At 40.8% G+C, this 62,438-nt stretch overlaps 2 protein-coding genes across 3 annotated transcripts; one reads left to right on the top strand and one right to left on the bottom strand.

Annotated features, from left to right (window-relative positions):
* Positions 1-681: 681 nt before the first annotated feature.
* On the bottom strand, positions 682-16,832 carry ccdc107 (coiled-coil domain containing 107). Of its 2 annotated transcripts, none has more exons than XM_040047038.1 (6): positions 16,496-16,832; positions 6,222-6,418; positions 6,075-6,144; positions 5,903-5,993; positions 5,522-5,631; positions 682-2,636 (listed from the first exon to the last, which is right to left on the bottom strand). In XM_040047038.1, the coding sequence occupies exons 1-6, from the start codon at positions 16,635-16,637 to the stop codon at positions 2,299-2,301; spliced, it is 948 nt and encodes a 315-aa protein (XP_039902972.1). In that variant the 5' UTR covers positions 16,638-16,832; the 3' UTR covers positions 682-2,298. The 2 variants fall into 2 exon arrangements, with proteins under 2 accessions (XP_039902972.1, XP_039902971.1); XM_040047037.1 differs by having other exon boundaries at positions 6,222-6,421.
* Positions 16,833-21,442: 4,610 nt separating this feature from the next.
* LOC120743416 (cytidine monophosphate-N-acetylneuraminic acid hydroxylase-like) lies at positions 21,443-45,752 on the top strand. Its single transcript, XM_040047036.1, has 15 exons — positions 21,443-23,177; positions 29,395-29,605; positions 29,684-29,775; positions 38,219-38,328; positions 38,562-38,752; positions 39,466-39,546; positions 39,636-39,702; positions 39,839-39,920; positions 39,999-40,136; positions 40,333-40,468; positions 41,196-41,339; positions 41,838-42,012; positions 44,281-44,397; positions 44,571-44,686; positions 45,208-45,752. The coding sequence occupies exons 1-15, from the start codon at positions 23,009-23,011 to the stop codon at positions 45,344-45,346; spliced, it is 1,968 nt and encodes a 655-aa protein (XP_039902970.1). The 5' UTR covers positions 21,443-23,008; the 3' UTR covers positions 45,347-45,752.
* The last annotated feature ends 16,686 nt before the right edge of the window (positions 45,753-62,438 follow it).

Here is a 62,438-nt window from a genome sequence, read left to right on the forward strand (position 1 = left end):
CTGGTGCCAGGCGTCTAGCAGATCTATCTAAACAAAAGGCTCTTATACTTAAAGAGATATACGTGTGTTTGCTATACCATATATCAACAAGAGAAGGTATGACCTCTCCCATGCTCCCAGAGTACTCTCTAATGCACACAAAGTTTGCAGACTATCAAGGATCAAACCTCTACCAATCTACAACTAATTATAAAACTCTAAGCATATATAAGTAGATATTTCTAAGCATAAATGACAATCAACAATACAAAACCTAACAGTTTCCGTTACAGATCGGGTAGCGACAGTGACAGACTGCATTTGGAGTACACTTCGGATTGGGACAGCCGTCGTCGCGTCGCTGTGACGTAATAGGTCTTTCAATGCGTACTCCGAAGCGTGCGGTCGCTGGATTGGGACACAGCCTCTGTCTCTAGCCTTGCTGTTCTCATATTGTTCCCTGCCACTGAGAGTACACCTTGGATGGTCCTGTAGAGAACAGCTGGTTTATTCTCCTGCCTTCTATCTCTCTGGTGTATCTCTTCAAGCAGCTGGCCAAGGCTGTGAGTCTTGACAGTTTTATATGTGTGTGTCGCACCATTGATGAAAACTTCTTTATAAGTGACATGAAGGCGAAAACATCGAATGATCCAGCATCATTTCATATTCACTGAAACTCCGAAAACAAGCAGAACCAAAGAATGACATTGAATTATTTTTATTTCATTCTAAGCCGAGCCAAGTTTAACGACTCAGCAGACACACAAAACACACAACCTTCATTACACAAATGTTAATATGCATAATAGGAACATAACAATATGAAACATGTAAGTAGGTTAAGGCAGACATTAGTGCTTTCCAAAACGTGTTGATGAGTAGTTGGTGTCAGAACTGTGACGTCTTGTTTTTTTATTTCTTCACATATAAGGCAAAGTCGTGCTTTGGTCTGACAACAGACAGTAAAGACCATCGCTCAGGGCAGCCTCTATTATTTTAAAGTCATTCGATTCATTTTACTACATCGGCATTAGTCCCACATGGAGCAAATTTAGATGCAAACCACACACACATGCTTAATATAACCATAGCTTCATTTGTGGAAGTACTACTTGCCATTAGTTCATATCAGCAAAAAGACAGAAGAGAAGCTGCCTTCAAACTACTGAGAACCCAAAAGCAGTCTGAGGTACACAGGAGCCTCGTCACAGTAAGCTCTGACTGTTAAAATGTCATCAGATAAATATTTAAATAAATAACAGCAAGAAGTGGTAAAGTGATGACTCGTGCTGACAGAAATGAAACATAAGGTCAAACGTTTCTATCATACCAGGTGAGGGTCATTGTGGCGTGCATTCACCGCGTACACACAAGGAAGTCACACATGCAATGTTTTCATGTATAAACAACTTTCCACACGTTGGACATATTTTTAGTTCCAAAAGGATCCAGCAGCAGCACTTGGTCATTTCCATTAGCACAGAGGGGATTTAGATCAACATTTTCTTTATGGGGAAGAAATCCTGAAACTATCAGACTCCGCACGAGCGCAGCTGAACCCAGCTGTCAAATCACAACTAGGCCGAAAGCAATCTGAGGGTGGCAGCACAGCCCTGCACTAGAGTCCGGTCGTCCTGCTTCATGGTGAGAACAACAGGCTCACAAGCAGACATGGTGCTTTGTCTCTGCAGGCTGAGCAAACAGCCGGCACAAGCTGCCCCACTGGTAGGTAAACACAACGTGTTTGCATTTAAATATTCAAGTAAGAGCAAAATTAAAATGAATGTCAGGAATAGATCCGATCAGTGTATAAAAAGCTTAAACAAACTGTTGTCTCTAATTTCCGCTACAGCACAAAGAAGAGAAGCCAAATGTGCGGTGGCTGAGTCTGTACAGGCGACAGGACGCAGACAAAGTTAGACTGCGTAGCATCACTGACAGACTCTGTTATGATGCAACAGGATGAATTTAAAAAAAAACATTTTAGGAACATGGAAACTCCTTAATGGGAATCTTTGAGCCTCGTTGAACCTTTTACCTTGTGTAACTGCAAACTGGCATCATTGCCTTTATAGGCCGAACTGACTACAAGCTGAATCTTGAGTGTCTTTGTTGCTAAGATTCTTTAAATTCATGGTGGAGCTGAGGAGAAAACAAGATCAGACCAAAGTGCCATCTCCATCTTCGGGAACATGTTACCAGGCTTTCTTTTCCTAAAGACTCTATCATACGTCCTTGATGAATATGCAGACAGGCTTTTGGGAAACATCTGAAGCATTTTTAAAGAATAAATATTTGTAATAATGTCACAGTTCAGGTTCATTCAGGCCTGTTGCGTCGCCTGAGGCCGGACACGAGCTGCTCCGCCCCAATCTCCTCCGTCTCACGTGAGGCTTCTAAAGAGGGTAGGAGCTCCGAGTGTTCCCACCCTCCTTCCTCCTCTTCTTCCTCTCTGTCACATTCTTCCACTGTTTCGTCTCCATCATATTCCTCTGGTCTCACTTCCTTCGTCTCTTCACCTTCTGCTTCATGCTTAATGTCTGAATGCTCTTCAGAAACTCTTGCAGTAGGCTCTGCTTTCTCGCTGGACGGCTGCTTGTCTGAAGTATCACTTGCCCCAAGGGACTCAATCAGGTCGTCCAGATTACGCTCGCCACCTGGAACAAAGAAGCTGATTAAAGAACAACATTTCTTCTTGTGCACGTACCGGAGAGCCAGCAATAAGCTTTATGAGTCAGGACTACACATGACATTGTATGTTCCACTCAAAGATATTTTTGTGACCAGTTCAACACCTCGAATTACTCAAGTTTGCCAAACATTTACAGCAAAGTTGTAGCAAATTTACTGAACAGTATTTCTTATTTTGCACCTAATGTGTGTGATAGGAGGAGCGCCACAGCTAGAGTTTCAAATCTCTGCCCTCTTTACTCCGCGTGCTTAGAGCCACATGTTTTCATTACTAACATTATTGAAACACAGCAGAACTGAAGTGAACTTGATGACAGGAGGACCAAAATCTGCAGATATCTTGTTTTTACAGCGAGCGGTGGATTTCAGTGTTACATCTCTCTGTGCCTTTTCTCAGCAGTGTGCACTCAGAGCAACTTCCTGTGAAAGGTGGTGTCAGTCAAAATGCAGCTATAGCAGGGCTGTATTAGTGCGTTCGATTGTGTGGCTGCTGGTTAAATTCATATGCACAACATTCCCAAACCAAGCTGTCCTCTTTGCATTTGACAAGACAAAGACAAACAATTTTATAAGCCAGAAGTGAATCGAGTGCTGTCACTCAGTTTCACTCTTTAATTTGTAGTAATAATAATGTTACAGCGTCGCGGCACAGAATTCAGTTTCAGGCTAAGAAAGAAAAGGAGACGAGATCAGATTCCTTAAAGAGTATCTGCTGTGATGGCGTTTTGTTGCTCCGACAGTCTATAAATGTCCATGCTGCGATGATGCGGGGAATGACAGGTTAGTGCGGCTGCTCCTCTCCGTCAGCTCTGACGCCAACACTGAGCGTAGTATTTCTGCTTCGACACATCACACGTGTCAGCTGATTATCTGCAGAAATGGTTTTTAATAACGAATCCTGTGGTGAGCCGAGTCTCTACCAAAGCTCAGCCAAAGGTTTTTAGTTGCTTTGTTTTAAAACAACTAAAAACATCTTTTTAAAATTGCATTTCGTTAACTTTTGTCTGTTTTTGTTTTATACTGTGTCATCTCTGTCTGAAGCGCTTTGTGATCTTTTATCTATGAAGGTGCTATATGAATAACATTAATGACTTTTATTCAGCCTCCTTTCATGTATCTACACTTGTGTAAACACACTGATTTCAGAGTAAAGGTGCATTTTTACTCTACTCGCTCCCTCATTTGCTCCCCAGGTTGCTCGTGGCAGATTGCTGTTCATTAACGAAATAAACGAGTTACATTTGTTTGTTTCTAAATGTGTGAATGAGAGACTGGCCCCACTCTGTAGCTGAGACACGCCTGCCTCTGGCACAGCATAACTATTCATCGCTGTTGAAAGATGATCGCAGACTGACTCCATTTTATGTGTCTCGATGTACCAAAGTGGGTTTGAAGATCACATAAACTCCGTTTTTATTTTGTGGAAGTAGAAGCAATGGACAGGATCCAGAGGAACAAATGACAATTAAAAAGGGAGAGTACGCTCCACCAACACGTGAGACTGTGGAGCCTTCAACTGGAAACTGCTTGGCTGAAATTGGACACCCAGCTGCCATCCAGAGATGATGCATGTAAAGCGTGAGGTTTGTGGTCAAACAGCAGAGTGCACACTATAAGGGCTTACAACGAGATCTCCAGGATGTGGCTAAAAATGGTGCAAGAAAAGGCACACAGGCCAAACTGAATCAGACGTGCTTTTTGATTCTCACGGGTGGAGTGGTGGAATATTTGGATCACACCTTCAGTTTTAGGAAGAGAAACCTGAGGAGAGAGCGACACCAACCAACCCTGCAGCCCACTCTGCTCTGCTGTCAGGTGTGACTGTGGTTGTCAGCTTCAACCACCTGATTTTAAAACACAGCCCACAGTCTTCACGCCACATGCAGGATGGATATCGAACAGTGCTGAATGCTGAGTTACTGCAAACCCAACGCTGACCATAAATGCAAAACAGAGAGAAACGAGTCGGCATCACGGTCCTGACCTGCCTCGCTTCAGCCACACACGCCTCTCCTTTAAAGGAGACCTAGAGTTAGACACTGTACACTACACTGGTACAGTGTACTGTACCAGTGTAGTGTACAGTGTAGTGTACACTACACTGTACACTACACTGTACACTGATACACTACGGTGCACTGCATCAAGATTTCCTCTCATGGACTGATCTGTGCAGGCGCTGATGTAGAAACATTTCTTTAAGCAATCAGTGATGTATTCAGACTTTTGCACCTGAATTTATTGAGTTTGTGAACAAACTTAGAAGTGCCTCTCACCATGCGTACGAACAAATGTCACCATCACTACGATTAGTACTACTGTTGTATTATTATTACTGTAACATCAGCTTTGAGTCATCCTGTATTTCAGCCACAGCCTCTCTTTTAAAAGATGTCCTCGCTGCAGCGTGGACCCTTTTACAAAGCCTGTCTGTGTCACTTTCCCCACTCACTCTTTCTCCTCTGGTGGGTCAGCTCTGCTTATACAGAGACATGTGGGCGTGTCACGTGCAGACAATATGCAGATTCCACAGGCCGGTCGAATTCACTAACATGACACGACAGCAAGAACAAAACAGGCTTTGTTAATGAGGACCATTGTTCTCAACTATCAAACATATCACGCTCCTTCAAACATCGACGATGTGCAGTAACAGTGTAAATCAAACACTGAGAGCGTTCTCCTCATTCGTCAGTAAGAACAATAGAAACTGGGATGTGTTTCTATTTTGCACACAATCTGCAAACAGCAACCACACAGTCTAGAGTCAGGTCTGCAACACCTGACAAATTCACTCTGATCACCACAAAGTGACTGAATTATGCTGCACGGTTAAAAACAAACAACCCACTGGTGGCACGGAGGGGTGGACAGTCCATTCCTCTCTTCTTCATCAGGTACCGAATGGTCTGCAGCTGAGACATGATCTCATTCTTCTGTTCCTGGGCCACCGACTTCACGCTGGAGGAACAAAAGAGAAGAGACGATTCTCACAGGGTCTGTGTTTGTCATAACGGCCGTTTTATTACATGAAACTAAAGTCAGGTGATCAGCGTTTGTGGAAATGCCTTTCAGACATAGAAACTCCTAAACAGCACCGCACAGTGTCTGATGCATGTGTGAAAAGGACAAATCAGCACTCGACACACAGGTGATCAGCTCCACGCCATCCTGTAGACGGGTGAGCTGTGTGGGGAACACCTGGAGAAACCTGACTGGGAAGGTCACTCACCAGTTGGTCAGCGGGTCCAGCTGGGTGAGGATGGAATTGAGCATCCTCTCTGTCTGTGCAAGCCTTTGTTCCAGCTCGTTCAACTGGTTCTCTGCATGAAAGCAAACACACACGATGGGGAAACCACAACTGAAACCAAATAAAACGTGCAAACACAAATCCTGACACACACCTGCCTCCATGGATTTTTTGGCCCCTTTTGCAAACTTGTCCTTTTGGGCCTTGTCGTCTGTAGACCTGATCTGGAACAAAAACAAACATGACGGCTCAAACTGTAGATGCTATCCGAGACCTGAGGTGCTGCAGTGTACGTAGTTACCTTCAAAAACTTGTATGCTGCAAACACTCCCACTCCAATGGCGTAGAGCGGCATCAGCGTGAACACGTAGCCCTTATTGCTGCTCGATTTGTATTTGTCACTCTTCAGCTCTTGCTCCACCCGTTTCTTCATCTGCTGCAAGTTCTCCGGGGACTGGCCGGCGCCGTTCATATTGATGGGCTGACCTCGCGCTGGGCCTGCTGACACAACATTGTGACGGACGTCAGAAACACGCTAAGAAACCGCATTCATGGCACATGAGCACCGTTCCAAATCGTTTGTCTTAAAGCAGATAGTGAGGTGAGGGTCAGGGGTGTTACCAACAAGCTACGGTAGGGGTTTAAGTCACATGTTTACGTAGTGCTGTATGACAGTAGGAGTTTTTATAGTGCAATCATCTGCTGTTAAAGGCCGTTCATGCACCACCCTGCTTTTACAGCCTTTCATAGTTTACTTAGTGATAGTTCATCTCTAAACAGCTACTTTCAGGCTGTTTCCTGACAGGTGACGATGACAGACAAATGTCAGCATCACATTTTATGGACTGGATTGGAACAGGCACCCATGATCACCATAACAAGTGTGATTACTGTGTGAAGGAGTCCAATGAGACTCTGTGTGTGTGTGTGTGTAAGATTCAAGCTTCAATAATCATATTTGCTAAAGACCTCCTGCAAACAGAAAAGGTCTCCGAGTCATGATGTCATCACCAGCTGACCCGTCACACGTCGTGCAGCATCCTCACACTCTGCTCTGCTTCCACAGGTCCTTTCTTGGCACCCTCTCATATGTTTTTTCTACACAGTACACAACAAGTGCACAAACATACACATAAGGAACACGTGTAGACGATCAGTGTCAAACACTGTGTGCGGCAGTACTCTGCAACTAGACACCGGTGCTGGGAATCTTGACGCTCCATTTGGCCACAGATTTGAACTGACCTCAGTCCTAATGCCACTTAATGGGGGCAACACATATAATCATCATCATCATCATCATCATAGTTTAAGCCACATCTAATGTGCTGCTACATCACCACATCCGTCACCTCTTCCTCTAGCACGTGGAAGGTTTTTCAGAGCAGGCTCCTCCGTTTGCACAAAGCTGTATGAAACCCGGGAGGACGTCATTTCACACGGGAAGCTTTGCCCTGCAGGGCCTTTCAAAGGTTTACTGCTGTTTTTGACAGTTTCTGGGAGGCTGAGAACTTACACTGCACTGTTGGAAACAGTTTTGATGCTGTTTTGTTGCAAATTGTGCACAATAATGTTTATTTTCATTTTTCCTGCAGTTTATCAAAATGAGTGCATCTCAAAAATGAAACTATGAAGATGCTCAGAATAAATTTTCTATGCTTTGAAACTATTTTATGCAGCTTGTTTTGTATTTACAGATCTGGGGGATCAAACTCTGAAATTTCTCTAACTAGAAATATGTGTAAACAAACAAAAACTATTTTTGGAGTTTATTGTTTTTGCAATTTCCTGTGGACTAATTACACATCATTACAATTTGGGATATACTGCTTGTATTGATGTATAGCAACTTGAAAAGTCCAAAATGGCACTACAGCATGTAAAAATGTAAAAATGCAAAGCTCTGGCGGACTTGGTTCTATGCAGGGGCGGAGCGTGGGGGTGGCTTACTGGGCTTAAGCCCGGGTTGTTTTGTCAGAAGCCCGGGGTCTTTTGGAGTGTAATTTTTTCATAGTTAGATGTCTGGCTGACAACTGTATAAAACAAAAAGTACACACAATATTCGAAGCACATAGTGCACACTGTGGGAATTTACGACTGTGCGTGAATCCCCCCTGATATTGGTATGATCCGAGCTCAGGCACTAAGCGACTGAGCGAGGGGGCGGGGCAGCTGCTGCCCTGTGAGTGCACTGTTGGAGAAACGGAGCCAGCCATACTAAGGAGAGCTTAAGTTCGACCAGGTACCAAAGCAAATCATTCGTACCGTACAAATAATGTAAATATGACGGTGCATCACGAAAGATTGATATCAAACTGATCACTTGACCAATATTACGTTACTTGCTCTTCAAGTGAATCAACAAATGGCGAAATGAAAAGCGAACAAATGCTATTTTTTTTTTTTTTTTTTAGAGAGTCTTAGCTTACGTGTGTTTATTTCATATTTTCAGTTCTTACCCTCCCCGACTAAATCGGTTTCAGTTATGTACTGAAATATAAGAATGGACATTAGAGGCTTCTTTCAAAGAAAAAACTCAGGTAAATGTTATTTTATATATTATGCTTTGTATATTGTTCAGTATATTTCTATGCAAAACAAGAGGGATTTCAGTACACAGCAGGATATTCACATTTGTAACCAGATATTTACATACACTTTAGGGATAAAACATAAAACATTTTTACTGTACAACATCAATTTAGAGTAAACTTTTGTTTTAGATAAATAATTCAAAATATATTTTCAATTATTTAAGTGCCAGAATAAAGAGAGACAGAGCTGTCTATTTTTTATCACTTTCATCAAATTTAGGAGCACATGTACACTAAGTTTTTTAATTAATAAGAAAACTCCAGACGATTCCATCCTGAGCTGAAGAAGCTTCTGATAGGTTAGTAGAGTCCATGTGAGTAAATTGGTGGCACATCTTTTGATGCATATAAGGCAAAACACAGAGCCTGTTTCTGTGACATGGGAAAATCAAGAGATGTCAACCAAAACACCAGGAAAAGAATTGTGGAGCTCCATAAGTGTGGCTCAATTTTGAATACAATTTGGTGCCATTTGAAATTAAGAAATACAGATAGTTTCTCTCTTTACTCTTAAAGTTAACAAATATGTTTTTTATATTTATCAATCTAAAAAAATAAACATTTAGTCTGATTTGATGTTACAATTAAAAAAGTGTTTGTGTTTTGATCTGAAGAGTACATAAATATCTGGTTTCAACTGTATATTTGATGATTGTCAGCACAAAGAGGGAGAGAGAGGAACAGAGAGGGAGATGGAGAATGAGGACAGAACAGAGATGGAACAAGAGCAGGTGAGACACACATGTTAGTCAAATGGTCGTTTACCAAAAGTATCACCGTATCATAGGTACTCATGTATCTCGTACCTAGTGTTTCTTTTTAGGTTTGCTATTTTTCAAATTCTATATTTATTAAGTTATGCAGGCTTGTTTGCACAACAAGGCTAAACAATTATATAAACTTTTCTCAATCTAAATAGTGGACTTTGGTAGAATTAAAAAAATAAGTGTAGTGCAGGTCTATGATGATTTTTAGTGCTACTATCATCTAGTTCTGATTCTGGTTCTGTCTTGGTTACTGTTGTAGTCCTGTTTTAATTCTGGATCAGTTCTGGGTCTGGTTGAATTGGGGTTTAGTCCACGTGTCTTGATACAGGCCCGACTTTGTTCTGCCTTGCTGCTTAATTAAAAAACTAGTTTAAGGTGTCCTGCACATGTGATATATATTTTTCCCTATATGAAGTCATTCTTTTTTGAACAAAACTCAAAACAGAGCCAATTAATCTTTCAGTCATTTCTAACCCCCCCCCCAAAAAAAAAAAAAAAAAAAAAATCCCACATGCATACTACCCTTTAGGGCTAAGCCCCGGGTGTTTCAAATGTCTGGCTCCGCCTCTGGTTCTATGGTGGGCTTTAGAATAGAATAGAATAGAATAATCCTTTAATTGTCCCACAAGGGGAAATTTGGATGTAACAGCAGCAATAAAGACACAAATACAAACAAACAGTACACAGGACACAGAACAGAAACATACACAATTTTTACATATTTACATCAAGGACAATGGTTACTATAAACAGAGTACTGTACAGTTATTAATTTAAATAAAATTAACTACAGATAAGAGGTAGGGCTGCCACAAACGATTATTTTGATAGTCGACTAGTCACCGATTAATTTTGCGATTAGTCGACTAATCAGATCATCATCCATTGAACATAAAAGTACAGCTTATTGCACCAGCAGCATCTGCTCTTATATAACTATCATTAGCTTACAGCTTTAAGTGTTTAAGGTCTGTGCTAATTAAAAATAAAGACAAGATGATAGTTTATTAAATTTTAATGAAATTTGCAGATTGTTTCGGTGAGTTTAATAAACTCCTTGCTATCTAAAATATAACAGGACACCGGAGTAAATTCTGAGCATCTCACACTTCTGATGATCAGCTGTCTGCTTGAAGTTTATTCAGCTGTGTATAAACTATAACTTTAATCTCACCCAAACTGATTTACTCAGGAACAAATAAAATACTAAAAAAAAGCCAAACAACAACATTTTTAAGTTATCTAAGTGACTCATATATCATGTTTAACCTGAGTAGCGAAAGACGGCGGTGGGTTTGAAAACGATTTGCCGGGAGTCCGGTGTTCTCACGGCTCTAGTGAGCCTAGCCCCCGGCTAGCTATCGAGCTAGTGGGTAACAGATGTCTCCGAAAACGTCAGAGCGCTTTTGAAAATATGCGGTGTCTTGATAAACTGAGCAGATATTTGAGGTTTACACAGCTACATTCTCGCCTGAAAATATGTTAAACGTTTATTTTATGACCCAGAAAGAATAATAAGAGTAATGTTAAAACTAACTAGCTGCCGCCATTGTTGGAAACTGAGCTGGGCTGCGCTATGAATTCTGGGACACAGCTTCTTCTTCGGGGTTTAACGGCAGCTGGCATCCTTGTACATGCAGTGCTGCCATCTTCTGTTTCAGTCCGTTATTACACTCTTAAATCCTACTACTTATTCCTGCGTCTTTTGTGATCTTACAAAGCTTCAAACGACGCGTCGACTATTAAATCAGTCGTCGACGATTCTGATAGTCGACGTAATCGTGACTAGTCGACTAATCGTGGCAGCTCTAATAAGAGGCAAACCAGGTTATAGTGCGAATCGGTTGATAAAATAAAATAGTGCAGTTACAGATGTAAACATCTATGATTGTTGGGAGCAGTTCTGATTGTACAGTCTGACAGCTGCAGGGAGGAAGGACCTGCAGAAACGCTCCTTCATGCATCGAGGATGCATCAGTCTGTCACTCTCTCTGCAGCAACATCTACATGCATGGGGTGGGAGACTCTGTCCATCAGAGATGTTATTTTGGCCAGAGTCCTTCTGTCTCCACCACCTGCACTGGGTCCAGGGTGCATCCCAGAACAGAGCTGGCCTTCCTGATGAGTTTATCCAGCCTCTTCCTCTCAGCTGCCGATAAACCGCTGCTCCAACATACAACACTAAAAAAATGACAGATGCCACCACAGAGTGGTGCGATTGTGGCTCAAGAGTTGGGAGTTCGCCTTGTAATCGGAAGGTTGCCGGTTCGAGCCCCGGCTTGGACAGTCTCGGTCGTTGTGTCCTTGGGCAAGACACTTCACCCGTTGCCTACTGGTGGTGGTCAGAGGGCCCGGTGGCGCCAGTGTCCGGCAGCCTCGCCTCTGTCAGTGCGCCCCAGGGTGGCTGTGGCTACAATGTAGCTTGCTATCGCCAGTGTGTGAATGTGTGTGTGAATGGGTGGATGACTGGATATGTAAAGCGCTTTGGGGTCCTTAGGGACTAGTAAAGTGCTATATAAATACAGGCCATTTACAGAGTCATAGAAGGTCTTTAAAAGCGCTCCCTGGACTCCAAATGACCTCAGCCGCCTCAGCAGGTAGAGTCTGCTCTGACCCTTCCTGTAAAGAGCATCAGTGTTGTGGCTCCAGTCTAGTTTATTATTCAGGTGAACACCCAGGTACCTATAAGAGTCCACTATCTCAATGTCCACTCCCTGGATGTTCACCGGGGTCAGTGTGGTGGGTCTGCGTCTCCGGAAGTCCACCACCAGCTCCTTGGTTTTCCCGGCGTTGATCAGCAGGTGGTTCTGCTGACACCAGTCCACAAAGTCCAGAGTCCACTGTCCGTACTCCGAGTCGTCCTCACCTGTGATGAGGCGACTATGGCAGAGTCGTCAGAGAACTTCTGTAGGTGGCAGCGTGGGGAGTTGATGGAGAAGTCTGCAGTGCAGAGGGTGAAGAGGAACGGTGCCAGCACAGTGTGGGGCCCCCGTACTGCAGATCAGCCTGTCAGAGACACAGCCCTGTGACCTCACATACTGTGGACGTTCTGTGAGGTAGTCCAGTATCCACTGGGACATGTGGTGGTCCACAAGGGTTAAAGGGTTAACCAATGAACCCTACGACACCACACACACCCAGTCCACACAGACAGCCTGATGGTGGAGTTGATCTCAGGACCATCATGCTGTGAGGCAACAGTGCTAACCACCACAGACAGATGAAGGCTGGGGTTTTGAGCACAGTGGAGAAGCAGGCAGGTTTGTGGCTGTGCAGAGCAGCCACAAACCTGCCTGCTGATCCTGAGCACAGGAGTGTGGAGAACTCATCATCCAGGCAAATAAAGAGTGGGCAGAGCAGCCAAAGGTTTGAGGGCTGTGAGCAGGTGAAGCTGCAGACTGAGGCGGAGCGCTGGATGAGAGACTGCAGGTTCTGGTCAGACGTGGCTGAGATGATGAACTCTACTTTTACAATCATTATTTCAAACGTGTTTCTTACATTTTTGTAGCTAGCTGTGAGGTCAGTATTAAAATGTAGGCAGTGCTCTGGTTTTTATCTTTAATCCCACACACTAGAGCTGCTCGATATAACGATATATATCGATGATGATATAAAAACCTCTATCGTTTGTTTCGTGGTGTCACAAAATAAACTGCAATATTTGTTCATGGTTCTGATGGTCACTGTAGTGGCTATATTAATTTCTTAAAGTTCTCTCTTTCTCTTATATTTAATATAACCACACTATGGACGGACAAGCGCCTGTTTTTATGTGTTGTCGTTAGCAACAACGAGGGTAAAACCATCGCGTGTCCGCTTGTTTATGTTCCACATAAACCTTTCACAATAAAGCTCAAGATCCTGTTGAGACTTTTCAAAATAAACTGAATCACGTGAAAGAGCAGATTATTTACGGATGAAAAGTAAAAAAGAGCCGCCAGGTGCTAAAAAATAAACCTTAGACTCAAACGTTAGAACAGGCTTCTCCCCGCAGCACGCCGTGTAATAAATACTCACAAAGAAAACAACGGCCGTTACAACTTAGGTCTAAAAATGTATCGTTTCATGCATCGGTTAAAGCAGCGGTCCCCAACCTTTTTTACGCCACGGACCAGTTTATGCCCGACAATATTTTCATGGACCGGCCTTTAAGGTGTCGCGGATAAATACAACAAAATAAAACTAGTACCGGTACTGAAAAAAAGAAAATTTATTCATAACACACAAAAGACCCAGGAAAACTGAGTAAACGATAAAAACGATAACAAAATAACGCTGAAAACCTATAAAAACCCTGAAAACCATACATTTCACACCTGAGCCTCAACTCTCGCGGCCCGGTACCAAACGACTCACGGACCAGTACCAGTCCGAGGCCCGGGGGTTGGGGACCGCTGGGTTAAAACACTCAACTCCAGCTACACGACGCCCAGCTTGAAACACTTCACGCAAGTCGCGCTGCCCGAGATTCACAGAATTTACAGAAAATGTTACATTTTTGTGATTTATATCGTTATCAGGACGATAGACGTCTTATATCGGGATATGAGATTTTGGTCATATCGTACAGCCCTACCACACACTATCCAAAATTCTCTTTTAACTAGAGCTGGGCGATAGAACGATAACGATATGTATTGCGAAATAACTTTTTCTCGATAGAAAAGTTAAACTATTGCGATAGGCCTCACCGCTCTTGTCCTCTTAAAAAAAACAAAAAAAAACAGCCAATCCAAATTAAGTAGCGCAGAGCCGAACCAATCACAGCCGCAGCGTCACGTGACTTGTTACGTACAGCACAAGTGCCAAGCCACACATGTGTATTTGTTTGGGAAGCAGCCAGCCGCCGTACCGCTGGGTAATGGAGGAAATGAGTGCGCCGACTAGAGAAACATCAACCGAGAGCGTGACCGAAGGTTACCGAAGAGAAAACAGATGATGGTTCCAATGCCGGAGAGATTGTCGAACGGAAGAGCCATAGAAGTTCCGTAGTGTGGAGGTATTTCGGCTATTTCAAGTCTGACAAAAACAGAGCAGCGCGCACTGTAAATGTGCCAAAAGCAAGTCTGGAAATACAATAAACTGGTGCATGCTCAATCTCTGACTGGAAGCGCTGATTCGTCATTCGGCTTTTGTCAGACTAACGTAACTGTTACAACTGTTTGAAAAGCTCAGCTACACAACAAGGAGAGATCGAGAATTTCCTTTTAGTTCTCAGTTTATTTGATATTGACAAAAGTTAGTCAGTTTTGTCTGTTCTTCTGTAAAACAAACTAAGATTTTTTTTTAGAATTAATATTTTGTTTCTAAGTGGAATTGACAATTTAGTCTGTTGCGTTTGTTCTATTTTGAAACTTAAACACTTTAGCGAATAGCGCTTTAGCAAATATTGCAAACTTTTGTGTAGTTTGCAATATTTGCCTTTATTTATCTGAAAAAGTCTCATGTTCCTTAAGCACATCTACCCTGTTAAACTTATTATGGGAAATAAATATTTAAATCAAAACAAGCTGCTGATTATTTCACATTTTACTTGTGAGCAACGGCACATTTAAATCTTACAAATATAGTTATTTGGCTGATATCGTGATATATATCGTTATCGCCTGAAATGAAAAAAACATATCGTGATATGAAAAAATCTTATATTGCCCAGCTCTACTTTTAACTCTTCATCGTGGTCGTCTTCTTTAACAATGATATGTTTTGCATCTGTTAGCTGTTGTGTTACTTGTTATACCCTTTGTTTATTAGGCTTCTGTCATATTTTAACTTTAAAATCTGTAATGACAAGGATTCAATGAAAATGAACAACTGAGCTTCATCAAGAAGACGATGTATGTGCCATTACTGCTGTTGTGGTAGTTCTAGTGTGTAAAGGAGCTGCCTTTTTGGAGGCTTTGACCTGCCAGGGTGTGTCTTGTTGTTCGGGCTTTATTACCCTTAGTGGGTGAACTGGTAATTCTAAATGAATGTGAGTGGGAATGGTTGTATGTGCCTGTGTGTTAGCCCTGCGACGGACTGGCGACCCGTCCAGGCCGTACCCTGCCTCTCTCCGTGTGGTAGCTGGGAGTTGACACTTTATGTTACACGCTATCACTTGTATGTAAGCAAATGTTATCAGTTACGAAGACAGCCCTGCATCAAAGACCTTGCTTTAGTAGCTAGGAGACTGTTGCAGTTGCCCACAGTTTACATGGAAGATGCCAACTTGTCTGCAAACTCTTGCTAACGACCAACGAGCAGATGTAAAATTAGAAAAAGAGCGGCACAAACCAGAAATGGGGAATCTTGGATTTCAAAGTAAAAGCTGAGGCCAACACATTTTAAACGGTGTAACTTTTACTCTGAAGGTAAATGGTCTCACCGCTGCTAGCCAACTTTGCAGTCGCCATGTTCCCCCTTCACCAACCTGCCAGCGATCAAAGCAATCCTAACTGGGTTTCTGAGACCGCTCCACATGCTTCTTTGCAACCAATGTCACTTTCTCACTGCCACCAAACATTCACCAGCTGGTGGAGGAATGCACATTTTTACCCACTGACTGGTGGGCTCTGGGTCTAGGTGACAGGCCTTCTTCACCTGACCCTCCAGCATGACACGTCCACACAATGCACTGACATCATTAGCAGTTACAGGACTGCAAACCCTGTAACTCTTTTGTCCTCCTCCTACAAATGAGGGCTTCAGCCATTCTTCAGCTGGATTTCTCAGGACACACTTTTTGCCCCATTCTGATGTTTCAAGTGAACGTTAACTAAAGTTCTGCAGTCCTGTAGAAACACATCAATGATGATGAATAACTGCATGAATACGCAGGTGTGCGGCTAATAAAGGCACGTGTATTTTGGGATGGAAGGACATAATTCATTAATGGCCTCCACGGCGTCACGGATGAAGGATGTCACAGACATAAATACACAAACTCACATGTGTGTACAGATCTCCACCAATCTGTCATTTCATTAGGAATAATGTGTGTAAGCTGAACCGACCGAGGGTGGATCTGATCACACTTAAACATAAATAAGGTAGAAACACACAGAATCTGTAATAACCAAGTTTCTCTGGAAAATTTAATATACTCGCTTTCCCCCCTCACGATAACTAGTACAACGTGAACCTCAAAGCAAATGTGGAAATCAAGCCAAATCTCGCGATAACTAGAGCAAAGTGAACCTCAGAGTGCCCAAGAACCAGTTGTATATTCCTACCTTTTCTGCTGTGACGAGCGTCCAGTTTGGCGTCCTTCGCCGCGGTCCCGCTGCCAAAGCCGTACAACCGCGGCAGCACGACAAACATGAAGAGCACGCCCGTGAAAGCCAGAGCGACTTGTTGTGATGTTGACAAAACCATCTTTCCGTAAAGCCGCGGAAGGAAGGAGCAGCGTAGCAAGCAACTAACGCTGCTAAGTGCTAAGAGAGACGCGAAACAGTAACCTCACACAGTCAGGCCAACGAGAAAACTCTCGGTAACTTGCATGAGTCCAAAACTCAGCCCGCTGCTCTGCAAAACAAGCCTCCCGGAAGCGGACGTTTTCTTCTTCTTTTTCCTGGTTTGGGTGGAGGCTGAAGAATGCACCGTAGTGCATTACTGCCCCCTACAGGAAGACAGATGAGCAGCAAACGTGAACAATGGCTCTTGTCTTAATTCAGACATGAAATGAAGCGATATTAAGAGCCATGATAGTCACAGAGTAATACTTGGGCGAGGTGTTGTATTTTATTTTTGTAGTAGACTTGTTTTTATCCTGATGTTTCTGTCATTCGCTACATCGATCACTACGGCCGTCTTCTTCTGTTTGTCTACCACCACTATGTCCGGTTGGTTAGCCACCAACATTTTGTCCGTCTGTATCTGGAAGTCCCACAGGATCTTAGCTCGGTCATTCTCCACCACCCTTGGGGACATCTCCCATTTAGACCTCGGGACTTCCCGGTCATATTCAGCACAGATGTTTCTGTATGCTATGCAGGCTTATATACAGTTTATGTTATGGTTATGGCTTCCTTCTGCTTAGCGTACAGGTGCTGGAATTGGGGTGAAACCCTTCATGTATGGTCAGGAGCTTCCTTGTCTTGATGTCAGTGGCTTCTATCTCCTCCTTTGGCCAGCTTATTATCCCAGCAGGCTACCTGATCACGGGTAGGGCGTAGCCTAGATCTTGTTCTCAACGTTCACCTGACTTCTCAGGACTTGCCTGACCCTCTGCAGGTACTTGTAACTGTCCTCTATGTCTGCAATGTTGCCTTCTGGTAGCTCGATCCCCTCAGTTCTGACTACCTTCCCTCTCTTTGTTATTATCCGACTGCACTTCTCCAGTCTGAATGACATTCCAATGACGAAAAAGAATCAGCTTACAAGGAAACATATCTGGGAAATCATTTTGTTTTGTCGAACATAATAAGAACATGCTGACCTTCTGCTGAGTTTTCTTTTTACGGCTCGTTCCACCAAAGGGTTGGAAAAAAGCAGTTTGAAAGAAGTTTCTGTTGCTATTGGTCAGTTTTTCCTGGGTCCCATCACTGCTGCAAAATTCTTTACAATAGTGACAAAAGAGACGGTACATTTTCCCTCAACCTTTTACTTTGTACAGTAAAATACTGTAAAAACATTTGACAGCATCTTATGATACAAATCCTCATAAAGTACTCTTAAACTTACTGAAACTCTTTACACTGAAGCCTCTTCAGTGAGTTTTTAGGACATCCTGATAATAATGAATCACAGTCGTCCAGCCTGGAAGTAATAAATGCATGAACTAGTTTTTCAGCGTCACTCTGAGATTTCTAACTTTAGAGATGTTGCACAAATCACAACTAAGCTGTTACATCACTGAAAGTAGCCTCTGATAAAGCGCACGTCTCACATTCTTGTGGTTTCTGAGCTGTAACAACAAAGGATCAGTCGTCTCTACCTTACATTTTTATGTTGTTTTCAACCAGTGAAACACATTTCAGCTATACTCGTGTCTTTGAACACACTCGACTTAAAAACCAGTGTAAGGGCAGATAAACACATCATGATATAATGCATGTTTCTTGTCATGAAGTGTGAGGCAAGTTTATGTTTATGCATAAGATTATTTAAGGCCACTCATTTGTTTGTTTGTTTGGCATGTCAGAATCAGAAAGACTTTATTTATCCTCGAGGGGCAATTAAGATACAACAGAGCAGCATGACGTTGAAGATAAGGACAGGGCATAACAGGCAGTAAGAGTGAGATAATAAATACACAGAATATACAGTATATACACAGTTTTAACATTAAAGTGACCGAATAGGTGAATAAATAACTGTAAGTAACTAAAAGTGAATAAAGTGTCGGCAGTATGAAAGAGTAGCTGACGGGCAGTGACCCGGAACCGGATCTCAGCAGCACTTTGTCTTGTAACTTGCTAATAAAGATTGAAACAAGAAGGTAATAATATGAAAATAACCAAGTAATAACCTGCAAACACAATATAAGCTCTGTAATATTACACTGAAATGTATGCAACTGCTAACAATATGATAAGCTGCTAATGTTAAAGTAGTAACATGTGTACATTAGAATTTTAATGTATAGATTTCAAAGTGGTAATAACCTCATAATAATACTGTTTGATACTATAACAATAATAGGCTAGTATTATTGTAACAGAATGCACAGATGGACTCTGGGTTGGGACACAACATCATTTGTGCTGTGATAATCAAACTTGTGCATTATTATGGAAATCTGAAGCAGATCGATGACACAAACAGGTACCTGTCATGGTCCTGAGTCTGCCGACTCAGTGTTTTGTGTTTCTTCATGCTTTTGTTTATCCTGAGTATGTATTCTGTTATGATTTGCCATTTGTTAGGTTTCTGTTCTGTGCCTGTCCTGGTCCCACTTCTGTCTATGGTGTCACACTGTGTGTGAATCTGTCTGTTTAATTCAGCGTCTTGTCTGGTTCTCTGTGTCTGAGTTTCCTGTTTTATTCCGAAGGTCTCTGTCTCATGTGAGTGTGTTCAGATTACGCTTCCTCTGTCCCGTCAGCTTTGATTTCTCCCAGGTGTGTTTCCCTCCTGTTGCTCATCCCCTGATTGCTGCTGTGTGTATTTAAGCCCTGTGTGTTCGCCTGCCTGTTGTTGGTTTGTCTGTGTTCCATGGTGTCCTGTCCCTCGTCTGTGGTGCTCTGCCTCGCCCCCATTCTGGTACCCTCTCAGGTTTGTCATTTAGTTTTGTCTTCCCTCTTTTGCCATCTCACCACTGTGTAAATAAAACATCCCTAGCATTATCATCTACTGCCTGCGTTTTGGGTCCTTTCTCCTATTGATGGGCAGATGAAGCTTCATGAAGCACTGAAGCTTTTCATCCAATTGGTTCACCCCAGTGCAAAGCGTCTTGAAGCTTCATTTGCTCTAGTAGGACACCTACTGGACGTAAAAATATTAGTTGGCATGAATTTGAAGAGTGTGGCCTTTTGCACACAGCCTGTAAATGTCAACAACAAAAGGAGTGTGTAAAACATGTATATTGTAGTGATGCAGTATACTGTGTATATTTATACTGGCAGTATGGAAAATGATTATTTGGAAATGCTTAAAATGGAAATGATCATTTACTGTGAGGTGTGGTTGGGGTGTGGACAGTAGTTGTGCTTTTGTAACGTTGAGGTATGGACAGCTACACACTGAGGCTTTGAGCCTCAGTCCTGCCTGTTCACATTTTATTCTATTAAAAACTAAATTTTCACTGCTTTTATGACCTTTTAGTGGGGAGAACATAGCTAGGATTTAACGATTTAACAAATCTTTTGAATCCTTTGTCCTCCACAATGCTAAATGTCTGGGAGTCCTCAATCACCATGCTAACCAGGTCTTCATCTATTTGAGATTGTTCTCCTGAGGAAAGACAATAAAGACAAAACACAAATATAAATATCTCACACGTCACTTATTACAGTTGTTTAATATTGTTATATCATTTAGTAACATTACTGCATGCTATATTATCATTGCATTTGATGGCTCACCTGGTCTTGCTCCACAATCGCTGTTCCCCTTATTCTCATGCAAAGCTCTGTAGTGCCTAAGCATGGATGAGGTGTTGTTGTTATATCCCAGCTCCCTGGCACATAGCAAACACTTCACCTTGTACAAAAGTAAAGTCGCTTAACATAAATTGTATTGCATCATCAGTATTATGAAAATACATCTTCTGTAGAAATTTACATACCTTGTTGGGAGGAATAAGATCAAAATGTTCCCACACAGGGGAGGACATCCTCCTCTTCTTAGCTGGCTCCATTCTCTCCTGACTTTCTCTCCTCACTCTCATAAACCTCCAAACTGTCTCTAACTCTCACTAACCGCAACTCTCCATCAAACACCCACATTTTTGAATGAAGTCTGAGGGGTTTATATCGCTGTCATATCTCGCGGAAAAGTTCGAACCACTTCATGAACCAGTCACGTGGTACAGCCGGGCAGCGAGGCTTCGGACGTCATTTGAGCTCCTCCCATAAATTAAACAAGCCTCGATACGTGCATCGCGGAAACGCCCCCTCCATTACTCGACACAAGCTTCGAAGCATCGATACAGAACGTCACATCACTACTTTCTCCCTTCTACGCCACACGGCTCGCCTCGGCAGCCGTGACAGTACCTTTGTCAGGTTTCAGTTTGATTGCATCAAAGAAACAACAATCCAGTGCAGCAGTCTGCACGGCTTCTAACAGAAACAAGCACAGAGTCATTTATAGATTGTGTATGTGCATCAACCCTGTCCCTGTCATGGAAAGATGTGACTGATTAAAGCAACAGAGCGATGATGCATTTTTTTTAATGCATGGATAACCCAGAGCCTTATGCACCTTCCATGGTCACAGAACTAAAACAGAACCTGTACACAGGTAACGTGTGCTGTCAATGACATTTGTATTCACACTGAGCCAAAACAAGATGCTATCATGATCCTCCATTCAGACAGGACAGCCAATCACAGCATAAGCTGTGTGTGTGTGTGTGTGTGTGTGTGTGTGTGTGTGTGTGTGTGTGTGTGTGTGTGTGTGTGTTATTAGAACAAATGAGGAAACTGAAAACAAATTCAAGATTAACCCTCCTGTTATGTTGCGGGTCAGATTGACCCAGAACAGAAGAGATGCCCCACTCCCCCACTTCTCAGGTAACGACCTAATTTCCATATGAATTGATGCTAAAAGACTAGCCAATTTAGCTTCCACTTGGCTGACAGAGGGTTAGAAAGGCCTGGGACTTCCAGTGTGAATCAGCAGCAAAGGCAGGAACATCAACAACTTCTGGCGGGGGGAAACATGCCCACCAGCTAGATCATTACCAAGAATGAAGGAAACTCCTTCGATTGGTAATCGCTGGCGCACGGCGACTTTAACATAGCCCGACACTAACAGCAAATGCAGGTGTACCATATGCAGAGGGGCTTTGGTGACACTCATCTTTATTCCCCACACTAGTATGTCGGAACCACGGGATGTTTTTTCAGACAAAGGCAGCACGGACTCTAGTAAGAATGAGTGGTACGCACCCGTATCTCTAAGAATCGTGACTGGCACTTTATCATTTTCTTCACCCGTCAACGAAACAAAGCCGCGTGACACAAATGGTAGAAACTACGGATCAACGTCAGTTTTCGGGTTTTGTTCAGCCTCCATGCGCACCTTTGGCGAGCAAGTGGTTCTAATCAAACCCACACCTGCAGGAGATTCAGTGCCCCTCGCTTCTTTTCTTTTTAATACTGGACACGCAGCAATCAAATGTCCTGAGTCGTGACAATAAAAACATTCTCGACCGTTTGATTTAGCAATAAACGCTGATACATTTTTACGCACTGCTTTTGGTGACTTTTTTCGTTCAGAGAAATTTTCCTGAAACGAATTCTGTGCACAGAACACACTTATGTGCGTTAAAACAAACTCGTCAGCCAGGAGAGCCGCGTTAGTGAGAGACGACACCTTTTGTTCGTTTAAATAAGTCACGATGCGTTCCGGCAAACACTTTTTAAACTCCTCCAGCAAAATAAGAGTTTTCAACTCTTCCACGGTTTTAACTTTACATGAACAACACCATTTCTCAAACAACACATTCTTTTCTCGCGCAAACTCAAAAGTCTGGTTAGCAGTTTTTATTAAGATTCCTAAATTTCTGCCGATATGCTTCAGGGACAGGTTCATACGCCCGCAGCACAGTTTTCTTAAGAGTTTCATAATCTAATCTCTGCTCAACAGACAGGCTTGAACACACTTCCTGGGCTTTTCCCACAAGCTTACATTGGAGTAAGAGGGCCCAAAACTCTTTCGGCCACTTCAAAGCAGCGGCTATGCGCTCAAATGCACTAAAAGAGGAGTCTACCTCAGACTCGAAACGGGGGAACCAACTTGATGTGCTTACTTATGTCAAAACCAGCAGAAGAAGAAGCACTTGTGCTTGGTGACGTTGGGGAACCATTAGCTGAGCCCTTTTCAAGCTCAAGAGCTCTGATACGGAGATGCATAGCTTGCACTTCCAGCTCCCTGTTGCGGGTCTCCACCTCTCTTATGCGGAGCGTGAGGCCCAGATCCTCAGTGGACGTACCTTCACTGGATTCAGAAATCACGGAGGAGCACCTGCACACTCAAATTTACATATAATTACGACAACAGTCGTAACACATGACAAGCAACAGGGACGGGTAAACGGTGAGAGACAGCCAGTGTAGACAGCACATCTGGGCCTGCAGCATATGCGCTGGTGCCCTTTGATCCACCGTCTGCATCGGGAGGGAATAAGCGTCGAAGGCCTTTGGAAGGGGAGGGGGGATGACTGTATATCTCCGTGTGTGGTGGAGTTTGACCGAAGCAACTTCGTTCTAAGGTTCGTGAGAAGCATCTCTTTGAAAACAGTCTTTGACGGTGAGTTGAATAAAAGTCTGACTGATGTTAAAATGCTCTGAGAGGGACTTTAACAAGCTGCAGCACCTGATGGAGCTGATGTGTTCATGTGCGGTCATGCAGGGGGATGTATTGTGTGTACAGCATTCATTTCTAGTCTACCACTTACTCTAAAATTAAGTAGACGAATAAAACTCTGGTGTTCAGTCTGCTGCTAGTGTTAACATCTACACTCCACAAAGTGTTATTTGTGCAGTTTTACAAATGTTTTGAAACATCTGTAAGGTGTGAATAAACAGATTCATCAAAAAAAGTGATTCATTAAGAGCCGAGAATATTCTGCTGTTAATTATAATTTAGCTTTAGCTTGATTGGCGGCTTGAATTTGTGGCTCTGGCTCTCCTGACTGTGGTGAACACGGATAGTTTATAGTGCAGAACTTCGATCGGCCCTCTGCAACACTTCTCTTCTCTGCAGCCATGTTATGTAGATGTTCTTATGTGCTTGGCATCATTGGTGGGGATAGGTTAATCGGATGTTCCAAATTGTCACTAGGTGTAAATGTGCGATTGATTGGCCTGCGACAGACTGGCGACCTGTCCAGGGTGTACCCCCCCTCCTATGACAGCTGGAATAGGCTCCAGCGCCCCCCGCGACCCTGAAAAGGAGAAGCGGATGGATGGATGGTATCATTGGTCTTCATTTAGTAACAATGTGCTATTTGAGTTATTTGTTGATTGTGCCGTTGGGTTTTGAAATTTATTTGAGTTTTGGTCATTTTTTGTTTAATAATGTTAGAGCCTCTTTTCAGTTGCATTTATAAGTTTTGGTTAGCTTGTGTTTTGCACGGATTCCTTTTGGTCTCGACGTTCATGTTAATCACTCTGTCTGTCTATGGGTACATATTTCTTTAGCTTTTACAAACATGGGATTGTCATATATTTTATGGGAGTGTGTCATAAAGATAACGGTGTAATAAAACCCATTGATGCAGTCATCCTCACATGTATGAGAGACAGAGCTCACACTGTACCAATAAACTGTTTACCACAAGTGACCTTTGACATCCGCTCCATATTGACACTTGTTCAGGAACCGTTGATACCACATTTTAATACCTTAAGCATAATTTATTAATATCCAGTAATTTGGGGGAAGAATGTTATGGATATCTGAAATAACACAGATTTAGTTCCAACACAAATCTCTATCCTAATGAAGAAACACAAACAATCTTTTTGCTAGTTTTTATGTATGAACATAAAGCTGACAACATGTCGCAAAGATAACAAGCAGCACAAAGACATTTCAACGTTATCACCACAGTGGTTCCAGGCGGCAACGTGAAGAATTAGAGGCTACAAGTCTGACTCATCTTTGAATTTTCTTCCTCCTGAAATGTTCTGACTGCCGGTGCTGTGGTCAGCATGCACTCAGCGTCATCTTCACGCAGGGTTTCTGTGTAGCTTTGCCTTAGTACACTGTGCAGCTGAAGCACATCAGTATAACTGACAAAACACGATCCTTATGTTCAGTCATATCAACTCAACAGAGAAGGTCAGAATCCTGAAACTTTCCATCACACGGTAGTAGTAATTTACCTGTACTTTTTTTGCCCCCCCACCCCCGAGGGCATTTTCCCCCCCCTCCCCTAGCCCCCTCCGCGTCCATGTGCGTGTGCACGTGCGCGAGAACGGGCTTTTTGCACGTGCATGTGGGTCCAGGGGTCATATGAGTTCACATGTGTTTAATAGCGTATTATTTAATGAAACCATTATGTGTTTTAATTAAACTCTTTTTAAAGGATTGTATAGGTCTCAGAGTTCTGTTATTTAGACATGGATGATTTAATTGAACTACTTTAGGGGTATTTTAACTAGTTAGGAGCCTTTTGCATTTTCTTCAGTGCTATTTAGGAGCAAATAGTTTTCAAACAGAGGGCCGCAAATAACATGTATCCCTTTAGAAATAAACAGTGATACTTCTAAAAGTACATATTCACACTAGCGCTGTATCAACCTCAATGTGGCTTTAATGCAACTAGTCTTATAATTATCTACTAGTCTGCAACAGTTAGACTCGCTGATTACACATAGATGATTTAACTACTTTAGGGGCATTTCACTTTTCTAAAAGTTTCACAGGCCAATAATTTTAAATAGAGCACCGCAAACAACATGTATTCTTTTAGAAATAAACTGTGATACTTCTAAAAACACATATTCACACCTAGGCGCATTCTGTGACAGTTAGACAGAGGGGGTACAGTTAGGCTCCCAACAGTCTGTAAAAAAGGTATGAAGCAACAAAAGAGGAGCCCTTATCAAGAGTATCCCAGCCCATGCAACAGTTAGACTCGATGATTACACATAGCTGATCAGAGGGGGTGCAGTTAGGTGCCCAACAGTCTACAAAGCAACAAAAGATGCTCCTTATCAAGAGCATCTCAGCCCAAAGGTGTTTCTTCACAAACAGTTAATGGCTTTAATGCAACTAGTCTTATCATGTCAGAGGCCAACAGAAACCATGTCCAACAGAGTCTCCAAAGGCCTGCCACCTTTCTTCCTTACATCATGCTCTTTTATCTCTACATCTCAGAGGTCAACTGAAAGTAGCCCCACCTATATAAAAACACCCCATCAGACACACAGTATCTTCCACACTACTTCACAACTGCCGCAAGGTATAGCGTTTTAACTTTTTATTTTTTCACCTGAATGTGCGTTGGAGCCGACTTTGCTACCAGCACAGAGCGTTTCTGACAGTCGGGCGCTGCTTATACAATAGAGAAAAGCAACAATACAGAGTGTTTCTCTGCTCCAAGAAATCCGAGGGCCTTTCACAAGGTAAGCATGTCTGTTATACCCAGGGCATAAATGTCTGTATGTCAGTGCTGATTATTCAAACCCTGTTTAAAATGTGACACATATGTTGTCCAAAAACAATTCCTCTAAATTTGCAAAGTTACTGATTTAAAAAAAAAATATATTTTCGAATTTTTAGTTGCATGTCAAACATATGATAGACTCTTGAGCATATTCGTATAGCTAAATTCACAATGGTATAACCGTGCTAAATAAAAGGGGCCCAAGTACCAATGCACTCTAATCCACTCCGCTAAACTGTATGTTGATAAGTACATGAAGCGTACCTCTACCTCTACAGCTGAAAACAGTTTGTATCCGCACTCTGAGGGTCTGCTGAATTGTTTTAATGGCACTTTTTGACGAACAGCAGATGATGAAATCCTATTTATTGTAGAAACTGTCCCTAAGCTAATCCCCTGTCAGATGTAGTTGTGCAGTGTGGGGGAAAAGCAGGGCTTAGAGTTAAGGAACATAATCGTTTGTTTGTTAAGCCAACGATCAGCTGATGCACGCTGCTTTTTCAATATTCACTGTTATTTGTGGATCTAGCCAAAATGAATTCAGAGCTGTATAACAGATTTAAATCTACTACAGAATATGAAGCTAGTAAAACAAACCTAGGGTCTAACCTTGCAATATAAAGTTCCTCGAGGCCTCTGTTTCTGTGACTTGGTGGTACATAAATGAAACTGAACTAAAAACTGATAAAGAGAAGTGAATCAGCATCGTCACTTTCAGCCTGCCCTGCGACAGTCCAACACTGTGCATCACTGTAAACTAAACAGCAATACTGCAAACTAGCTGGTTTAGCACTAAACTGCTTAGTACACATTTTCATGCAACCTTTTAATAGCATGATTTTGACGGTGTTAACTACGAGAAGACTAGAGGAAATATTAGTTATATTAATGGAAACAAAAACACACTCCCTACACGCCTTTTTTTTCCTTTGTATTTTTTTTTATTTATTTTTCTGCTTTGCTTATTTCTATTTTCTTTCCTTTTTTTTTTTTTTTTTTTTTTTTTTTTTTCTTCTTTCATCCTTTTGTATGGATATTTTAGTTGGTTAAATACAGAAAAAAGAAAAATACATGTAGTGACAAATTGTTGAAGTTGGTGGTATTGTACAGTGATTCCTAAATGTCAATTAAAAAAATAAATAATAGCACAAAACCAGCTGAAGTATACTTCAATTTTGTAGTTTTGCTCCACAAAAGCTTAATCCAGCAACAGATCATGTATATATGAAATACCTGATTTAAAAACAAATAGAAATGATTATTAGGATGTGACAAATAAGATTTAATGTTCACAAAGTGTGACTTGCTGAGCAGTCTTATCTTTGAAAATAATATCTTCCTCTTCTGTCCTTTATTTCTTTCAGCCTCTGTCAGTGCGCCCCAGGGCAGCTGTGGCTACAACGTAGCTGCCGTCACCAGTGTGTGAATGTGTGTGTGAATGGGTGGATGACTGGATGTAGTGTAAAGTGCTTTGGGGTCCATAGGGACTGAGTAAAGCGCTATACAAATACAGGCTATTTACCATTCTTATATCATTCTTCATCTCTAGGTTGCCTGTGGAACTGTAGATAGTATTGTACTGCTAGCAGGCCTCGGTGTAACTGCAGGAGCAAATAGTTATCACGAAACAGCATTACAGGAAAAGGTGCAGCAGCATTATAGTAGAGTGTGCAAAACGTAGCACTATCTGCTGTCTAACACATTTTGGTAATTATAGACAAAAAGCAGAACTAGGTGATGAACTTGTTGTACGTCAAGACTCTGTATATAACCACTCACGCCATACAGGGATAAAGACAAGTGTAGCAAAGGAGACAGAATCAAAGTGTAGCACCATAAAGGAAGGATTGATTGTTAAAGATAGACGGAGATGTTTTGATCAAAAGTGTGTATGAAGGGTACAGGAACACAGAGTACCAAATAACAGGAAAAGTAGGCACTGAATTAGAAATTATAAAAAGTATAAATGTAAGAGATCAAGGGACTGTCCCCCGAATCTGCAGGCTTTTAAATGTTTTTAAATTTTATTTAATCACAACAAAAGCTGCCTCAAGGTGCTTTATATTGTAAAGTAGACCCTAAAATAACACATACAGAGAGAACTCGACAATCATATGACCCCCTATGAGCAAGCAGTTTGGCAACAGTAGGAAGGAAAAACTCCCCCAAGCTCTTAAATAATCAGGCCCCATCTTATCTTAATGACCTTGTAGTACCATATCACCCTATTAGAGCACTTCGCTCTCACACTGCAGGTCTTCAAACTTTCCTTTTTGCTAAAGCATATAGTTAGGGCTGGACCAGGTGATCCTGAATATGATTGCTAGGTTTTTCTCTGTATGTATTATTGTAGGGTCTGCCTTACAATATAAAGCGCCCTGAACTGACTGTTGTTGTGATTTGCTGTATAAATAAATTGAACTGAATTATTTCTGTTGACATTCCTTGAACAACCATACTGTATACAAAACCAAATGAATCATATATTAAAGTGTTTTTCAGCTTCGCTCTCAAATTGGTTGAAATATGGGTTCTTTCTTTCTTTTTAACTGTGTTAAAGTTTTATTCCTATTGATAAGGAGAAATTTGAGTGTCCGTAGAAAAAGAAAGGGACTAATGTTGGTAGAGAAAATTCTCAATGCAGATAACTGAACTGAAGTAGAGTATGAGATGTATTCGTTGAGCAATGTGCATAAAGAGATTTATAAATGTTTACATTCATTTGAAGAATTTCGACCTGAGCTCATATTGTAAACCAGACTTTTGTCCTCCATGTGTACATTGTTCTTTACCTCCTGAAGTTATGCCAGTGCGATTAGCTATCTCATATAGTTTATGGGAGTGTGTCATAAAGATGTAGTTGCCATAAAGAAGCAGCTAAAGGTCAGGTAAAGGTTAACATTACCAGAAACCAGGTCAGTTTGGACGACACCTTTGAAACTGTGAAAACTCACAAACAAATAACTAGTCAGGTAATACTAGCAACCCATTTTCATTGATTTGACCCTCACGGGTGGATTAAAAATCCATCTCAATAGAAATGTAGGTTAACTTGGTCCTCCAACAGCCTCACTGTACAAAACTTGCAGACTACTCCACACTACTGCTACACATGAGTACAGCTTTTGAGTCACTTTAGGAAAAGTAATCAAATCTGGGCTGAATAATGACATTTGGGCTTTTTTACTTGTACTTAATTATCAAGTTTGACCCCAACAGCATGTAAGGATTAATGCAACGTCCTTTTCAGTGTCTGAAGTCTGTCATTTGAATCAAACCTATTGTAAGATCCTTTGTGCTTGCATCAAATACTGTGAGTTAAAACTCTTCTTTTTGATTTTTAACATTTAGGTGCAATGGCCTCTCAAATAGCAAAGGTGTTGTTGTCATTGGATGCTGAAGCAGTCGGCTCGCTCAAAGAAGGAGTCAATTTCAAGAAAAGCCCAGAGGACGGCAAATGTTACATCATATTTAAGAGCAACAATGACTTGAAAGCATGCAAAAACCAGTGCAAGCATCAAGGTGGGCTGTTCGTCAAAGACGTTGAAGACCTGGATGCAATGTAAGAACAGGAACAGATTTCAGAGATTATCTGTGGTCGACGTTTGATTATAGCTGACAGAACTCTCTGTTCCCTCAGGACTGTAAAATGCACCAAACACAACTGGAAATTAAACGTGTCAACAATGAAATATGTGAACCCGCCCGACAGCTTCTTGCAGGATGAGCTCGGTAAGTTCTGTCTGCACAGTGCCATTTCCTGTATATTGATATGCCACTTCCTGCAATGTGAGATGTGGATCTGAAATCTAAATATGCAAACTACAAAGCTGCATTATGGGACGTGTGGTTAGCTTGTAACTATAGCTCCTGCCACAGTCGGCGCTAACAGTCAGAATAGCAACTACTTTCTAATTGTAATGCTAAATTGGCAGAGGGCCCCTTCTTTTTTTTTTTTTTTTTTTTTTTTTTTTTTTTATAAATTTTATTTTCAGTTACAGCAGCATGTTAACAACAAAACATTGAACATACAGTAGTTTGCTGTTCAGTATTTACAATACCCCAAAAGATAACAGAAACAGAGAAGGAAAAAACAAACAAACCAAAGAAACCCCTACAAAACAACAAAAAACAAACAAACAACAACAAACAAATATAAAAATAAAATGTATAAGGGACATTCAGCGTACAGTTAACTATGACAGTGATATAGAGATATGGCATCCGGTCATGATAAGGTGGTCATTTTAAATGTTTCCATGTACATCAGGAATGGCTGCCATGCCTTAAGAAATTTGGTGGTTGAACCTGCCAGTGTATATCTCATCTTTTCTAAATGTAAAAACCTCATGAGCTCCGCAAGCCACTGTTCATGTGTGGGAGGAGCTTCTTGCTTCCATCTTAAAAGTATAAGGCGCCTTGCGATAAGTGAAGCAAAGGCAATAGAATTCGAATAGCATTTTGGCAAAGTGATGTCTTGAGGTATCACCCCAAAGATAGCTGTTAGGGCAGAAGGATCATATTTAACATTATACATCTCTGACAGAGTGTTAAATATAGACACCCAATAGGTATGAAGATTGGGGCATGTCCAAAAGGTATGAAGGAGCGAACCTGTTTCTGCTTTACATCTGTTACACAGAGGGTCAGCTCCTGGATAGAACTTGGCTAACTTTTCCTTGGAGATATGTAATCGGTGTAGGACCTTAAATTGAAGGAGCCCATGCCTGGCACATATCGAAGAAGAGTGTACCCTCTGGAGAAAAGATTGCCAGAGCTCATCTGTTATAGTCATCCCAAGGTCTTTCTCCCACTGTGCTTTAAGGATGAAGAGAGAAGGAGATTGAAGATCTAATAGTATAGCATAGATTTCTTTAATCGCCCCTCTCTTATGAACGTTTATATTAATAATTTTATCCAAAGAAGTTTCCTCAGGTAGTTCCGGAAATGAAGGAAATCGACTCTTTACAAAGTGACGAATTTGTAAATAGCGGAAAAAATGTTGCCGAGGAACATTAAACTGCTTCAGGAGCTGCGTGAATGAGGCAAAAATCCCATCTACAAAAAGGTCTTTGATATTTCTAAGGCCATTACTTTCCCATAATTTAAAGGCAGCGTCCATCATGGAGGGTGGGAACATATGATTTGAGCAGATAGGTGCTTTAATTGACATTAAGTGTAACCCCAACCTTTTCCTACATTGCACCCAGATTCTGAGCGAGTCATACAACAAAGGGTTACGTTTATAGGTGTATAGTTCTAATGGGAGAGCTGAACTCAACAAAGCTGATAGGCAAATTTTGCCACAATTGGATGACTCAATTTGGAGCCAAGCTGGAGTCTCTGTAGTAACATTACTCATCCAGTACAGCATATTACGAATATTTGCTGCCCAATAATAAGACTGAAAGTTTGGCAAGGCTAATCCACCCATTGGCCTAGTCCTCTGCATGAAATCTTTCCGAATTCGTGGACTTTTGCCATTCCAAATAAATGCAGAGATATGCTTATTCAGTGTTATAAAATACTTATTGGGTAAGTAGCATGGGATACATTGAAATAAATAAAGGAACTTGGGTAGTATGTTCATTTTGATAGAATTGATGCGGCCAATTAATGACAGTGGTAAATTGTTCCATCTCTGAAGATCTGTCTCAGTATTTTTAAGCAGCGGGACAAAGTTTCTTTCATAAAGATCTTTGTATGAGTGGGTAACCTTAACCCCCAGATAGGTCACATACCCTGATTTAACGTTAAATTGAAAATCTGAAAATGAAATCTTTCTGGCTAGAGAGTTGACACAGAGAAGTTCACTTTTATGCAGGTTCAACTTGTAACCTGAAATATTACCAAAACATTCAAAAATGGCAAGAGCACGGGGAAGAGAGCATGAAGGCTCTGACATATACAGCAGGAGGTCGTCAGCATACAAGGATATTTTGTGCTCCTGGTCACCTCTGAAGATGCCCTTAATGCAACTGTCAGCTCGCAGTTTAATCGCCAGTGGTTCAATTGATAATGCAAAAAGAAGAGGGGATAAGGGACAACCTTGTCTCGTACCACGGAGAAGTGGGAAATAAGAAGAGAATAACGAATTTGTTCTAACACGTGCCATAGGTGAGGAGTAAAGTAACTGAATCCATGAAATGAAATTAGGGCCAAATCCAAATTTATGCAGAGTATAAAACAGATAATCCCACTCCACCCGGTCAAATGCCTTCTCAGCATCGAGTAATAAGGCAATTTCAGGGGTTGTAGTTGACTTGGTGTGTAATATGTTTAAAAACCTGCGCAGGTTGAAAAAACCATGCCTACCCTTCACGAAACCTGTCTGATCTGGAGAAATTAACAATGGTAGGTATTGCTCTAGCCTGAGAGCAAGTGTTTTTGACAGTATTTTTAAATCTACATTTAAGAGTGATATAGGACGATATGATGAACACTCTAATGGATCCTTATTTGGCTTCAATAGGAGTGAGATGGTCGCTTGTCGAAGCGTTAGGGGAAGACATTTTGAAACCAATGACTCAATGAACATGTCTCGTAATAAAGGTGATAAACTGTCTTTAAAGGTCTTGTAAAATTCAACCGGATACCCATCCGGACCCGGGGATTTGCCATTCTGCATTGAGCTAATCGCCAACTTAATTTCTTCCACCGTAATTTGCTCCTCCAATTGGTCTCTGAATGCCGAGGTTAAAGTCGGAACTGTCATTCCATCAAAAAAAGCCTCAAACAGTCCAGGCGTGTTTAAAGATTCAGAATCATAGAGACTGGAATAGAATATTTTGAAACTCTCATTTATTTTTTGTGGTGTAGTGGTGACATGTCCAGATTCAGTCCTAATTTCAGGGATTATACGAGTTGCTTCTGATTTACGAAGCTGATGTGCTAAAATTTTAGATGCTTTTTCTCCGTGCTCATACCATCTTCCTCTAGATTTAAGAATCATAGACTCTGACTGCTGGGTTGAGATTAAATTAAATTCAGTCTGTAACGTTAGTCTTTGTTTATACAAATCTGGAGAGGGGGTTGTAGAGTGTTGCTCATCCAATTGCGAAATAAGGTGTATCAATTCAGAAAGACGTTTCTGTTTCTGTTTTCTAGTATATGAACAGTATGATATAATATGGCCCCGTAAGAATGCTTTTAAGCTTTCCCAAACCGTACTATAGGCCATGCCAGGCGTAATGTTTGTTCTTATAAAGATATCAATTTGTTTGGAAAGATATTCCACAAACTCCTTATCTGACAAAGAAAGAGGATTGAGTCTCCAGGAGTACACAAAGGGTTCATCCGGGAAGCTGAGTTCCAAAACAAGTGGACTGTGATCAGATATTACTATGCTATTGTATTTACAAGTCTTGATATTGGGAAGCAATTTTTTGTCAACAAAAAAGTAGTCTATACGAGAATACGTTTGATCCACTGCAGAAAAAAAGGAATATTGTTTAGTTGAGGGGTAGAGAAATCGCCACGCATCAACAGCCCCATAGGTTTGTAAATATGACTGTAACACTAATGAGGATTTAGGGAGTGGAAGTCTTTTATCTGAGGAGCGATCTAGTACTGGATCCATAACAGTATTCATGTCCCCTCCAAGGATCAATTGGTGTGTATTGATCTGTGGAAGGGAATTAAGAAAGTCATTGAAAAAAGTTGAGTCATTCCAATTCGGAGCATATACGTTTGCTAAAATAAGTGAAGTATTAAACAGGGACCCTGTCACAACTACATAGCGACCATTTGGGTCAGCTATTGTGTGAGAGACTATAAACGGAGTATTCTTATTAATCAAAATTGCTGCACCTCTGGCTTTACCATTGAATTTGGAATGAAAAATTTGTCCAACCCAATTTCGTCTTAATCTGGCATGATCTGTATGCTTAAGGTGTGTTTCTTGAAGAAACGCTACATGTACTTTAAGATAAAGAAGATGAGAGAGCACCTTATTTCGTTTCACTAGGTGGTTCAATCCCTTCACATTCCAACTAATAAAGTTAACATGGCAGCCATTACTCACAGCAGTTGAAGTGTCATCAACAGAAGTCATCACCATATAAGTACATGATGAAAAAGGCGGTTCCAAACGCAAATATCAATCCTATCATGAGTGCACACTGAAATGTTGTTGTTAACAATAATCTGAGCAAATAATATACAACAAAAAAGAAGAAAAAAAAACAAAAGAAAAAGAAGTAGATAAGTCCCTCCCACCCACCTCCCCGTGTTCAGTGTTGTCCCCAAACGACACACACCAATTTCCCAAAGCTCCCCTGCTTCTATTAAGAGTCCCATTCACCTTATTCATAACCACAGCCCCACATGAGCAGAAGCATCTGAACTATGAATCACACATGTAGTCCAAAACACATTCAAATTAGAAAGTCACAAAGTCCAACACAATAGAGTAAAATAATTAAGAGAAGGAAAGAGAAAAACTCCCACGTCGCATTTACCCGTAACCGAAAAACGGACCTGTTTCAATTCTCATCGAAGCTGACCCCGGAGTCCCTTTTAAGTGACAAGTACTGGAATATATTTAACCTCCCAGGAAACAAGGGCAAACTCACCAACATCTGAGATTTCTAAATGAACATTGAACATGAAACTAAGCTAAACCAAAGATCGTCCGTTTATTGATTGACAAAAATATAGTCACGATGGTATGAAAGTCCCGGTGGTTCTTATGAAATGTCATTCGGGAGATGACTCAAACTTGGAGTCAATGAAATCTTTCACTGCTTTAGGAGAGTCGAATACCTGTGTTTCTCCATTAAACGAGATCCGAAGCCGGGCAGGATAAAGAAGACCGTAGCGAACTCCGTCTTTTTTCCGTAGTAGTCCCTTCACCTCGCTGAAAGCAGCCCGGCGTCTGGCCAGGTCGGCGCTGTAGTCAGGAAAGATGAAGATCTGCTTCCCTTGAAACTCCAGCCGGCCTTTCTGTCTGGCTAAGCGCTGTATCCGCTCCTTCTCCTGGTAGTAATGAATGCGAACAATGAACGGCCGCGGTCGCCCTCCCTCCGTGGGCAGCGCAACCGCCGCCCGGTGAGCTCTGTCTAGGATCGGAGCCTGCTCCAAACCGCCGGGACCAGTCAGTACAACGTGCAACAGATCAGCAACAAATTTAGTGGGATTCCCTTGTTCGGCTCCCTCCGGCACTCCTAATATACGCAAGTTGCATCGTCTTCCCCGATTCTCCAAGTCGTCAGTTTTCAGCAGCAACTTCTTGTATTGGTTACTCAGATCTGCGAAACATGTCTCCATAACTTCTAGCCGCTTGTCCAGATTATTCAAGCCTTCTTCGTGTTCGCCCAACTTCTCAGTACATTCGTCAAGAGTGGTTTGGATGGGCGAAATGGCTCGTTTAATTTCGTCCCGTAGGTTGTCATTTTCCTCTTGAATCACTTCTTTGACAATGTCGCGGAAAGCTAGCAGTGTCGCTGGGTCAACGGTAGTTTTGCTAGCGGTCCCTGAGCAGCTAGCCTGCACTCCTTTAGCAGACTGCTTAGGAGGCATGTCACTTCGAGATAAGGCAAAAAGACGGAAAGAACAACAGCTAAAACAATGCTGACTTTCTTAATAGAGCTTAAGAAATCTCTGAATTGGGCCACAATAGGTGAACCATAAAGTAATTTAACAGATAAATGGGACCTCGTGGTTTGCGCGTCTACTCCATAACGCGCCCCCTAGCGGACTCAGAGGGCCCCTTCTAATGAATAATTTGACAATTTGTGACTGCACTTGTTCTGATTAATCTGTGTAAAAAGGTATCTCTCTTCCATTTACTTGCATTATCTAAGAGTGTGGTGGTTGAATAAACTCTATCTATCTATCTCAGGTTTCCAGGAATTCAACAGTGGGCATAAATTGCTGTAAAGTACAGGGTGGGCCATTTATACACCGTAATAAGATGGGAATGGTTGGTGATATCAAAGTCCTGTTTGTGGCACATTAGTATATGTGAGGGGGCAAACTCCTCCAAATGGATGGTGGCCATTTAGAAGTCGGCCATCTTGGATACAACTTTTGTTTTTCCAATAGGAAGAGGGCCATGTGACACATCAAACTTATTGGTAATGTCACAAGAAAAACAATGGTGTGCTTTGGTCACCCACTGCTGTACTTGGCCCTGGAGTGTCCTCAGGGAGAGAGGAAATAAGGACAGGCGGCCTAATGGAAGGCCTCTGTCCCATCACCTCATCCATGAGGCCAAACCAGGGCCAAGCAGCAGCAGTGGGCTTCGCACTGACTCCCTCACCTGACCCTGGACACTTGCAATCCTAAAGGCAGAGGAAATCAGAAATGACAGACAAATATAAACAATACAACTTTTAGTAAATGTGCATTTATTAAATTTCATTCTTAAATTATCTTCTTGACAGCACACATTCTTTGTATCTTTTCTTTAAGTTGTCCCACTTCTTTTTGGCCTGCAAGGGGGTGACTTTCCCTTGCAGGCCCATCTTCTCGAGAATAGTCCTGATCGCACACAAAAAAATAAGAGAAGAGAGAAAACCATGACAACTGATAATCCCTAAATCCAAAAGTTTTCACAGCAGAACACAAGAGGAATATCGTCTGGACATCACAGGTTCTGTACAGAATGAGGGTTGTTGAAACCGTACTCAGATGAATATGTGTAAATTGATTTATTCGTGTGCCTCCATCCCACAGTCGCTGAATTTTTTACCCCAGTGAAGAGGTGATCGTTTTCTCCTCTAGTTTTAATGAAGTCTGCCGTTTGCTCTTTGGTGCCTATAAACATATCACAAAAAAGTGGATTGGGAAAAATGTAAGCGGCAATGAAAAACCGCGGGACCCACCATACAAGCTAGTTTACGGACACTTTTTATGAAGATTGTTTAAATAAATATTACAAGTCTATGCAAATTCACAACCCTAACAACATAACCGCTATAAAAATGTAACTTTTGTACCACCAGATTTTCATATACTTACATTTAAAAGTGTATTCGTCTCCCGGTTTATCTTTTTGTGCCGCCATCGTTACGTGAAGGAAGTTCTGTGCAATGAATTCTGGGCTGGTCAGCTATCGAGCTGGTGGGTAGCAGACGTCACCGAAAACGTCGAAGCACTTTTGCAAATATGCGATATCTTGACAAACCGAGCAGATATTTGATGTTTACACAGCTACATTCTTGCCTGAAAATATGCTAAAAGTTTATTTTGTGACCCAGAAAGATTAGTAAGAGTCATTTTAAAACTTAGTAGCGGCCGCCATTGTTGGAAACTGGAGTTTGGCTGGGCCGCGCTATGAATTCTGGGATATGGTGGGCCACAAAGGACACATCCTTCAAATTCGGGGAAAAGGAGGACTCATTTGTCGGCTGCATTCGGAGGAGTCTACGAATTTGGACAGCCTTCGGCGCGACGCTGTGACGTAATCGGTCTACAAATGCGGCCTCAGGAGGATGCAGCCCATGAATTTGGACACGACCATGGGTTCACCCACACTCCTGCTCTCTCACACAAACCTGCTTATGAATGTTTAATATAATCAAAGTTTGGTTTGCTCTCACCTTTCTTAAACTTGGTAAAAAGTGAATAATTCTTATTGACCCCAGTCTAAATCAAACAGTTCAGTTTCATCATTTATTGATAACAGAAATCTTCCTCTCAGGTTTGGAGTCTCTGAGTCAGCAGTGCTCTCTTCCTCACAGCACATACACTATCATCCAATCTGCCCATCGTCATCATCACAGTGTTAACCACCTGCAGAGCAGCTCTCTTCTCTGCAGTCGATCTCATAAATCTCTCACAGAGGACCTGTTCTTAAACAGCTCCTAACGTCATGTGCACACGGTACAGCACAGATTTGTCTGCTTCACTTATTTGTAGCACAGTGGTGCAGTGAACACACTGTCAAGACAAACAATCCAGTTTGAAGATAAAGCAGAATATAATTAATAATAATATTAATAGTAAAACCTCGTGTTGTTTAATTGAATCATATAAAATAGTAACTTACATAAATGATGTAACTCAGTAATAAGAAACATGGAAAAGGTGCTACAGTGAAGCTTGTATTAAATATTACTACTACTATGGATAGTAGTATGAAAAGCTCTATTTAAAGCATCGAGAATAACAGAATGATAATAATATAAATGCCATGTGAGGTCAACACCTGAGCTTGTTGTTGCACTTGCAGAGGTAGAAATGTTGGATGATGGGGGGCTTCAGTTGGTGGAGCTGAGCCCTGTTGACCCCTGGATGGCTGATCCTCGAGAGCCTCTGGAGCTCCAGGAAGGAGAAGTCAAAGTACGTTGATGTTACGCTTTAGATAACAAATATTTAACCCCAGTTTTTCAGACAACACTGTGCATACTACTGTGCTACTCTTATGAAACTGTTTGGCAAAATGATCTAAAACTTGAATGATCTAAGTAATAATAATAATAATCATCTCAAATGTTGTCAATCGTGAATGAACGAAGAGTGAAAAGTGCATCAGCTGTCTCCAAAGATGACATTTTCTTTGACCTTCCTCTCAGGTGACTTACCTAACCCACGCCTGCATGGAGCTACAGCTTGGTGAGAGAAGGTTCATGTTCGACCCCTGGTTAAAGGGTCCCGCGTTTGCCAGAGGGTGGTGGCTTCTCCATGAGCCTCCAGCAGATGCTCTGGACAGGCTTTGTGGTGCAGATCTCATCTACATCAGCCATATGCACTCAGACCACCTCAGGCAAGCTCTGCCAATGCTGCTAAATATACATACAAATAACTATTGCTGCTGATTTTATTTGAAGCAACTACACGATTCAGAGAAAACACAGTATGGTATCTACAAACTGCTCCAGCTGTTCGGTTCATCTGGACAGGAGCACACACTGTATACCATCATAGCAAAGGGAGGGGAAATGTTCTTAGAGTAAAGGCTGTAAAAGGACTCCACATATACAGGACTGTAATAACGACTCAGGATGGAGAAATATAATAAAACCAAGACCAGATTACTTTCTTTATGATGTTGTGATATGTAAAACCTTAGAAGTGATTGTGCACGTAACAGAATATTATTAGCAAAGACAAATAAAATCATGCAAATAGTTCTATTGAAAAGTATAGAATATAATTACAACTGTCACTGAGATTCAAAAATACATTTCCAGTTTGTTCCACTTTGTAGGATAACAAACCTTTAACATTACAGGATTTGTATTCCTGCAATTGTTTGTAATTAACAACAAGCTCATTCTGTGAAGAGCCATATGAAGAAAGAGGAGTGGCTCACGACTCCACACAGTCACTGTAAATGTCACTTCTGACTAGAAAAGAAACAAAAGCAGTTTTTGGAATATTAAATAAAAGTTTAGAATCTACAAAGAGTTTAACTTTTAGCCTTGGATACTGTTCATGTTGACACGGTGGCGTGCTGACGTGTTGTTTGCTTTGTAGCTATCCCACACTGAAGGTCTTGGCAGAAAGAAGGCCCGATGTCCCCATATATGTTGGTGACACATCCAGGCCTGTGTTTTGGTCAGTAATGACGTGGAGCTCAATCTTCCCCATAAATTACAGAGGAAATAAATCCGGTACAAAGTGAGTTTGTTCTTCTGCTGTGACAGGTATTTGAAGCAAAGCCAAGTGAAGCTGACCAACATTAAAGTCATTCCCTTTGGTGTTTGGCAAAATGTAAGTCACACCTCTAACATGTGGTCAAGAGTATTTACAATAAACATGTTTGGAAAATGTTGAATTGTAAAATGATTCAATTCATTTTGGGGGAAATATGATTATGAAGTAAAATGGCTCTTCCTGTCTCACTCAGATTGATGAACACCTGAGGTTCATGATCCTGATGGATGGTGTACATCCTGAAATGGACACCTGCATCATTGTTGACTACAAAGGTGTCATTTCAAATAATATTATTACTGATGCTGTGAAAATAAGTCTGATTAGGATATAAAACGCAGTTTTGATTGCAGGTCACATGATCCTCAACACTGTGGACTGCACCAGACCAAACGGAGGCAGGCTGCCACAGTATGTGGATGTGATGATGACAGACTTCGCTGGAGGAGCTTCTGGATTCCCAGTGACCTTCTATAGAGGGAAATACAGCGGTGAGCCTGAGCTAGGTTAGCTTAGTTAGCTTTTTGCTCCACCTGCACACAGCAGTGTCTAAGTTACAGTCTTTTGACAGACACATGTAGCTCTTTTAGCCACGTAGGAACTGACTTGTTTAACTCATATGTTGTGATCAACAGTGTCAAAGTGCACCAAACTGCTGAGATGAAGCAAATGTTGATGTGTTTCCAGATTCCTGGAAGGCAGAGTTTATCAAGAATGAGAGGAAGAAGCTGCTGAATTACAAAGCTACACTGGCGAAGTCCCTGCAGCCCAGGATCTACTGCCCATTCGCTGGATACTTTGTGGAGGCTCATCCGTCAGACAGGTAGAGTTTGTAACGAGGTTTGCACAGCACCAGAGATGCATCGATAAAGAGCACAAGGGTTGGAATGACTTTTATGTTCCCTGACAGGAAGAATCCTCACAACAAAGGTAGCTGATCTGATGCAGATAGATCCCAAGGTCAAAGCTGATGTGTAGTTCATCTGGGCAACTCCATCCAATAACTGATCAGAGTCTATATCTGGGATCCTCTTTGTATTTAGTGCCTATTTATCTGTATGAGCTACAGTTTATCTCTGCAACCACGACTCCACCTTCATGAGCTGCTCCTATTGTACTGAATTGTGTTTCTAACTGACAGTAGTTCAGTTTATCATTTGTTTAAAATGTTCTAGCAGGTGTTTTATTGTTTTAGCATTCTTCCAGTCTCCTGTTGCCACTGCTCCAACATTTTTTTAAACTTGTTGTTAGCATAAAACATTTAAACTAAAGTTTTATTCTCTGTTTGATGCAATACATTTGTGATGTTAATAAATAAGGATAAGATTAACATGATTTTGAGATTCTAGTATTATTTACATCATACACAGCATCCCAACTCTTCTGCAAACAGGGTTGTACGACACAGTCGTGGCCCAAACTTTGGACAGTGACGGGACTGCTAATGACTGTTAAGTTACAGATGTAGCATTTAAACAAACATGAGACCTAACTTGTTCTTTATGTGTCCTTTTACTTCTCTGTCTGTTTGTACTGTGTGTTGGGTGTAGATACATAAAGGATACTAATATCAAAAACAGTGCAGAGGACCTCAATGCACTCATTAATAAGCTGGCACCAGCAATCAAGACTTGGACACCGCAGCCAGGTGCTGTGCTGGACCTGGGCCTCGCTCTGAGAGACCCCACCAGCAGGTTGGAACAGCTCACATGTTTGTCTGTGTTTTCCATTCTTTGCCACTGTGGGAAAGAAAGAGACTCTTATTCCATCTGTGTAATACAACTACATAAACCACAGACACTTAAACAGTAATGTCAGTAGCTGAAAGGCCAGTGAATAAACAGATTAGTCTGATGGGAAAAAATCCTGCACGTCTGCACAGTCTGTAAAATTCAAAAGCTTTGGACAGTAGCTTCAGCCTGTCTTTTTCATCTTTATATAGTTTGTATGTGTGCAGTAACTGTATAAAATGACTTTTATTCTTACTGAGTTGCAACAAGCTACAGCCTCTCAATTAGCTCATGTCAATCAGAGCATCTGATCTGACTGCATGTCCATGTTATCTGCTGACATGTTATTACTTTGTTTCAACTGTTATCATCACTACAAACAGCACAAGACAACTTGTAAAAAAACTAAAATGATCATGTAAATAACACCCAGGTGCTAAATGAAATACTTTCTTTACATAGTGAGGCCATCATCAATCCACCAGCCAGTGCAAAACTCTACAAGGACAGCTGGGAGTTCGACTTGTATGTGAACGAGCTGAACAGTGCCATCAAGTCGGACATATTTAAACATCAGAGCTGGATCCAGTTTTATTACACGTGGGCTGGCTTTCAAAACTACAACCTTGTTGTGCGGGTAAATGTTCTCCTGCAGAGCTGTTTGACTCTTTTTTTTGTGTCAAGAACTGTTCTGCAGTCAACATCTGACCTTTGTCTGCATTTACTGTGTTCTCATGATTTTTTTTTTTTTTTTTTTTCCTACCTAAAAGCATTTCTCTGCTTATTGCTTCCAAAAACCAAATAAAACACATGAGCCTGCAAAAAAGGACTGTAAAAATATTTACTTTGTCCATTTTTATATGGTTGGGGGAGAAAGCATTAAGAAAAAAACTAAATAAAAACTATTGTGCGTCTTGAGATTGGACCGACAACCCGCTCAGAATGCGCCCTGCCTCCTGCCCCGTGAAAGCCAACATGAGCTGGACAATAAGATGGATGTTCAATAAGCAGAGATCATTAGAAAGAACATCAATGTACAGAATTCAATTAAGATATTTTGCCATCATAGTCTGAGGGCCCATCGCAGCAGAACGTAATCCCAGCAGTGACAGGGATTAGGGCAGGACCACCCCGGGAGTCTGAGTAGAGATGAAGGTGGAGGTTTGGATGGAGCTTGAGTAATATGGGAGAGGCTGAGATGGGGAGGAGGTGGGTTGCATGAAGACGACTGCAAGGGAAAATAACAGATGAGATTTAAAGTACGCGGAGCGGAGGATGATTGGCCTTAAAGACGATTGGACTAGACCAGTGATGTCACAATCAGGCTGTGACAGTGACATGAAGCTGAGATTAGCCCCAAAAACCTGGGAAGCAGACAGATGTATGACTAGTGTTGGGAAGGTTACTTTTAAAATGTATTCCATTACAGATTACATGCCCCAAAATGTATTCTGTAACGTATTCCGTTACGTTACTCAATGACAGTAACGTATTCTGAATACTTTGGATTACTTAATATATTATCATGCTTTTTACAACAACGTGAATGTACTATTGCTGTGTGATTTATTACTATTACTGAAGGTCCGCGACTCCGAACCGTAGTAAAGGGACCTCTGACTAATACGGCGGGGTCCCTGTCGGCTCGTAGCCGAAAAATAGCTTTACTTTGTTGTGTGGGTCAACTTTGCTTGCGAGAGACAGAGAGAGGCGTTGAAAGACTGCTCCAACGGAACTTATTGTTTTCGGAGGAAAACACGAACACGGTGTACAGTCGAGTCTTAATAGCTTACTTACAACTGGGCTCGTCAGGCTCTCTTCTTGGCTGCAGTGGTTATTATTATATTTACATGCTTCCAGCTCCCGTTTTTGCTAGATGACAACTCGTACCTTTCCACTCCCCTTTTTCTCCCTCCTCGCGCTCACAGACCCATAACGTGTATGGCAGTCCATTCTCCCTGCAACACGGACTACACTGCCCATGATGCTACATTCTTTAGAGCTATGCTTGTAGCATTCTGCCTGTTAGCTTAGCACAACAACAACAACAACAACGAAAAGGCGCTCGCTCACCCAGGAAACACACAGTCGCAGAGAGAGAGAGAGCGTCGCCCTGTAACCATGGCAACCGTAACGCTGCCGCCTGGAACAACAGAACGTAGCTGTCACACAAAACCCAAACAGTCCTGACCCGCGACAAAATGAAACAGGAAAGTACCGCAGTGTAATCCATTTATTTCAACAAAGTAACTGTATTCTGAATACCACCTTTTTAAACGGTAACTGTAACGGAATACAGTTACTCATATTTTGTATTTTAAATACGTAACGGTACATGTATTCCGTTACTCCCCAACACTGTGTATGACTAAAGATCTTCCGTACTGAACTTGTCCACCAAGCAGTGAGCAGTGTGATTATGAATGAAATCTTTTTTTTTTTTTTCATGCACATAGTAGTGATGTGTGCATAGTTTTACTTTCCGTTAACCTTGTAAACCATAAAATCCAATGAAAAATGTAGAACTTCAACAAAAATCAACAGAACTGAGACGTTTTCAGGCTAAGCTTCCTTGTAACTATGCTATGATAGAGACGGGCTTCCAGTGTTTTAAAGCACTAAATACGTGTTGTTGTTTTTTTACAGCTGAGCAGAAATTTTATTTTATATGTTTTTTAATAATTCCTTTCCCTCATGCTATAGCAGCCTCTGTAGTACCTGAGCAGAAGCTGATGATACGCGTGCAGGTAACATCCTGCAATGATGAAATCTAAAAAAACAAACAACTCTCTCTCTGCTCTGATCCCTCATCACCACCTCGCTTCCTTCTAGCTGTTAACGATCTCCTTCTCTCACTCGTTTTTCTTTTGCATTGCTGTCTCACTCAGAGTGTGTCTCCGTGTAGGTCATTGAAACAGACGACAAGTTTGAATGCATCACTGACGGTTATGACTATCTGGTGGACTTTCTGGATCTATCGTTCCCCACAAAGAGACCTGACAGAGAGCACGCCTACTTGGAGGTGAGTCCCTAAACAAACAGATAACAGGATGTGAATAATAGTGATTTCCTCATGACTCCCAGCGAATCGTGAGGAAATGATCACGTCTGCCATCTAACATCTGAAAAACTCCTGTTCTGCCTGGATACTTTATTTACATGCTGTTATGCTCATGCTGCTTCGTTTCATCGAAGATTAAAAACAGGATTGGAGTGATGAGGTACGTGGTGCTGCACGGCTGTCTGTGGGACGACCTGTACATCGGCTTTCAGAACCGCGTCAGCCGAGACCCAGACATCTACCACCACAAGTACAGACATTTAATCTCACGGATTCTTTGTCATGCTGTAAATTGTTCGAATAACTATGCTGCACTTTCAGTGTTTTTGAGCTAAACATGAAGACTTTCATTGATAAATATCTATACACACAGATTTATTTACACATATACACACATACATACACATATCTGATTATACACACAGATCAAAATACACAATACTATTTAGCAAAATATAATTTTGATGTATTTTACTTTATGTAGGAGGAGCACTCAGACACACATGTTGTTACAGCATGTTTATTTTGTTAAGAATATTCATTGCCATTTTCAAGCCTAATAACTCTTAGCTTAGCTATCACAACCATGTAATGTTGTAAATGGGAAATCCTTGATGCTGCTCTTTTTTGACTGACTTCATAATTACCTGCATGTGATGTATTTAGGGTCCGTGTCAGTTACAGCTAAAGAACAGTAACTTAGGCTACATCCACAGGGACACTGTGCTACTGTGAATGTATGAACTTTAATCACCTCGTGTTGGCCTCTAGGTTCTGGAAGCACTTCCAAGCAGAGCTGCCACTTTGCAGGCCAGACTGGGAACAGTTCCGAAAACAGGTCTTCACCATCGATGAGTCGACCATACCTCTCAGTGATACAGGGATGGGAAATAACTGTGCCCTGTCCTGAATTGATTCTGGTTTGATTCTGGATTTGTAAAGATCCAGTTACTGATTTCCTGATTTGATGTAATGCATATTAACTATGCAGTTCCAATTGGGCCTAGGTCACCGCTTTACATTAATGAGATAGCAAAGTAATCAATCAGATGGCTGTCAGGTAAGGAACTCAGCTCAGGGTCATCAGTCTTTAATAGACAAAACACTGATTTTGCACATTTAATCATCTTTCAGATCAGGAAAATTGTTTACAATCAATTTCTGTGAAGTATAAATCTATGTTTTTACCTTAACAATGCTATGTAATTGATGGTAATAGAAATGACATCTATTTTGCTATTAATGTGCGTACTCACCTGAACCACAGAACATGCTGATTCAATAACTTCTGAAAAATAGGAAGCACATGAGTTGCATGAATACAAGAAACAAGGATGGCTACTAAGCTATGGCGTTATTTTTGTGCCACTATTCTGAGCGCACGTAAAAAAAATTGCAAGTGCAAGTGTTGCATTTTGAGGAGAAATTTATTAAGCTTGATCATCTGTTGTTGGAATTTATTTAATATTAATTTCTAGTATCAGCTGATGTTTGCTGGAGCCACAGCTGTAAAGCTGCTGGTCATGATATCGGTTTGGATATGTAGTGAGAGGGAAACATGAAGGTGATCCAGATCATACATATACCAACAAGACAGTGTACATCACTGTCACAGCAGTGTTTGTTTTCATTCAAAGGCTTTATGGTTTTTCCTATAATACCTGGTGGGCCAGTCTCAATGCCCGGGCCAATTTTTTGTCCCAGTCCGGCCCTGGCTGACCAGTAGACTTGTAGTTGACACCGCCTAAACCAAGACCAGAGGATACTGAGACCAAGACAAAGTCGAGACGAGACCAAGACAAAAAAGTCTTTAAACTGCAGCCAGATGCTGCTTCGTATGATATTGATAATGATATTATCCTATATCCTCGCATGTGATTGGCCACAATACGGAGGGATTGGAGCATAGCTGAGCCACTGTGTGAGAGCTGAGCAGCAAAAGGAAATTAAGTGAGGAGCGGCTCTCACTCAATGGGAGTCGACTCTGATTCACTACAAAGCGCTCTGTAAGCACGGCTCTTAGAATCAGAATCAGAATACTTTATTAATCCCGAAGGAAAAAGGAAAATATAATAGAGCTGATGCTTTTGCGCACGACACATTATCGCACGTTACGTTGTGTGTCATGGATGCTGTTGACTCCAAATCTCCCGACCACTATGTTATGGCGTTATTTTTGTGGCACTATTCTGAGCGCACGTAAAAAAAAGTTTGCAGGTGCAAGTGTGGCATTTTGAGGAGAAATTTATTTTGACCGAAGAAAAGCTAAATTTGAGATGATGAGATGAGTCTTTATTTGTCAGTTGCAGGTCTTTTGCCCACAACCGAGATGACAGACCTTGCCGACCGTACATACAATACACAAACATCACATTGGGGAGACAGGTCAGGCCAGGTAGCGAGGATAAAAACATCGAAATGTGTAACACAGAAGGATAATACAGGAATGCACAGATATCAACACACCACAGCACAATAAACACAGACAGCAACATGGGAAAGAGTTCCAGTGTGTACATCTGATCTGGGACCGCTGCAATCTTCGACTGCGCCTCCAGCTGACCCGATGTCCACATCAGAGGGGAGGTAAGCGTTGGAGGTGGCGTTGGATCCGGGGTAGGGAGGGTGATGCGTCAGTGAGTGCTTATCAGTATCAGTAGATGTATGTGTGTGCGTGTCCATAGTACGTACGTACGTACACACACACACACACACACACACACACACACACACACACACACACACAACAGCAGTCCCTCTCGCTCAGTTTTTGCATTTGCGCTCGCTCGCAATGTGTTGCTCGCGCTCTCAACATTTCTGCCTGTGCGCGCTCAACTCTTTCTCTACACCGTTATATTTGTGCCACAAAACCAGCCAATCACAGACTTGGATGCAAAAAAAAATCTGATTTTTGCCAGGGCTCTAGACTAACTTTTTGCCAGTTAGGCGTACTGGTACAAAAGTTAGGCGCACTCGCATTTTTCAACCGCATCGCTTAACATCGCAGTTTTGCATGTGCAATTTTCTGGGGAGAATTGCAGTCCATACAGACAATATTCATTTCTAAATTATTAAGTAACAATCTTGTGCTTAAAGTGCTTTGTCAATATTGTAGAAAATGTTAACCTTAATCATCACATCGGCTCCTCTGACGACCTGTTTGCTGCTTCCTGCCGCTGAAAGGCAGTGGGGACACTTGGGCATTTATCGCTGCATATAATGTGTTTCTGGATACACTGCTGCTTTTTCAGCATTCAGAAATTGATGGCACTGTGTCAGAGCACTGGCTATGAATTTCAGACAGATCAGGCCTTAACTTAACAAAAAAGTTATCAATCATTCTTTTCATCTTTTCTTATTACCCACAGCTACATCCACTTCTGTCAGGCCTAGGCTGCTCACTAGGGCTGGGTATCATCACTGATTTCTATAATCCATTCGATTCCGGTTCTCAAAGTCCTGATTCGATTCAATTTCGCCTCAGACAGTCAGAAATATTATAATTCTGATCATTTATCAGTATTGACTTCATCAGAATTGTGAACATCACAGCAGAAAAACATGAAGGAGATTTTCCTGTCCTGCCTTTTTGTAGCAGATAACCATATAATATTCTGCAATTTTAAAACGTTAAAATTTCTTCAGTGTTGAACAACAGAAAAAAATATGCTTTCTTGTCCGAGGTCATTTAAATGAAGAAAAGCCGACAGCGCTGTGAACAACAGTAGACTGGTGGGTAATAATGAATAATGCAGAAAACAGATTTGAGACGGGAAACTGTTCCTGAAGTACAGAGAGAGAGAGAGAGAGAGAGAGCTGTGCAGGAAGTGTGATTTTTATCGTGGTGGAAGCAAAACAGCAAAACTCAGAGGGAATTCATGACGACATTGATCAAATGTGAAGCGCAGTTTGCTGCTTCTTTTGCTGCTGGCTCGGTGGATTTTGGTTGGAGAGACAAAACCTGCAGCTCAGAATCAGCGCAAAAAGACGTAAACACAGCGCGGACCGGACGCATCAGGATCGCTAAGCTCCGACAGCGTGTCCGTCTGCGGGCCGTCGGGTGAGAAAGCCGAGAAAGACAAAGCTGATTCTGATGCGTCGGGTCTGTGTGTGGAATCCGTGTACCTGCTCTCACTTAATCTGTAAAAAAATAAACAAAAGAAACTAGTGTAAACTGTATCTACTTCGATGGATCAAATGAGTCTCTCATATATTTGACCTTATCATTATTATTATTGTGAAATGAACATGAATGCAAATGTGATTAAATTATTCATTTTGGCTTTGTTTGTTAAACATGCTAAGTACAACTGTGAAGCTGTAAAACTGAAACAAATCTTTTCTTTAAGTTTACATCAACTGTGGATTTGTCATTCGAACCTCTGGGGGAAAAAACCTGATGTGAACAAACCAGTAAAACTGTTGATTTTTTGAGGAATCACTGATTAATCTTGAATCGATGATTATGAAATGATTGTCTCACATATTAATAGTATGAAAACAATAAATTTGGACTGTCACCCCAGCAAAGAACCATACTGTACTATAGATGGATGCATTTAGATGCATACTGTGCTTTGGATACACTGTAAAAAATGGCAGTGAAATTGACATAAAAACCATGTAAAATTCCTACAGAAATGAATAGTAAACCCCAAAACACAATTTTTCTGTTTCAATCACAGTGGACTTTTGTAAACTATTAAACAGAATGTTTTTGTTATATTTACAACATCAATGTGTGATTATAATCAAATTTAGGAGACGAGCTCCTAGTTCAGTACAGCGAACGACCCAGCAGCAGCACACACTATCTGCAGAGTGGAGAGAACATGGAGCAGAAAACGAACTTTTACCAACGACGTGTTTAGGTCAAATCACAAATATACGATTTTAAGTGTATCTTTGACGATTTGTGGTTGTTCATCTGAAGGTTTGCATGGTAAGTTTAACATCTATGCTACTTTTTTTCTAAACCAAAACATCACCAGCACCAGTTGATATTTAGACTAATACTTGATAACAAGGCACTAGCAGCTAGTTCAGCTGAAAAGCACGGGCAAACTTTTGAAATACTAAAAATGATCACCTGCATCTTTTGTAAAAAGATATTGGTCACATTAAGAGGCTGTGTACTAGATTGCAGAGTGCATACGAATGAGCCTTGTTGTCTTTTCAAATGCGTTGTAATTGTAGTCAAACATTCACCACTTTGCTTTCAAGGGGCATTTTTATCATGTGTCCAATGCACCTGCACTTCAAGCTGCTCCTAAAGCTGTTGTTGCAGATTTAAAATGTGCGGTTTCATTATGTGCCCGCCATTTGCACACAGTGAAAGAGCTAGTGTCTCACTTAACTGATCATATTGCAGAGGGCCGGTCTGTGTCATGTTCACTAAGTGGTTGTACGCATATTTTTACAAAAAAGTCATCATTTACTTCTCACATGTGTAGGAAGCATGATGCATGTTCCCCAGATGGTATTAATGACATGTGCAAGGAATCTCGCCCTCAGCCCCCAAATGACAGTACAGATTATTAAGAAAACACACATGAAACTAGTGCTGGGCCATATCATACCGTTCACGGTAACACCGGTATAATGTTGGGCAACAATAGGAAAATGAAATATGGCGATAGAATATGGGTAAAACGTGCATGCGCGGTGCCTTTGTTTACAGAAGCACATGGTGGATAAAGCATGGCGGCGATAGTGGATCGGTGAATGAAACAGATGAACCAGAACTGGTTTGTAAAAATGCTGCAGCTTCAGTGGTGTGGAACTGGTTTGGCTTTCGACCGTCAGATACACAACAAAGCACTATTTTTGGTAGCGCATGCTAGCGGGCCGTCATTATTACAGTGTTGTTTGGAAAATACGGGACACTTAAAATCAATCCTTTGATTTTTCTGAAAGTCGACAGAGCCCCTTATAATCCCGTGTGCCTTATGTATGAACTCTGGTTGTGTTTACTGACCTCGAAACGATTTTATGTACACGGCGCTCGAAAACCTGTCAGATGTTTTAGCACGACTTTGCTAAGCTACGAAGCCGCACCGCTTGATGGATTGTGGGAGCATTATGGCTATCGTAGGCGGAGCCTCACGGAGTGATACGTGCTGTGCTTCAACATAATATTACCGTATTGTGTGTATGACCTCTTTTTAAGTTTTGTGGATATTATACATGGTTATGCTCAGGATACGTCGGCCACTGGAAATGCCTTTTGGTTAAACTGTCAGCGAGGAATTTGCACTGTTACATTTTTATATAACTTTAATGCAAAAAACAGTTGCTTGTTTAAGTGAAAATACATTGATGGGTTTTTTTTTTTTTTTTTTGCACTAATAAAGTTGTGGAGTTGTAAAGTATTTTGTCTGGTGTCAGTTATATCGTCAGTTATATCGTTATCGCAAATGTTCAAATGTATATCGTGATAAATATTTTTAAGTCATATCGCCCTGCTCTAGTTTGTAGTACGTGTTTGAAATAAACTTGACCTTTCACCAGCAGGCTGGCTGTGATATTTTTTTTGCCTCTAAAGATCGTACTTAAAGGGAACATGATACTGCTGTAAGCCACATCATACTAATTATAAAGAGTATAATCAGTATGTAGTTTTAGTTTGCATTATACTTCTGAATTAAAAAGTGTGAAAATCATTAGATTTATTAGATAGGTTTGTATTATCCTATACTGCTGATTTACTGTGAATGAATTTCACTGTTTCATGACATTTCATACTGCTGAGGTAAGAAGAGAATATTGTGTGCAGAGAGCACATTCAGCTTCACCCCCACCTTTGTTGGAAGCAGAAAAACAGGGAGCCAAGGTCATAACTCAGGCTCACTGAGAGTTAGAAAGTATGTGATGTTTAGGTTTTTACGACTAGGTGGGGGCCACTAGAGGCTATAAGAGCTTGAGTAACCCTCCACCAGTTTGAGATTTGCTGTGACCCTCTTCGTGCATGTCTCCCCATCTGGATGGTTTATGCTCATAAAGTGTTGAATTGTATGGAATAAAAGATTGTTGATTGAGCATTTATACACAGAGTATTGTCCTTCCTTCAGCCCAGAGATTAAAAGAATTGGGAGGATTTAACAATAGTATATGTCCTAATAAGGTTGCAAAAAAAACGGTTCTTATATCTCTAGTTGTGTTGCGTGTATGGGAACTTTGAAGTGAGATTTGTGCTCTGTGGTATTCAGCATCTCTCAGGGGCAAGCGGAAAGTGGTGTCCCCATAGTCCACCACCTGGGCTGGTTTGGAAAAAGTGTCCTTACAATACATAGAAACCCGTATAGGTGTTTGTGTGTGTGTTTGTATATTTATATGTGTGTATATGTATCGCCAAAATCCAACAACAGTTGCCTCAAGGCATTTTCCCTTTTGTACATTTGAATTGACGCCTTTTTCTAGATTTTTTTTTTTATTGACATTTTAGAATCACTATACAATACCATCAACTTCAGCTATCTTTCAGTACATATTTTTTTTTTTTTCTATATTTAAACAACTAAAATATCCATACAATAAGAATGAAAGAAGAAGAAGCAAAGAAAAAGAAGCCAAACAACAAACAACATAAATAAAAAATACATAAGGAAAAAAAAAAAGGAAAGAAAAATAAATAAATAAATATAGGGAGTGTGTTTTTGTTTCCATTAATGTAACTAATATTTCCTCTAGTCTTCTAGTAGTTAACAAAGTCAAAATCTAATGCCAAAGCAAAAACTGGCCTGCGTTTTCTAATATAGTCCATCCATTTCTTCCATCGTGATACAAACAGGTCCCTCTTGTAGTTCACATCTGCTGTCATTTTCTCCATTCTGTAAATGTCCACTGTGATGTTCATCCACATGTTCATAGTTGGGCTCTCTGAAGAAAGCCATTTTTTTGTGATGGCTTTTTTTTCCTGCTGCCAGTAAAATATTAAACAAGTATTTATCGTTCTTTGTCCATCCTTCTGGCATAAGTCCAAAAACATAGTTTTACTTTCCAAAGGTAAATATCTTCCAAATGTCTCTTGTATTGCTGCATGTATTCCCTTCCAATAAGTTTTAATAACATGACAGTCCCAGAAAATATGATAGTGATTTGCATTTGTATTTCCACAATTTCTCCAGCAAACTATGGAGTGCCAGGACTGCCATAATGAATTAATTAAATACACCATTAAATAATTAATTAAATGTGGCAATAATTAATTAAAATTGGAATTAATTAATTAAATAAATAGTTATGACACATGTAATTAATTAATTATTGACACATTTAATTCTTTATGTATTTCACATTTTAATTAATTATTGACACATTTAATTAATTATTTAATGATATATTTATTTAATTCATTTTGGCGCCTGGCTCTCATCATGAAATAATTTTATCTGTCAGCCTCACCCATCAAACTCAGGGGGCGGGGTTAACGCTGCCCATGCAGCTTCTCTAACATTTGATTGGTTGCCGTGCAAAGTAAGTCAAAACAGGTCGATCCTAGATAATCGATTGCTTGTGTAGACTTGGGGCAGCCAGGTATCCCAGAATGCAGATCAAATCACAGGCAGCGATGGTGGTGGTGTAATTTTAAAATACCCCGTTTTTCTGTCACCAACTACACTTTTAACAGTGTTTTGGCCGCGAATGTCGCGACGTACGTCTGGTCAGGTTGTCAACATAGAACATGTTTGCAAAAGTGCTCAGATGTTTTCAGAGATTTCACTAGCTCTGCTAACAATTAGCATGCAGAGTGCACCCAGGGGGTTACGTTAACCGGTTTGTTTACATATTCCACTCTCCGTGTTCCACATGTTGCATTCGCAGATTCTCATTTTCACCAAACGATCGTCTCTTTCCGCCTGGTCTTGTGTCTCTGTGCTTCTGTAACATAAAGAACGAGCTGACATTTTTCTCACGAAACCAGCGATCAGCTCAACAGACCCTCAGTTTACCTGCATGCATCCTCCTCCTCATCTGTCAGCTGTTTAACACCTGCTGCTAATTCAAGAAACACGCCTACGTTACCTGGTGATAGTCACAGTTTAACTGGGCAGTCGGTGCTCGATATAAAGCAATGTCAGCGCATTTTTCTGCACAAGATAAGTAAATATAGTGTTTTCCCCGAGCGCAGAGCTGCTGGAGCTTGTTTCCTTACAGAGCACTTTATAGGCGAAGCAGCTTCATCAGCGGCTGATGTCCAGTCACCGGCACACAGCTTTGAAACCTCAGCTGAGTTTTAGCTCTCAGTGGTTAAACGCTGGACTTCATTCACTCAGGTTCTGTCTGTCGGGTCACGTTTACTTCGCTGTTTTATTTACAACTGAGCAAATCGGTTTGGCTGAGGTTAAAGTTACGTTTCATAACTGCATAGTTTCCCAGACGTTTAATGGTTCACTGGCACATGTGTTAGACTGAACTATCATCTAAATATCATCTGTTTTTTAATAGTTATTCAACTGTATTCTAAGCACCAGCTGTCTGTTAGAATGTGATTTTTTTTTCTCTCTCTGTTGGCAGAGGTATAAAAAATGCGCAGGAAAATCTGACATGCATGGCGAACTTCACCGACGATATTTAGGGAGGAATAAACACACATCAAACATAAATGAACCATTTGCCTGTCTCCATAATTGAGAGCATTTTCTCTTCTTATGTCAACACTCTCTCTCTCTTTTTTCTTTCTTTCTTTTTTTTTATTTTTTGCTTTTTCGGTCATGTTATGTTTACCTGTCAAAGGCTTGTTACAAACTATGAAACACATGGTGCAGACTTCTGGATGTTAGAAGAAAACTAATACTGCTCATGAAGGAGACTAAAGGCAGGAAGGTGTCCTTTAAAACTAAACATGTTAATAGGACCTCCCTATTTATATCATAGTTTATGATATAGCACGTGTATTTCAGTAATAGCCTGCTGATTTCAGTGTGGTGAACAGTCGCACAGCTCACGTAGGCGTTATCTGTGATACTCCTTAACTATAATTTATCCAAGTTAACTTCAGTTAACCATTCAGACAGTTCTTTTGCAATGAAAAACATAAACACCCATGCTGGTGTAGGTTTCCTCAGTGCCAGCTGTTAACATTATAGCTGCTTATGCAGTAACCATGGTAACCACGGACTGAGCGGCTGGATCGACGGAGGTCAGACAACAATTTTACATGTATGATCTTAAAACAGGACACAGCCACTATACGTGCTGGCCTCATATCAAATGTGAAGGCAGACTGAGTCTATGTTTGACGTTTTTTATATCTAATCTTCCTTTTCAAACATTTAAACAGCAGCGAGTCTGCAGCTGAGGGAATACAAACTCAAATTGTCGGAACAGGTTTGCTCGTTTCTTGGATTCATTTGGTGATTTATTAAATGTATAACTGTTATTCTAATCTGCTGCCGAGTCTCTTACACTTTTCTTTATGCTGTATATTTTCACGTCTCTGGAATAGTTGGCAGTTAGATAGTCAGCTGGGAAACTTTGTGTTAACTCATGGAGCCGAGGATATCGTGGATATGCTGACCTCGCTCCGTGGTGTACAGGGCCGTTTACCCTCATGATTAATATTCACAATAAAAAAATTTTAGCCGAACATCATGAAGTCTGTATGTGTTTCATAGTGTCGAACAACCTTTGTACAGTTAAAGCCAGCAGTTACTACATGACGGAAACACCAACGTTATCTCTTTTATGCGTTTATACACAGGTCACGCTGATTACTGAACAAAAACCCAAAGATCAGATGTTAAACAGATTTATTTGCTCTCTCTCCTCCTTAAACATGTTTTTAATGTTAGTTATAATTCAGAATTGGCGACTGAAACACGTAGGACACATAAGAACATCAGGAAATAAAACACCGATAAATATAACCTCAGTAAAAGAAGTCAGCGGGGGTTACTACAGCTGTGTACCGGGGCCTGCGCTTTGTCGGTGGGATTGCTTGCGAGGCGAGCGGGTCTATCCCACGCTTTGCCGTGAGACTGGGCAGACATCTCCGAAATCATCGAAGCACTTTTGCAAAGAGGCTGTATCTTGACAAACCGACCAGACACATAAAGATTAAACCACTACATTCTCGGCTAAAAAAATATTAAAACGGTATTTGGTGACACACAAACAGGGTTTTTCAAAGTTCAGTTCTGTTAGCTTCCACATGCCGGTTGTTGTGTGCTAGAAACAATGGCCACCAGGCCAAAGCAATGGTTTTGACTTGATCAGCGTTAACCCCGCCCCCTGAGTTTGATGGGTGAGGCTGACAGATAAAATTATTTCATGATGAGAGCCAGGCACCAGGACTGCCAAAATGAATTAAATAAATATATCATTAAATAATTAATTAAATGTATCAATAATTAATTAAAATGTGAAATACATAAATAATTAATGAAATGTGTCAATAATTAATTAAGTAAATGTGTCAATAATTAATTAATTAAATGTGTCAATAATTAATTAAAATGTGAAATGCATAAATAATTAATTAAATGTGTCAATAATTAATTAATTAATTACATGTGTCATAACTATTTATTTAATTAATTAATTCCAATTTTAATTAATTATTGCCACATTTAATTAATTATTTAATGGTGTATTTAATTAATTCATTATGGCAGTCCTGGCACTCCATAGAAAGCGGGAGGGTTACCTTCATAGTGAGATTTTTGGTGAGGTGTAATAAAATATCTTATCAGGCTTTTCCACCCAAATTCCCTTCAGCTCTGTGAGCTGCTACATTTCCATTGATATGCCCATATTGTTGTCCACTCATCCTCCTTTATCTCTATTCCTCCCTCCATTTCCCATTTTGTTTTGGTATACAAGGTTGAGTGTAATTTCATATTTGTTAATCCTTTATAGAGGTCACCTATAATACCTCTGTTTTTATTTGAACTATATGCCCTTTTACAGTGGGGCAAAAAAGTATTTAGTCAGCCACCGATTGTGCAAGTTCCCCCACCTAAAATGATGACAGAGGTCAGTAATTTGCACCAGAGGTACACTTCAACTGTGAGAGACAGAATGTGAAAAAAAAATCCATGAATTCACATGGTAGGATTTGTAAAGAATTTATTCGTAAATCAGGGTGGAAAATAAGTATTTGGTCACCTCAAACAAGGAAAATCTCTGGCTCTCACAGACCTGTAACATCTTCTGTAAGAAGCTTTTCTGTCCCCCACTCGTTACCTGTATGAATGGCACCTGTTTGAACTCATCATCTGTATAAAAGACACCTGTCCACAGCCTCAAACAGTCAGACTCCAAACTCTGCCATGGCCAAGACCAAAGAGCTTTCGAAGGACACCAGGAAAAGTATTGTAGACCTGCACCAGACTGGGAAGAGTGAATCTACAATAGGCAAGCAGCTTGGTGTGAAAAAATCAACTGTGGGAGCAATCATCAGAAAATGGAAGACATACAAGACCACTGATAATCTCCCTCGATCTGGGGCTCCACGCAAGATCTCATCCCATGGGGTCAAAATGATCATGAGAACGGTGAGCAAAGATCCCAGAACCACACGGGGGGACCTGGTGAATGACCTGCAGAGAGCTGGGACCAAAGTAACAAAGGTCACCATCAGTAACACACTACAACGGCAGGGAATCAAATCCCGCAGTGCCAGACGTGTTCCGCTGCTGAAGCCAGTGCATGTTCAGGCCCGTCTGAAGTTTGCCAGAGAGCACATGGATGATACAGCAGAGGATTGGGAGAATGTCATGTGGTCAGATGAAACCAAAGTAGAACTTTTTGGTATAAACTCAACTCGTCGTGTTTGGAGGAAGAAGAATACTGAGTTGCATCCCAAGAACACCATACCTACTGTGAAGCATGGGGGTGGAAACATCATGCTATGGGGCTGTTTTTCTGCCAAGGGGACAGGACGACTGATCCGTGTTAAGGACAGATGAATGGGGCCATGTATCGTGAGATTTTGAGCCAAAACCTCCTTCCATCAGTGAGAACTTTGAAGATGAAACGAGGCTGGGTCTTCCAACATGACAATGATCCAAAACACACCGCCCGGGCAACAAAGGAGTGGCTCCGTAAGAAGCATTTGAAAGTCCTGGAGTGGCCTAGCCAGTCTCCAGACCTCAACCCCATAGAAAATCTGTGGCGGGAGTTGAAAGTCCGTGTTGCTCGGCGACAGCTCCAAAACATCACTGCTCTCGAGAAGATCTGCATGGAGGAATGGGCCAAAATACCAGCTACTGTGTGTGCAAACCTGGTAAAGACCTATAGTAAACGTTTGACCTCTGTTATTGCCAACAAAGGTTATGTTACAAAGTATTGAGTTGTATTTTTGTTATTGACCAAATACTTATTTTCCACCCTGATTTACGAATAAATTCTTTACAAATCCTACCATGTGGATTCATGGATTTTTTTTTCACATTCTGTCTCTCACAGTTGAAGTGTACCTCTGGTGCAAATTACTGACCTCTGTCATCATTTTAGGTGGGGGTACTTGCACAATCGGTGGCTGACTAAATACTTTTTTGCCCCACTGTAAATACGTCTAGCAGCTGTTTACTCAATTCAGCCTTAGCTTTTATCGTTTTATTGACAAAATGCCTCATCTGTAGATATCTATAAAAATCCTGTGTTTCTAATGAATATTTATCTTTCATTTTATCAAAACTAATTAGTCTCCCTTCCTCCATTACCATACATAAAGCTGTTAATCCTTTATATGTCCAATCTTTGAATCTGGTGTCCAATTTATTTGGAGCAAAATGTGTGCCGTATGCACACCACTTAAGAATCGCTATATCCTCTTCTAGTTTATATTCTTTTATTACTGTTTCCCAAATTTTAAAAGTCAACATGATCCATGGATTTTCAATAGTTTTTATTAAATTTTGCAAGCTTCTGTCTGCTATAATAGCTTGTATGGGGACGGAAGTCAGACCCTCCTCAATGGCTTTCCATTGAGCATTGTATGAAGGATTACACCAGCATGTCATAGGCCTTAATTGTGCTGCCCAATAATATTCCCTAAGAGAAGGTAAGCCCCACCCCCCTTTTCCTTTGTTAAGTTGTAGGGTTTTAAATCTAATTCGGGGCCTTTTTCCTTGCCATATGTATCTTGACAAAATTTTGTCCCATTCATTAAACTGTTTCTGGTTAATTTCTATTGGTAATGTTTGAAATAAATATAATAATTTAGGAAGAATATTAATTTCTCGAATATAAACTTAAATATGGAATTAAATTCCATCTCGCTACATCTTCCTTAATTTTTTTCTGTATTGGTAAATAATTTCGTTCTAATAGTTCTGTAAGATCCTTAGGTATTATGACTCCTAGATATTTAAAGTACTCTGTTTGCCATGCTAATTGATACTTATTTTTAATTTCTTCTGATGGAATATAATTGTACTTAAGCAATTGTGTTTTACTCATATTAACCCTATATCCAGATAGTCGACCAAAGTATTCAAATGATTGCATTAATTTAGGTAAAGAATTTGATGGTTGACCCAAAAATATTAAAATATCATCTGCATAGCAGGCTAATTTATGCTCCTTTTCATGGATATTAATACCTTCTACTTCTTTATTTTGTCTTATATATTGAGCCAATGGTTCCAGATATAACGCAAATAATAATGGTGAGCACGCACAGCCCTGCCTTGTTCCTCTTTGCAGCTTAATACTATTTGATAGGTAGCCATTAATTTTAATCCTTGCCGTAGGGTTATCATAAAGTGCCTGTATTGTCTTAATTATATTTTCGTGAAAGCCAAATCTATGCAAGACTCGGTAAAGAAAGTTCCAATTAACTGAATCGAATGCTTTTTCTGCATCGATACTGATTACCATTGCTTCTGTTTTATTCTTTTGAATATGATTAATAATTTGTAATGTCCGTCGTACATTATCTTGTATTTGGCGCTCTCGAATAAAACCTGTTTGATCATTATGAATTAGATTAGGTAAGAACTTTTCTAATCGTCTAGCCATGATAGATGTAAACAGCTTGTAATCTGTATTAAGAACAGATATTGGTCTATATGACGCACATTCTAATTTATCCTTGTTTTCTTTTGGGATGGCAGAGATAATTGCTTCTTTCCAGCTAGAAGGTACTTGAGCCTTCTTTAGGACCCAATTCATTGTTAGAAGCATCACTGGTATTAATTCTTCTTTTAGCTCCTTGTACCATTCTGCCGTATATCCATCTGATCCTGGAGATTTATTTATTTTAACTTTACTTATTGCTATTCTTAGTTCCTTTTCTGTTATATCTTCAATCAAAGTTTTATTCTGTTCTTCATTCAGTACTGGTAAATCAAGAGAATCTAAAAAACTGTTAATTTCAACTATACTACTCTCTGTGTTATTAGCATAAAGAGTCTGTTTCAAATGCACTCTGAACTTCTATTGGTTTATTTTTTATTAGTTTTGTCACTGGATGTTTAATTTTGTGAACTGTATTATCTGCTATTTTCTTTTTTAGTTTCCAGGCTAATACATTCATTGCTTTTGATCCTCCCTCATAATACCTTTGTTTAAGAAACATTAATTTTTTTTTTATTTCATATGTGGTCAAATCATTTATTTCATTTCTTGTTTTCCTAATTTCCTTCAATATATCCTGAGATGTTTTTCTTTTATGCCTTTTCTCTAATTCTTCTAACTTATTTTGTAGCTCTTCTAATTTCTTATTTCTCATCTTTTTCTTATAAGAGGATATTGCTATAATTTTCCCTCTCAGGACATCTTTTAAGGCATCCCACAGAATAGGAGGAGACACCTCACCATTGTCATTAGTTTCCATATAGAAGTGAATCTCTTTCTTAATTTGTCCTTTGAAGTGAGGATCATTCAGTAAGCTTGAATTTAATTTCCAATTATTGAGTTTTGGTTGCACGTTTAAATCAACAGACAGGTATACTGATGCATGATTGCTTAAATCTATTGCTCCAATTTCACAAGTGTTTATTTTATCCTTATTCTTCCCAAAAGTTATGAAATAATCTATTCTTGTATATAACGAGTGCGGTGAGGAAAAATAAGTATAATCCCTTTGGTAGGGATGCAAGTCTCTCCATATATCAATTAGTCCCACCTCCTTCATCAATGTATTTATACAGGGAGTGCAGAATTATTAGGCAAGTTGTATTTTTGAGGAATAATTTTATTATTGAACAACAACCATGTTCTCAATGAACCCAAAAAACTCATTAATATCAAAGCTGAATGTTTGTGGAAGTAGTTTTTAGTTTGTTTTTAGTTTTAGCTATTTTAGGGGATATCTGTGTGTGCAGGTGACTATTACTGTGCATAATTATTAGGCAACTTAACAAAAAACAAATATATACCCATTTCAATTGTTTATTTTTACCAGTGAAACCAATATAACATCTCCACATTCACAAATATACATTTCTGACATTCAAAAACAAAACAAAAACAAGTCAGCGACCAATATAGCCACCTTTCTTTGCAAGGACACTCAAAAGCCTGCCATCCATGGATTCTGTCAGTGTTTTGATCTGTTCACCATCAACATTGCGTGCAGCAGCAACCACAGCCTCCCAGACACTGTTCAGAGAGGTGTACTGTTTTCCCTCCTTGTAAATCTCACATTTGATGATGGACCACAGGTTCTCAATGGGGTTCAGATCAGGTGAACAAGGAGGCCAAGTCATTAGTTTTACTTCTTTTATACCCTTTCTTGCCAGCCACGCTGTGGAGTACTTGGACGCGTGTGATGGAGCATTGTCCTGCATGAAAATCATGTTTTTCTTGAAGGATGCAGACTTCTTCCTGTACCACTGCTTGAAGAAGGTGTCTTCCAGAAACTGGCAGTAGGACTGGGAGTTGAGCTTGACTCCATCCTCAACCCGAAAAGGCCCCACAAGCTCATCTTTGATGATACCAGCCCAAACCAGTACTCCACCTCCACCTTGCTGGCGTCTGAGTCGGACTGGAGCTCTCTGCCCTTTACCAATCCAGCCACGGGCCCATCCATCTGGCCCATCAAGACTCACTCTCATTTCATCAGTCCATAAAACCTTAGAAAAACCAGTCTTGAGATATTTCTTGGCCCAGTCTTGACGTTTCAGCTTGTGTGTCTTGTTCAGTGGTGGTCGTCTTTCAGCCTTTCTTACCTTGGCCATGTCTCTGAGTATTGCACACCTTGTGCTTTTGGGCACTCCAGTGATGTTGCAGCTCTGAAATATGGCCAAACTGGTGGCAAGTGGCATCTTGGCAGCTGCACGCTTGACTTTTCTCAGTTCATGGGCAGTTATTTGGCGCCTTGGTTTTTCCACACGCTTCTTGCGACCCTGTTGACTATTTTGAATGAAACGCTTGATTGTTCGATGATCACGCTTCAGAAGCTTTGCAATTTTGAGACTGCTGCATCCCTCTGCAAGATATCTCACTATTTTTGACTTTTCTGTGCCTGTCAAGTCCTTCTTTTGACCCATTTTGCCAAAGGAAAGGACGTTGCCTAATAATTATGCACACCTGATATAGGGTGTTGATGTCATTAGACCACACCCCTTCTCATTACAGAGATGCACATCACCTAATATGCTTAATTGGTAGTAGGCTTTCGAGCCTATACAGCTTGGAGTAAGACAACATGCATGAAGAGGATGATGTGGACAAAATACTCATTTGCCTAATAATTCTGCACTCCCTGTATTCTTAATTAATGTTTTAGTATTCTGTGCTTTTCTATTGGAAATATCTAGCTTTGGTTGTAGATGTATATTTAAATCTCCTCCGCAAATTAGGAAACCTACTGTCTCTGTTACCATCATATCTATAATTTTCTTAAAGAAATAAATATCGCTTCCAGGGGGTGCATATATATTTAACAACGTGACTGGGTTCCCCTCAATGTTTCCCCTTACCAAAATATAACGTCCCTCTTTATCACTTATCTCGGATATTTTTTCAAAGAGTAATTTGCTTGATAACAGGATAGCCACTCCTCTCCTTCGTCCAGTTTTATAGGAAGAGGAGAAAACTGTTATCAAACC

The sequence above is a fragment of the Simochromis diagramma genome, unplaced genomic scaffold (assembly GCF_900408965.1).
Source record: "Simochromis diagramma unplaced genomic scaffold, fSimDia1.1 OVJJ01000331.1, whole genome shotgun sequence".
Lineage (NCBI taxonomy): Eukaryota > Metazoa > Chordata > Actinopteri > Cichliformes > Cichlidae > Simochromis > Simochromis diagramma.

Bases quoted from the DNA above. Each gene is read 5' to 3' on its own strand.
- ccdc107 (XM_040047037.1), bottom strand. From the start codon at position 16,637: ATGGTTTTGTCAACATCACAACAAGTCGCTCTGGCTTTCACGGGCGTG. The intron at 6,145-6,221 runs GTAACTACGTAC...TTTTTGTTCCAG, and splicing joins CAGCATACAAGTTTTTGAAG to ATCAGGTCTACAGACGACAA. The intron at 5,994-6,074 runs GTGTGTGTCAGG...GCTTTCATGCAG, and splicing joins CAAAAAATCCATGGAGGCAG to AGAACCAGTTGAACGAGCTG.
- LOC120743416 (XM_040047036.1), top strand. From the start codon at position 23,009: ATGCGCTGGTGCCCTTTGATCCACCGTCTGCATCGGGAGGGAATAAGC. The intron at 38,329-38,561 runs GTACGTTGATGT...CCTTCCTCTCAG, and splicing joins TCCAGGAAGGAGAAGTCAAA to GTGACTTACCTAACCCACGC. The intron at 42,013-44,280 runs GTAAATGTTCTC...GTCTCCGTGTAG, and splicing joins ACTACAACCTTGTTGTGCGG to GTCATTGAAACAGACGACAA.